The 72,089-nt window shown below is 50.8% G+C and overlaps 1 protein-coding gene across 4 annotated transcripts; it reads right to left on the reverse strand.

The window, feature by feature from the left end:
• Positions 1 to 5,329: 5,329 nt before the first annotated feature.
• Positions 5,330 to 40,565, reverse strand: PWP2 (PWP2 small subunit processome component). Of its 4 annotated transcripts, none has more exons than XM_068271031.1 (21): positions 40,387 to 40,565; positions 35,048 to 35,160; positions 34,732 to 34,826; positions 34,556 to 34,655; positions 34,204 to 34,347; positions 33,403 to 33,538; positions 32,689 to 32,894; positions 32,447 to 32,590; positions 29,763 to 29,833; positions 29,511 to 29,647; positions 28,644 to 28,792; positions 26,382 to 26,529; positions 21,650 to 21,800; positions 21,093 to 21,273; positions 20,853 to 21,000; positions 17,731 to 17,839; positions 17,589 to 17,654; positions 13,982 to 14,200; positions 13,729 to 13,879; positions 8,228 to 8,302; positions 5,330 to 6,758 (listed from the first exon to the last, which is right to left on the reverse strand). In XM_068271031.1, exons 1-21 carry the CDS (start codon positions 40,540 to 40,542, stop codon positions 6,608 to 6,610), a joined length of 2,850 nt encoding a protein of 949 aa, XP_068127132.1. In that variant the 5' UTR covers positions 40,543 to 40,565; the 3' UTR covers positions 5,330 to 6,607. The 4 variants fall into 4 exon arrangements, with proteins under 4 accessions (XP_068127132.1, XP_068127133.1, XP_068127135.1 ...); XM_068271032.1 differs by lacking the exon at positions 40,387 to 40,565 and adding an exon at positions 39,578 to 39,683; XM_068271034.1 differs by lacking the exon at positions 40,387 to 40,565 and adding an exon at positions 39,444 to 39,481.
• Positions 40,566 to 72,089: the final 31,524 nt, after the last annotated feature.

Here is a 72,089-nt window from a genome sequence, read left to right on the forward strand (position 1 = left end):
GGGGCTGGTAGAAGCAGAACTAGCTGGCGGCGGGGGACTGGAGCAGCAGTGAGTGACTGAGAGGGCACAGGATGGCTGCATGGGGCTGGTAGAAGCAGAACTAGCTGGTGGCAGGGGACCGGAGCAGCAGTGAGTGACTGCGAGGGCACAGGATGGCTGCAGGGGGCTGGTAGAAGCAGAACTAGCTGGTGGCGGGAGACTGGAGCAGCAGTGAGTGACTACGAGGGCACAGGATGGCTGCAGGGGGCTGGTAGAAGCAGAACTAGCTGGTGGCAGGGGATTGGAACAGCAGTGACTACGAGGGCACAGGATGGCTGCATGGGGCTGGTAGAAGCAGAACTAGCTGGCGGCGGGGGACTGGAGCAGCAGTGAGTGACTGCGAGGGCACAGGATGGCTGCAGGGGGCTGGTAGAAGCAGAACTAGCTGGCGGCGGGGGACTGGAGCAGCAGTGAGTGACTGCGAGGGCACAGGATGGCTGCATGGGGCTGGTAGAAGCAGAACTAGCTGGCGGCGGGGGACTGGAGCAGCAGTGAGTGACTACGAGGGCACAGGATGGCTGCATGGAGCTGGTAGAAGCAGAACTAGCTGGCGGCGGGGGACTGGAGCAGCAGTGAGTGACTACGAGGGCACAGGATGGCTGCATGCGGCTGGTAAAAGCAGAACTAGCTGGTGGCGGGGGACTAGAGCAGCAGTGAGTGACTACGAGGGCACAGGATGGCTGCATGCGGCTGGTAGAAGCAGAACTAGCTGGTGGCGGGGGACTAGAGCAGCAGTGAGTGACTACGAGGGCACAGGATGGCTGCATGGGGCTGGTAGAAGCAGAACTAGCTGGCGGCGAGGGACTGGAGCAGCAGTGAGTGACTACGAGGGCACAGGATGGCTGCATGGGGCTGGTAGAAGCAGAACTAGCTGGTCGCGGGGGACTGGAGCAGCAGTGAGTGACTACGAGGGCACAGGATGGCTGCATGGGGCTGGTAGAAGCAGAACTAGCTGGTGGCGGGGGACTGGAGCAGCAGTGAGTGAGTACGAGGGCACAGGATGGCTGCAAGGGGCTGGTAGAAGCAGAACTAGCTGGTGGCGAGGGACTGGAGCAGCAGTGAGTGACTACGAGGGCACAGGATGGCTGCATGGGGCTGGTAGAAGCAGAACTAGCTGGTGGCAGGGGATTGGAACAGCAGTGAGTGACTACGAGGGCACAGGATGGCTGCATGGGGCTGGTAGAAGCAGAACTAGCTGGCGGCGGGGGACTGGAGCAGCAGTGAGTGACTGCGAGGGCACAGGAGGACTGCAGGGGGCTGGTAGAAGCAGAACTAGCTGGCGGCGGGGGACTGGAGCAGCAGTGAGTGACTGCGAGGGCACAGGATGGCTGCATGGGGCTGGTAGAAGCAGAACTAGCTGGCGGCGGGGGACTGGAGCAGCAGTGAGTGACTACGAGGGCACAGGATGGCTGCATGGGGCTGGTAGAAGCAGAACTAGCTGGCGGCGGGGGACTGGAGCAGCAGTGAGTGACTACGAGGGCACAGGATGGCTGCATGCGGCTGGTAAAAGCAGAACTAGCTGGTGGCGGGGGACTAGAGCAGCAGTGAGTGACTACGAGGGCACAGGATGGCTGCATGCGGCTGGTAGAAGCAGAACTAGCTGGTGGCGGGGGACTAGAGCAGCAGTGAGTGACTACGAGGGCACAGGATGGCTGCATGGGGCTGGTAGAAGCAGAACTAGCTGGCGGCGGGGGACTGGAGCAGCAGTGAGTGACTACGAGGGCACAGGATGGCTGCAGGGGGCTGGTAGAAGCAGAACTAGCTGGTCGCGGGGGACTGGAGCAGCAGTGAGTGACTACGAGGGCACAGGATGGCTGCATGGGGCTGGTAGAAGCAGAACTAGCTGGTGGCGGGGGACTGGAGCAGCAGTGAGTGACTATGAGGGCACAGGATGGCTGCATGGGGCTGGTAGAAGCAGAACTAGCTGGTGGCGGGGGACTGGAGCAGCAGTGAGTGACTACGAGGGCCCAGGATGGCTGCATGGGGCTGGTAGAAGCAGAACTAGCTGGTGGCGGGGGACTGGAGCAGCAGTGAGTGACTATGAGGGCACAGGATGGCTGCAGGGGGCTGGTAGAAGCAGAACTAGCTGGTGGCGGGGGACTGGAGCAGCAGTGAGTGACTACGAGGGCCCAGGATGGCTGCATGGGGCTGGTAGAAGCAAAACTAGCTGGTGGCGGGGGACTGGAGCAGCAGTGAGTGACTACGAGGGCACAGGATGTCTGCATGGGGCTGGTAGAAGCAGAACTAGCTGGCAGCGGGGCACTGGAAGAGCCATGAGTGACTGCTAGGGGCAAAGGATGGCTGCAGGGGGCTGGTAGAAGCAAAACTAGCTGGTGGCGGGGGACTGGAGCAGCAGTGAGTGACTAGGAGGGCACAGGATGGCTGCATGGGGCTGGTAGAAGCAGAACTAGCTGGCGGCGGGGGACTGGAGCAGCAGTGAGTGACTACAAGGGCACAGGATGGCTGCATGGGGCTGGTAGAAGCAGAACTAGCTGGTGGCGGGGGACCGGAGCAGCAGTGAGTGACTAGGAGGGCACAGGATGGCTGCAGGGGGCTGGTAGAAGCAGAACTAGCTGGTGGCTGGGGACTGGAGCAGTAGTGAGTGACTACGAGGGCACAGGATGGCTGCATGGGGCTGGTAGAAGCAGAACTAGCTGGCGGCGGGGGACTGGAGCAGCAGTGAGTGACAAGGGCACAGGATGGCTGCATGGGGCTGGTAGAAGCAGAACTAGCTGGTGGCGGGGGACTGGAGCAGCAGTGAGTGACTACAAGGGCACAGGATGGCTGCATGGGGCTGGTAGAAGCAGAACTAGCTGGCGGCGGGGGACTGGAGCAGCAGTGAGTGACTAGGAGGGCACAGGATGGCTGCAGGGGGCTGGTAGAAGCAGAACTAGCCGGTGGCTGGGGACTGGAGCAGTAGTGAGTGACTACGAGGGCACAGGATGGCTGCAAGGGGCTGGTAGAAGCAGAACTAGCTGGTGGCGGGGGACTGGAGCAGCAGTGACTGCGAGGGCGCCGGATGGCTGCAGGGGGCTGGTAGAAGCAGAACTAGCTGGTGGCGGGGGACAGGAGCAGTAGTGAGTGACTACGAGAGCACAGGATGGCTGCATGGGGCTGGTAGAAGCAGAACTAGCTGGCGGCGGGGGACTGGAGCAGCAGTGAGTGATTACGAGGGCACAGGATGACTGCATGGGGCTGGTGGAAGCAGAACTAGCTGGTGGCGGGGGACAGGAGCAGCAGTGAGTGACTACGAGGGCACAGGATGGCTGCATGGGGCTGGTAGAAGCAGAACTAGCTGGTGGTGGGGGACTGGAGCAGCAGTGAGTGACTACGAGGGCCCAGGATGGCTGCATGGGGCTGGTAGAAGCAGAGCTAGCTGGTGGCGGGGAACTGGAGCAGCAGTGAGTGACTACGAGGGCACAGGATGGCTGCATGGGGCTGGTAGAAGCAGAACTAGCTGGTGGCGGGGGACTGGAGCAGCAGTGAGTGACTACGAGGGCACAGGATGGCTGCATGGGGCTGGTAGAAGCAGAACTAGCTGGCGGCGGGGGACTGGAGCAGCAGTGAGTGACTACGAGGGCACAGGATGGCTGCATGGGGCTGGTAGAAGCAGAACTAGCTGGCGGCGGGGGACTGGAGCAGCAGTGAGTGATTACGAGGGCACAGGATGACTGCATGGGGCTGGTGGAAGCAGAACTAGCTGGTGGCGGGGGACAGGAGCAGCAGTGAGTGACTACGAGGGCACAGGATGGCTGCATGGGGCTGGTAGAAGCAGAACTAGATGGTGGTGGGGGACTGGAGCAGCAGTGAGTGACTACGAGGGCCCAGGATGGCTGCATGGGGCTGGTAGAAGCAGAACTAGCTGGTGGCGGGGGACTGGAGCAGCAGTGAGTGACTGCGAGGGCACAGGATGGCTGCAGGGGGCTGGTAGAAGCAGAACTAGCTGGTGGCGGGGGACTGGAGCAGCAGTGAGTGACTGCGAGGGCACAGGATAACTGCATGGGGCTGGTAGAAGCAGAACTAGCTGGTGGCGGGGGACTGGAGCAGCAGTGAGTGACTGCGAGGGCACAGGATGGCTGCATGGGGCTGGTAGAAGCAGAACTAGCTGGTGGCGGGGGACTGGAGCAGCAGTGAGTAACTACGAGGGCGCAGGATGGCTGCAGGGGGCTGGTAGAAGCAGAACTAGCTGGTGGCGGGGGACTGGAGCAGCAGTGAGTAACTACGAGGGCACAGGATGGCTGCATGGGGCTGGTAGAAGCAGAACTAGCTGGTGGCGGGGGACTGGAGCAGCAGTGAGTGACTGCGAGGGCACAGGATGGCTGCATGGGGCTGGTAGAAGCAGAGCTAGCTGGTGGCGGGGGACTGGAGCAGCAGTGAGTGACTACGAGGGCACAGGATGGCTGCATGGGGCTGGTAGATGTCCCAAGTAAGTAAAACTTTTTTTTTTTTTTTGAGTTAAGGTTCCCTTTAAGTTGTTCCTGATTAACTTCATTTCAATATGACTTTTATCTTGATGATATTTTTGCTCTTTGGAAGCTTACAAATGTAACATAGATAAGGTGACAACAGATGAAAAAGCGTTGTGAATCACGCCCAATGTATTCCTTCTTATAAATTGTTGGATTTGGCTAGCGAGGTTGCAATTAACCGTTTTTCTTTTAGGAAGCTAGTTCTGAGGTCTCTTCTACTTGTTTTAATACGGAGTGGTGGCAGCGTTACCCTCGATTTCCAGCGTGAAATCGATAACGTTATAGATTGTACAAACAATCGAGATTGTATCATGTATGGGGACACCAACCAATCTCAAGCCTTTATTATGCTCACAGTGGCTTTGCCTCCAGAAGCCTCTAGTGGACGAGACCTGTATGGCAACTGTGGCATAGTAAGACAGGATTGACAGGCGACTGTCACATACTACAGGTAGTCTCCGACATACGAACGACCCGCCGATACAAATGGCATGGATTCAGTGTTTCCATGGGAACAAGTCAAAAAAAAAATTCAAATTGGACTTGTAGTTTTTGAGAAAATAGATTTTAAACAATTGAAAAAATGGCTTTTAAACTTATATAAGCAGGTGCAGAGGGGACACAGAGGGGGACACTGGAGGCGCAGGGGGGCACAGAGGAGGTACAGGGGATAGAGATGGCACAATGTTCCAACTTAAGAACAGATACAGGTTAAGAACGAACCTACAGTCCCTATCTCGTTCGTTAACAGGGACAACCTGTACTTACACAAAATCCAACCTCTTTAGGTCCTTTCAAAATCAAAGAAGACAGAAACATCATAACAAAATATACAGAACTTTATTTGAGACTCTGACCCAGGCTGAAACGCCAGTCACTAAGCCACGAGGCACCCAGCCTGGGTCACAGGACCAATAACTGAACCTTGCGGCACCCAGCCTGGATCACAGGACCAGTAACTGAACCTTGCGGCACCCAGCCTGGGTCACAGGACCAGTAACTGAACCTTGCGGCACCCAGCCTGGATCACAGGACCAGTAACTGAACCTTGCGGCACCCAGCCTGGATCACAGGACCAGTAACTGAACCTTGCGGCACCCAGCCTGGGTCACAGGACCAGTAACTGAACCTTGCGGCACCCAGCCTGGGTCACAGGACCAGTAACTGAACCTTGTGGCACCCAGCCTGGATCACAGGACCAGTAACTGAACCTTGCGGCACCCAGCCTGGGTCACAGGACCAGTAACTGAACCTTGCGGCACCCAGCCTGGGTCACAGGACCAGTATCTGAACCTCGTGGCACCCAGCCAGCCACATGACCAATAACCAAGCCACATGTTCTCAGTCTGGGTCACATGACCAGTAACTGAACCTTGCGGCACCCAGCCTGGGTCACAGGACCAGTAACTGAACCTTGCGGCACCCAGCCCGGGTCACAGGACCAGTAACTGAACCTTGCGGCACCCAGCCCGGGTCACAGGACCAGTAACTGAACCTTGCGGCAACCAGCCCGGGTCACAGGACCAGTAACTGAATCTTGCGGCACCCAGCCTGGGTCACAGGACCAGGAACAACCTTGTGGCACCCAGCCTGGGTCACAGGACCAGTAACTGAATCTTGCGGCACCCAGCCTGGGTCACAGGACCAGTAACAACCTTGCGGCACCCAGCCAAGGTCACAGGACCAGTAACTGAACCTTGCGGCAACCAGCCCGGGTCACAGGACCAGTAACTGAACCTTGCGGCACCCAGCCCGGGTCACAGGACCAGTAACTGAACCTTGCGGCACCAAGCCTGGGTCACAGGACCAGTAACCATCAATGTGTTACTGACCCCGGATAAATGGCTAAAAACAAAGCAGTAACCAAACAATGCATAACTCAATCTGGGTCACATGACCAGCACCTGAGCAGCATCTTGCCCAGTCAGGGTCACATGACCAGGAAGACACACCCCTTTCTTGTGATCAGTCTCCATGCGTGACACATAGAGGGCAGCGTACAGGCTGTGCTGGGGAACGTTTAGTGCCACGTCCTGGCAGTGGTGGCCAGCCATCACACTGAAGTCCATAGTGGAAATAACTCCTCCTCCTCTTCTCCATCACTGATCAAGCTCCGCCTCTTCCACAGAGTCCTCCAATGACATCACCTCAGACTCTGCATCACTGTCTGTATCCCCCGCTGATCGCTTCACCCCTCGCTGCTGCGACAGACACACCGCAAACTTCATGTTGTACCGATTCCACTCACAGCTGAGGACAAAACCAACAGAGTCAGCTGGGGGGAGATGGATGCAGAGGGGAGGAGGGGGGGGGGGGGAAGAGAAAATGGAAGGAGAGCTGGGAGAAGGGATGCAGAGGGGAAGGGGGGAGGGAGAGAAGAGAAAATAAAAGGAGAGCTGGGAGAAAGGTGGGTGAAAAGGGGAGAGAGAGAAATGCAGAGGGAGATATGACACCTTTACCATTTTTCATATGGAATGCATCATAACTCATACAGTGTCGCAACAGAGCCACAGCAGCAAAAGGTTAAACTGCACAGGCCGAACACAGAGTTAATTAGCTTTTAGCTCTTATTAGAACCCCTGGCGACAAAAAGCATTCGTCAACCTTGACAGAACCTCATAAAATAGGCTCTTACCAGCCTGACAGTCTCCAAACTTCACACTTCTAAACTTCTGCCAGAAGCTTCAAGGAGTGAGGCTGATCCTGATCTCTGCTTCTCTCAAACTTCTGCCAGAAGCTTCAAAGGAGTGAGACTGATCCTTCTCTCCACAAAGCTGCTGCAGTATCCCTGAAATTCATATTTTTTTCAGATTTCATGGTATTCAGGGTACTAAGAGCAAGCTAGACAGAACCATCCTTATAGAAGTTACTAAGGCCAGTCTGACGCACATCCTGGGAAGTCTCGAGGCAGATCAGACATACAGTCTCAGGTTCTCAGTAGTACGTTACAGTTTAATACTCATATTTCATATGTGTGAATTCATAGCGCCTTACTGAATGTAAATATACAATCCATTTCTTGATATGACTTCTGGGTATTGAGAAATCAGCATATCCGATATCCTGCCGGATCTCTCTCCTGGATAGGGAGCTGCCCCAGCTCCAGGAAGGCTGGACTTTGCCTGTCATAGCCACTCCCAGCTGCAGAGGAAGTAAACCCACTAAGCAGGTGGTTTCAGCTCCCGGCGTTGGGCGCTATCATAGCAGTAATGTTGTGCGCTCCGTGTAACAGTAATTCAGGGCTCCGACGGCTGCCAGACCCAGAATTACACCTCCCTCTAAGTTGTGACCACTCGGAGGGGGAATAGTATTTAACACCGCCTCGGAGTTTAATAGCAGAGTCCTTCAATCAGCCCGCCCCCCGCTGAACTGACCAGCCCCCGGATGACCAGCCCTCCTCACTCAGCCCGCCCCCGCTGAACTGCCCAGCACCCGGATGACCCGCCCTCCTCACTCAGCCCGCCCCCGCTGAACTGCCCAGCACCCGGATGACCCACCCTCCTCACTCAGCCCGCCCCCGCTGAACTGCCCAGCACCCAAATGACCCGCCCTCCTCACTCAGCCCAGAGTCCTTCATTCAGCCCGCCCCGGTGTGGTCAATCTGGAGAGAGGTGGCAGCAAAATAAAAATTTCGAGAGAGAGAGAGAGAGAGGATGATACATATCTATGAGAAATAGCCAGGCTCAGTGCTACCCCTGGTGGTGACAGTTGGTACTTACAGTTTTGATATGCTGCTGAAATGTGTTTGGATGCTTTTCTGCAGGGAGTTGATGGCTGGTAACAAAGAAACTGATCTGAAGAGAAAAGAGAAAACTCATCAGAAGAGTGAATGCAGTGCCCCAGCGGGACAGAGCCCACCTCCACCGCCAGTAGCATGACAGAGCCCTCCCCCCCCCCCCTCCCCAGTAACAGGACAGAGCCCTCCCCCCCCCCCCTCCCCAGTAACAGGACAGAGCCCTCCCCCCCAGTAACAGGACAGAGCCTGCCGCACCCCCAGTAACAGCCGCCGCACCCCCAGTAACAGGACAGAGCCCGCCGCACCCCCAGTAACAGGACAGAGCCCGCCGCACCCCCAGTAACAGGACAGAGCCCGCCGCACCCCCAGTAACAGGACAGAGCCTGCCGCACCCCCAGTAACAGGACAGAGCCTGCCGCACCCCCAGTAACAGGACAGAGCCTGCACCCCCAGTAACAGGACAGAGCCCGCCCCCCCCAGTAACAGGACAGAGCCTGCCGCACCCCCAGTAACAGGACAGAGCCTGCCGCACCCCCAGTAACAGGACAGAGCCTGCACCCCCAGTAACAGGACAGAGCCTGCACCCCCAGTAACAGGACAGAGCCTGCACCCCCAGTAACAGGACAGAGCCCGCCCCCCCCAGTAACAGGACAGAGCCCGCCGCACCCCCAGTAACAGGACAGAGCCCGCCGCACCCCCAGTAACAGGACAGAGCCCGCCGCACCCCCAGTAACAGGACAGAGCCCGCCGCACCCCCAGTAACAGGACAGAGCCCGCCGCACCCCCAGTAACAGGACAGAGCCCGTCCCCCCCCAGTAACAGGACAGAGCCCGTCCCCCCCAGTAACAGGACAGAGCCTGCCGCACCCCCAGTAACAGGACAGAGCCCGCCGCACCCCCAGTAACCGGACAGAGCCCGCCGCACCCCCAGTAACAGGACAGAGCCCGCCGCACCCCCAGTAACCGGACAGAGCCCGCCGCACCCCCAGTAACAGGACAGAGCCCGCCGCACCCCCAGTAACAGGACAGAGCCCGCCGCACCCCCAGTAACAGGACAGAGCCCGCCGCACCCCCAGTAACAGGACAGAGCCCGCCGCACCCCCAGTAACAGGACAGAGCCCGCCGCACCCCCAGTAACAGGACAGAGCCCGCCGCACCCCCAGTAACAGGACAGAGCCCGTCCCCCCCCAGTAACAGGCCAGAGCCCGTCCCCCCCCAGTAACAAGCGCCCCCCCCCCCCCAGTAACAGGACAGAGCCTGCCGCACCCCCAGTAACAGGACAGAGCCTGCACCCCCACAGTAACAGGACAGAGCCTGCACCCCCACAGTAACAGGACAGAGGCCCGCACCCCCAGTAACAGGACAGAGCCCGCCGCACCCCCAGTAACCGGACAGAGCCCGCCGCACCCCCAGTAACAGGACAGAGCCTGCCGCACCCTCAGTAACAGGACAGTGCCCGCCGCACCCTCAGTAACAGGACAGAGCCCGCCGCACCCCCAGTAACAGGACAGAGCCCGCCGCACCCCCAGTAACAGGACAGAGCCCGCCGCACCCCCAGTAACAGGACAGAGCCCGCCGCACCCCCAGTAACAGGACAGAGCCTACCGCACCCCCAGTAACAGGACAGAGCCTGCCGCACCCCCAGTAACAGGATAGAGTCTGCCGCACCCCCAGTAACAGGATAGAGCCTGCCGCACCCCCAGTAACAGGATAGAGCCTGCCGCACCCCCAGTAACAGGACAGAGCCCGCCGCACCCCCAGTAACAGGACAGAGCCCGCCGCACCCCCAGTAACCGGACAGAGCCCGCCGCACCCCCAGTAACAGGATAGAGCCTGCCGCACCCCCAGTAACAGGACAGAGCCCGCCGCACCCCCAGTAACCGGACAGAGCCCGCCGCACCCCCAGTAACCGGACAGAGCCCGCCGCACCCCCAGTAACAGGACAGAGCCCGCCGCACCCCCAGTAACAGGACAGAGCCCGCCGCACCCCCAGTAACAGGACAGAGCCCGTCCCCCCCCAGTAACAGGACAGAGCCCGTCCCCCCCCAGTAACAGGACAGAGCCTGCCGCACCCCCAGTAACAGGACAGAGCCTGCCGCACCCCCAGTAACAGGATAGAGCCTGCCGCACCCCCAGTAACAGGACAGAGCCCGCCGCACCCCCAGTAACAGGACAGTGCCCGCCGCACCCCCAGTAACAGGACAGAGCCCGCCGCACCCCCAGTAACCGGACAGAGCCCGCCGCACCCCCGGTAACAGGACAGAGCCCGCCGCACCCCCGGTAACAGGACAGAGCCCACCGCACCCCCAGTAACAGGACAGAGCCCGCACCCCCAGTAACAGGACAGAGCCCGCCGCACCCCCAGTAACAGGACAGAGCCCGCACCCCCAGTAACAGGACAGAGCCCGCACCCTCAGGACAGAGCCTGCCGCACCCTCAGGACAGAGCCTGCCGCACCCCCAGTAACAGGACAGAGCCTGCACCCCCACAGTAACTGGACAGCGGCCACCCCACAGTAACTGGACCCACCCCCCACCGCATACATACAGTGCTGCCCATAATTATTCATACCCCTGGCACATTTTGACTTAAAGTTACTTTTATTCAACCAGTAAGTATTGTTTTTGCTCAGAAATGATATAGGTGTCTCCCAAAAGATAATAAAGAAAACCTGTAAGTACAAAAAGTTCCCCTGGGGAGTACTCACCTCGGGTGGGGGAAGTCTCCGGATCGTATCGAGGCTTCCCCCGTCCTCCTGTGTGCTACAGCGGTCTCGCGGTGCCCCTCCGAAAAGCGGGGATGTAAATATTTACCTTCCCGGCTCCCGCGCAGGCACAGTATCGGCTCTCCGCTCGGAGATAGGCAGAAATAGCCGACCGCTGTCGGGCCGCTCTACTGCGCAGGTGCAAGTCTCCTGTACCTGTGTAATAGAGCGGACCCAACAGATATCAGCTATTTTCGCCTATCTCCGTGCTGAGAGCCGCAACAGCGCCCCCACTGGAGCCAGGAAAGGTAAATAAATCAGCGTTTATCAGCAATTGTCGAGGGAGGATTCCGGGACACGTCAGGGGAGCCAGCGCTGGACTGCCTGCAGCTACAGCAGAGGGGGGGGGGAAGCCTCATTGGGACCGAGGCTTCTCCTACCGAGGTGAGTACCCCGCAGGGGAACTTTTTTTTGTTACAGGTTCTCTATAGGACGATGTACAAGAGGCATTATTGGGGGGGGGGGGGGGGGGGAGCCCATTTCTTAGCTTTTACTTACATTTGAGTAAAGTGTCCAGTCCAAAATTATTCATACCCTTCACAAACTGTCACAGTCTGTGGGAAAATCCAAAGTTCTATGCTATTCCAAATAGTCCAAGCTGTTCAAAAGAATCCGAATTACCCTGATTAAATAGGAATAGCTGTTTTAAACTCCACAGGTGAAAAACAGCAGCTCTCTGCAGTTGGTTTGTGGACAGTCATGGCTAAGACAAAGGAGCTCACAAAGGACCTGCGGCTGCGCATTGTGGCTGCTCACAAGTCAGGAAAGGGCTACATGGCCATTTCTAAATGTTTTTAAGTTTCAGTAGCTACAGTGCAAAGTATTATTAACCTGCTGAGCGGTCTGGACGAGCTCAGCTCGTCCAACACCGCCAGAGGCTGCCGCTCAGGCCCTGCTGGGCCGATTTTCGTGAAATAAAAAGCAGCACACGCAGCCGGCACTTTGCCAGCCGCGTGTGCTGCCTGATCGCCGCCGCTCTGCGGCGATTCGCCGCGAGTAGCGGCGAAAGAGGGTCCCCCCAGCCGCCTGAGCCCAGCGTAGCCGGAACAAAAAGTTCCGGCCAGCGCTAAGGGCTGGATCGGAGGCGGCTGACGTCAGGACGTCGGCTGACGTCGATGACGTCACTCCACTCGTCGCTATGGCGACGATGTAAGCAAAACAAGGAAGGCCGCTCATTGCGGCCTTCCTTGTTTATTCTGGGCGCCGGAGGCGATCGGAAGAACGCCTCCGGAGCGCCCTCTAGTGGGCTTTCATGCAGCCAACTTTCAGTTGGCTGCATGAAATAGTTTTTTTTATATTTAAAAAAAACCCTCCCGCAGCCACCCTGGCGATTTAATCAGAACGCCAGGGTGGTTAAAAAAATACAAGATGTTCCGCACTGCTGACTACTGAAAAAAGGATGTGGTCGAAAGCCAAAAGTGACACCTGTGCCGGCCAGGAGGATACAGAGAGGTGAATAAGAATCCAAGGATCACCACCAAGGCCATCCTGGTGAATCTGGGCTCTGCTGGTGGCATTGGCCTCAATTCACTAAGGTTATCTCCTGTCTTTAATAACGTTTCTAGAGTGATCAAACCTAAAGTTAACTCTTCTGTCCTTAAAATAACTCCAGAATTCTAAAGTTAAAGATAGGCTGTGTGTGAAAATAACTACAAAGGAGGTAACTTAAGGAATGAAGAGATAAGATAACTCTCTCACTGTGTGGAGGTAAGTGTTTTCTTGACGTATCTTCAGCATGATCTCAGTGAATTGAGGCCAATGTCTCAAGGCAGACAATCCAACGGACACTGCACACTGATGGGTTCCACGGATGCAGACCAAGGAGGACGCCACTTCTCCGGATAAGGCAAACAAAAGCTTGCTTGGCCTTTGCAAATGCTCATCTGGACACAGAAGAAGACTTCTGAGCTTCTGTGTTATGGTCGGATGAAACAAAAACTGAATTGTTTGGTCACAATGATGTTTCCTTTATTTGGTGTAAAAAAAGAGAAGCCTTCAATCCAAAGAACGCCATCCCCACTGTCATACATGGTGGAGGGAACCTAATGCTTTGGGTGTGTTTTTCAGCCAATGGACCAGTGGACCTAATCACAGTAAACGGCACCATGAAAAAAAGAGCAATACATGAGGATTCTCAATGACAACATCAGGCAGTCTGCAGAGAAACTTGGCCTTGGGCACCAGTGGACATTTCAGCATGACAATGACCCAAATCACAGCAAAAGTGGTGAAGAAATGGTTAGCAGTCAACAATATTAATGTTTTGGAGTGGCCCAGCTAGAGTCCTGACTTGAATCCAGTTGATAATCTGTGGAGGGAGCTAAAGATCAGGGTGATGGCAAGAAGACCCTCCAACCTGAAAGATTTGGAGCTCACTGCTAAAGATGAATGGGCAAAAATATCTCTGGAGACATGCAAAAAGCTGGTCTGCAATTATGGGAAGCATTGATTGCTGTAATATGCTTTTCTATTGATTATTGAGAAAGGTATGAATATTTTTGGACTGGACACTTTTTGCTCAAATGTAAATAACAGCTGAGAAATGTTTTTCCCACAATAAGGCCTCTTGTACATGGTCTTATCTTTTGGGAGACACCTCTGTCATTTTCTGTCAAACAATTAATTGCTGGCTGAACAAATTTAACTTTAAGTCAAAATTTGCCAGGGGTATGAAGAATTATGGGCAGCACTGTACAAGTATATACACATTTATCTGCTCACCGGGTCTTCATCTTCTGGCCATGCTGCATCAGCAGCTCATGGGCCCACAAGAGATAAAACTGGAGGTGCCGCGATTTCTCGATCTGCGATGCCAGAACCGGAAGGAGGCGCTCCACATACAGATCCGGCAACGACGAGCACAGAACTTTAACTGAGGGGGAAAAAGCAATCAGGGTGAGAGTACTCCGATATCCCCGCCCCAACAAAAATAATTCATCCAGTAAAATGTTACTAAGGCTGCTGGAAAACTCACTGTCCTTGCTGGGAACTTTCTCTAGAGCCTCCTGAAGGAGGCGCTCTTCATTCAGCCTCATTGCCATGACTAAAGCCAAGGTCCACTGGCCAGCAGAGAGTGCCCGATGCACACTTCCTGCCGTCACCTCCTCATCCAACTGGAAAGGGTCAAACACGGCACTGGAGTCCAGAGAGAAGATGAGGAGACCTTCAGTGGAGGTGGCAGCCCAACTGCGACCTGCCGAAAAGAAGAAACGTTACAGATCCACCCAACACAGATCCATACACAAAAACCCAAACCTACAAGCCGTGCAAGAGAACCTCAAAGAGCTGTCAGCCCAACTGGTAACTGCCAACAAGAAACGTTACAGATCCACCCAACACAGGTCCATACACAGAAACCCAACCCTACAAGCCGTGCAGGAGAACCTCTTAGAGCTGTCAGCCCAAGTGATAACTGCCGACAAGAAAAAACATCACAGATCCACCCAACACAGGTCCATACACAGAAACCCAAACCTACAAGCCAGCCCCGTGCAAGAGAACCTCAAAGAGCTGTCAGCCCAACTAGTAACTGCCAACAAGAAGAAAACGTCACAGATCCACCCAACACAGAAACCCAACCCTACAAGCCAGCCCCGTGCAAGAGAACCTCAAAGAGCTGTTAGCCCAACTGGTAACTGCCAACAAGAAACGTCACAGATCCACCCAACACAGGTCCATACACAAAAACCCAAACCTACAAGCCAGCCCCGTGCAAGAGAACCTCAAAGAGCTGTCAGCCCAACTGGTAACTGCCAACAAGAAACATTACAGATCCACCCAACACAGGTCCATACACAGAAACCCAACCAGACAAGCCGTGCAGGAGAACCTCAAAGAGCTGTCAGCCCAACTGGTAACTGCCGACAAGAAGAAACATCACAGATCCACCCAACACAGGTCCATACACAGAAACCCAACCCTACAAGCCGTGCAGGAGAACCTCAAAGAGCTGTCAGCCCAAGTGATAACTGGCAACAAGAAACATCACAGATCCACCCAACACAGGTCCATACACAGAAACCCAACCCTACAAGCCGTGCAGGAGAACCTCAAAGAGCTGTCAGCCCAACTGGTAACTGGCAACAAGAAACGTCACAGATCCACCCAACACAGGTCCATACACAGAAACCCAAACCTACAAGCCAGCCCCGTGCAAGAGAACCTCAAAGAGCTGTCAGCCCAACTGGTAACTGGCAACAAGAAACGTCACAGATCCACCCAACACCGGTCCATACACAAAAACCCAAACCTACAAGCCGTGCAGGAGAACCTCAAAGAGCTGTCAGCCCAACTGGTAACCTCCGACAAGAAACATTACAGATCCACCCAACACAGGTCCATACACAGAAACCCAACCAGACAAGCCGTGCAGGAGAACCTCAAAGAGCTGTCAGCCCAACTAGTAACTGCCAACAAGAAGAAAACGTCACAGATCCACCCAACACAGAAACCCAACCCTACAAGCCAGCACCGTGCAAGAGAACCTCAAAGAGCTGTTAGCCCAACTGGTAACTGCCAACAAGAAACGTCACAGATCCACCCAACACAGGTCCATACACAAAAACCCAAACCTACAAGCCAGCCCCGTGCAAGAGAACTTCAAAGAGCTGTCAGCCCAACTGGTAACTGCCAACAAGAAACATTACAGATCCACCCAACACAGGTCCATACACAGAAACCCAACCAGACAAGCCGTGCAGGAGAACCTCAAAGAGCTGTCAGCCCAACTGGTAACTGCCGACAAGAAGAAACATCACAGATCCACCCAACACAGGTCCATACACAGAAACCCAAACCTACAAGCCGTGCAGGAGAACCTCAAAGAGCTGTCAGCCCAACTGGTAACTGGCAACAAGAAACGTCACAGATCCACCCAACACAGGTCCATACACAGAAACCCAACCCTACAAGCCGTGCAGGAGAACCTCAAAGAGCTGTCAGCCCAACTGGTAACTGCCGACAAGAAACGCTACAGATCCACCCAACACAGGTCCATACACAGAAACCCAACCAGACAAGCCGTGCAGGAGAACCTCAAAGAGCTGTCAGCCCAAGTGATAACTGCCGACAAGAAGAAACATCACAGATCCACCCAACACAGGTCCATACACAGAAACCCAAACCTACAAGCCGTGCAGGAGAACCTCAAAGAGCTGTCAGCCCAACTGGTAACTGCCAACAAGAAACGTCACAGATCCACCCAACACAGGTCCATACACAGAAACCCAAACCTACAAGCCAGCCCCGTGCAAGAGAACCTCAAAGAGCTGTCAGCCCAACTGGTAACTGGCAACAAGAAACGTCACAGATCCACCCAACACAGGTCCATACACAGAAACCCAACCCTACAAGCCGTGCAGGAGAACCTCAAAGAGCTGTCAGCCCAACTGGTAACTGCCAACAAGAAACGTCACAGATCCACCCAACACAGGTCCATACACAGAAACCCAACCAGACAAGCCGTGCAGGAGAACCTCAAAGAGCTGTCAGCCCAAGTGATAACTGCCGACAAGAAGAAACATCACAGATCCACCCAACACAGGTCCATACACAGAAACCCAAACCTACAAGCCGTGCAGGAGAACCTCAAAGAGCTGTCAGCCCAACTGGTAACTGCCAACAAGAAGAAACATCACAGGTCCATACACAGAAACCCAACCCTACAAGCCAGCCCCACAGTGCAGGAGAACCTCAAAGAGCTGTCAGCCCAACTGGTAACTGCCAACAAGAAACGTCACAGATCCACCCAACACAGGTCCATACACAGAAACCCAACCCTACAAGCCAGCCCCGTGCAAGAGAACCTCAAAGAGCTGTCAGCCCAACTGGTAACTGCCAACAAGAAACGTCACAGATCCACCCAACACAGGTCCATACACAGAAACCCAACCCTACAAGCCAGCCCCGTGCAGGAGAACCTCTTAGAGCTGTCAGCCCAATGGCCCAAAATGTCTAAGGTACAGAGAAGGCTCATTGCTGGCAAACACCAAGACAACAATTCTCTTCTACTGTTGCTGCAATGTCTATCAGGACCATCCCTTCTCCAATCTCTGATCTGTACAGGGCTATCCCTGCTCTTGTGCTGCTCCAATCTCTGATCTGCATCAGGACCATTCCTGCTCTTGTGCTGCTCCAATCTCTGATCTGTATCAGGACCATTCCTGCTCTAGTGCTGCTCCAATCTCTGTTGTATCAGGACCATTCCTGCTCTAGTGCTGCTCCAATCTCTGTTGTATCAGGGCCATTCCTGCTCAAGTGCTGCTCCAATCTCTGATCTGTATCAGGACCATTCCTGCTCTAGCGCTGCTCCAATCTCTGGTGTATCAGGACTATCCCTGCTCTTGTGCTGCTCCAATCTGTTGTATCAGGGCTATCCCTGCTCTAGTGCTGCTCCAATCTCTGTTGTATCAGGGCTATCCCTGCTCTAGTGCTGCTCCAATCTCTGATCTGTATCAGGACAATTCCTGCTCTAGCGCTGCTCCAATCTCTGGTGCATCAGGACTATCCCTGCTCTTGTGCTGCTCCAATCTCTGTTGTATCAGGACTATCACACAGTCTTTGCTGGAATCTGCAGTACTCACCGGTGGGAGAGAAGCGTAAGGACGACACTCGGATTTCGGGCTTAAAGCGACGGGAACTCATGTCACCTGGTACATAAGAAGAGAATCAGGACACAGAAAGGCAGCAGAAAGGTCAGGGGTCATCATATGACAACAGGGTTACCTCTCCGAACTCCTGGCAGACTAAGCGTCACTCCATCCTCCTCCCCCGCTCCCTCGTCTACCAAAGCCAAACTCCCGAACTCCGTCATCTTACGCCGGTCAAGGAATTCCTGAGGAAGAGTGACAAAGCATTGATCACAACGAGGCTGGAAGAGGCAGAGACATGGGGAGCTGAAAGCGTCCTTCACTAAAGAGGATTGATGGGCGCCAGAGGAACAAGGGACAGAGAGAACACAAAGGACAGAGTAAACAAAAGAAGACAAAAGTGTGCGGGGGATGGGAGAGGTGGAGGAGCCACGAGAGGGAGCCAAGAGAGGAGGTGAGAGAAGGGAGAGGTGGAGGAGCCACGAGAGGGAGGTGAGAGAAGGGAGAGGTGGAGGAGCCACGAGAGGGAGGTGAGAGAAGGGAGAGGTGGAGGAGCCAAGAGAGGAGGTGAGAGAAGGGAGAGGTGGAGGAGCCACGAGAGGGAGGTGAGAGAAGGGAGAGGTGGAGGAGCCAAGAGAGGAGGTGAGAGAAGGGAGAGGTGGAGGAGCCAAGAGAGGAGGTGAGAGAAGGGAGAGGTGGAGGAGCCAAGAGAGGAGGTGAGAGAAGGGAGAGGTGAGAGAAGGGAGAGGTGGAGGAGCCACGAGAGGAGGTGAGAGAAGGGAGAGGTGAGAGAAGGGAGAGGTGAGAGAAGGGAGAGGTGAGAGAAGGGAGAGGTGAGAGAAGGGAGAGGTGAGAGAAGGGAGAGGTGGAGGAGCCACGAGAGGAGGTGAGAGAAGGGAGAGGTGAGAGAAGGGAGAGGTGGAGGAGCCACGAGAGGAGGTGAGAGAAGGGAGAGGTGGAGGAGCCAAGAGAGGGAGGTGAGAGAAGGGAGAGGTGGAGGAGCCAAGAGAGGAGGTGAGAGAAGGGAGAGGTGGAGGAGCCAAGAGAGGAGGTGAGAGAAGGGAGAGGTGGAGGAGCCACGAGAGGAGGTGAGAGAAGGGAGAGGTGAGAGAAGGGAGAGGTGGAGGAGCCACGAGAGGAGGTGAGAGAAGGGAGAGGTGGAGGAGCCAAGAGAGGAGGTGAGAGAAGGGAGAGGTGGAGGAGCCAAGAGAGGAGGTGAGAGAAGGGAGAGGTGGAGGAGCCAAGAGAGGAGGTGAGAGAAGGGAGAGGTGGAGGAGCCAAGAGAGGAGGTGAGAGAAGGGAGAGGTGGAGGAGCCAAGAGAGGGAGGTGAGAGAAGGGAGAGGTGGAGGAGCCAAGAGAGGAGGTGAGAGAAGGGAGAGGTGGAGGAGCCAAGAGAGGAGGTGAGAGAAGGAAGAGGTGGAGGAGCCAAGAGAGGAGGGAGAGGTGGAGGAGCCACGAGAGGAGGTGAGAGAAGGGAGAGGTGGAGGAGCCAAGAGAGGAGGTGAGAGAAGGGAGAGGTGGAGGAGCCAAGAGAGGAGGTGAGAGAAGGGAGAGGTGGAGGAGCCAAGAGAGGAGGTGAGAGAAGGGAGAGGTGGAGGAGCCAAGAGAGGAGGTGAGAGAAGGGAGAGGTGGAGGAGCCAAGAGAGGGAGGTGAGAGAAGGGAGAGGTGGAGGAGCCAAGAGAGGGAGGTGAGAGAAGGGAGAGGTGGAGGAGCCAAGAGAGGGAGGTGAGAGAAGGGAGAGGTGGAGGAGCCAAGAGAGGGAGGTGAGAGAAGAGAGAGGTGGAGGATCCAAGAGAGGAGGTGAGTGAAGGGAGAGGTGGAGGATCCAAGAGAGGAGGTGAGTGAAGGGAGAGGAGGTGAGAGAAGGGAGAGGTGGAGGAGCCAAGAGAGGAGGTGAGAGAAGGGAGAGGTGGAGGAGCCAAGAGAGGAGGTGAGAGAAGGGAGAGGTGGAGGAGCCAAGAGAGGAGGTGAGAGAAGGGAGAGGTGGAGGAGCCAAGAGAGGAGGTGAGAGAAGGGAGAGGTGGAGGAGCCAAGAGAGGAGGTGAGTGAAGGGAGAGGAGGTGAGAGAAGGGAGAGGTGGAGGAGCCAAGAGAGGAGGTGAGAGAAGGGAGAGGTGGAGGAGCCAAGAGAGGAGGTGAGAGAAGGGAGAGGTGGAGGAGCCAAGAGAGGAGGTGAGAGAAGGGAGAGGTGGAGGAGCCAAGAGAGGAGGTGAGAGAAGGGAGAGGTGGAGGAGCCAAGAGAGGAGGTGAGAGAAGGGAGAGGTGGAGGAGCCAAGAGAGGAGGTGAGAGAAGGGAGAGGTGGAGGAGCCACGAGAGGAGGTGAGAGAAGGGAGAGGAGGTGAGAGGTGGAGGAGCCAAGAGAGGAGGTGAGAGAAGGGAGAGGTGGAGGAGCCAAGAGAGGAGGTGAGAGAAGGGAGAGGTGGAGGAGCCAAGAGAGGAGGTGAGAGAAGGGAGAGGAGGAGGAGCCAAGAGAGGAGGTGAGAGTAGGGAGAGGTGGAGGAGGTGAGAGGTGGGAGAGGTGGAGGAGCCAAGAGAGGAGGTGAGAGAAGGGAGAGGTAGAGGAGCCAAGAGAGGGAGGTGAGAAGGGAGAGGTGGAGCAGCCAAGAGAGGAGGTGAGAGAAGGGAGAGGTGGAGGAGCCAAGAGAGGAGGTGAGAGAAGGGAGAGGTGGAGGAGCCAAGAGAGGAGGTGAGAGAAGGGAGAGGTGGAGGATCCAAGAGAGGAGGTGAGAGAAGGAAGAGGTGGAGGAGCCAAGAGAGGAGGGAGAGGTGGAGGAGCCAAGAGAGGAGGTGAGAGAAGGGAGAGGAGGAGGAGCCAAGAGAGGAGGTGAGAGAAGGGAGAGGTGGAGGAGTGAGGAGAGGAGGTGAGAGAAGGGAGAGGTGGAGGAGCCAAGAGAGGAGGTGAGAGAAGGGAGAGGTGGAGGAGCCAAGAGAGGAGGTGAGAGAAGGGAGAGGTGGAAGAGCGAGGAGAGGCGGAAGAGTGAGGAGAAAGGGAGAGATGGAAGAGTGGGAGAGGCAGACGTGGGCAAGAGAGGCAAGGGGTAGAGGGGAGGAGAGTTACAGGGGGAGGGGACAAGGTGGAAGTAGCAGGAGATGAGGCTAGAGAGGTGATCAGAATGATGGAGGAGGGGGAGGGGAGCTATAGGGGGAGGGGATAAGAGAGGTGGTGGGGGGAGGGGATAAGAGAGGTGGTGGGGGGGGGGGGAGGAAAACGCTGGTTATTAATTCCATCATGCTGCTCCTCCGGCTTCATCCTTACCCCCATGGCATCCAGAGAATAATTACAAGAGATTTCATATTTCTTGGCCAGAAGCTGCTCCCGGACGTGATAAAGGCAGACGAAGCGAGAGGATCCTCCAGCGAGCAGAGCCTGGCCGTCTGCAGAGTAGCACAGTGTGGAGAAGGCTCTGTATGATGGGAGACAGGTCAGGACATTACAGCCAGGGTGACATCACATGACAGGAAGTAAAGAGGTCCAGTCACCGCTCCTCACACTTACTTCCCCTTTGCGGAGTGCTTGGCGGTCACCTTGTCCAGTTCCTTGCGGCCAAACTGCAGGTCATGTCTTCCCTCAATGGATCCCATCTGAGTCCCCTTCTCAGGGTCCCACAGGGTGATCTGCCCATCCAGAGACGCCACAGCCAGTTCCTCACCATCTGGTCGGAAGGTGACGGCCAAAGCTGAGGAGGACACAGACAGCTGAACACCACAGTGCACCTTCCAAGTGTGGCCTGTCCCCACTGATGGCTCTAGAGACCAGTGTGGCATAAAGTGTGGCCCCTCTGATGGCTCTAGAGACCAGTGTGGCATGAAGTGTGGCCCCTCTGATGACTCTAGAGACCAGTGTGGCATAAAGTGTGGCCCCTCTGATGGCTCTAGAGACCAGTGTGGCATAAAGTGTGGCCTGTCCCCACTGATGGCTCTAGAGACCAGTGTGGCATAAAGTGTGGCCCCTCTGATGGCTCTAGAGACCAGTGTGGCATAAAGTGTGGCCCCTCTGATGGCTCTAGAGACCAGACTCTGTGATAGTGTGACCCCCCCCACACACACACTTACCATCTGCGCTGAGGTTGAGGGTCTCTGTAGTCCGCCAGCTGTCAGTCATGTGCCACAGTCGCACGGTCCGGTCCCAGGACGCTGTGGCCAGGACAGACTTCAGGGGGCTGAACGCAACACTGCTGATGGGTCCGGCGTGGCCCGCTAATACCTGGGGGTGGGGAGACAACACGCCGTCACTAATACACCAGCAAGGCAATGTCAGTGAAATATATCATAGGAGACACACACACTGATATTTGACAAGTGAAATTAGTTTATTGGATTTACAGAAACAATAATTGTTTAAATGAAATTAGGCAGGTGCATAAATTTGGGCACTGTTATTTTATGGAGTCCAAAACCTTTAGAACTAATTATTGGAACTCAAATCGACTTGGTAAGCTCAGTGACCCCTGACCTACATACACAGGTGAATCCAATTATGAGAAAGAATATTTAAGGGGGTGAATTGTAAGTTTTCCTCTTAAATTTCTCTGCAGAGTAGTAACATGGGGGTCTCAAAACAACTCTCAAATAACCTGAAGACAAAGATTGTTCACCATCATGGTTTAGGGGAAGGATACAGAAAGCTACTTCAGAGATTTCAGCTGTATGTTTCCACAGTTAGGAACTTATTGAGGAAATGGAAGACCACAGGCTCAGTTTAAATTAAGGCTCGAAACTGGCAGACCAAGAAAAATCTTGGATAAACAGAAGCGACGGATGGTGAGAACAGTCAGAGTCAACCCACAGACCAGCACCAAAGACCTGCAACATCATCTTGCTGCAGATGGAGTCACTGTGAATCGTTCAACCATTCAGCGCACTTTACACAAGGAGATGCTGTATGCAGAGGAAGCCTTTTCTCCACCCACAGCACAAACAGAGCTGCTTGAGGTATGCTAAAGCACATTTGCACAAGCCAGCTTCATTTTGGAATAAGGTGTTGTGGACTGATGTAACTAAAAGAGTTATTTGGGCATAATAAGGGGCATTATGAATGGAGGAAAAAACAGCATTACAAGAAAAACACCTGCTTCCTACAGTAAAATATGGTGGTGGTTCCATCATGCTGAGGGGCTGTGTGGCCAGTGCAGGGACTGGGAATCTTGGCAAAGTTGAGGGACACATGGATTCCACTCAGTATCAGCAGATTCTGGAGACCAATGTCCAGGAATCAGTGACAAAGCTGAAGCTGCGCCGGGGCTGGATCTTTCAACAAGACAACGACCCTAAACACTGCTCAAAATCCACTAAGGCATTCATGCAGAGGAACAAGCACAACATTCTGGAAAGGCCATCTCAGTCCCCAGACCTGAATATAATTGAAAATCTGTGGTGTGAGTTACAGAGAGCTGTCCATGCTCGGAAGCCATCAAACCTGAATGAACTAGAGATGTTTTGTAAAGAGGAATGGTCCAAAATACCTTCACCCAGAATAATGGTGACAGAGATATATAATGGTGACAGATATATATATATATAATGGTGCGAGTCTACATTTCCCAGTCAGCGTGGAATCATTGGCTTCAGCAGCTGAATTACTGTCTGACTTCTAGATAAGAGTGAGGTAGAGTGAGGGCCGTATTCCCCGAGCGTGGTGAAGCTGCAGCCATCTCACGCATGGCTATAGGGATTCGGTTGCACGCCACGGTCACCTGCAGAATGCGGCGTGTGATTGGCTCGCCTAGTGACGGGACAGGCAGCATTCCCCGCCGTTCGGCTGCCATGCAGGGAAATGGTGCATATTCTGCATTAGTGACATCACCTCCCTGTGACAAATGTGACGTCCAGTTCCTGTTCCCTTTGCCGCAGATTACCATTCAGCTTCAGACATTGAGGGAACCATGAAGGCAGCACTGCAGGCAGAGTAACCTTTGGGATTGGTTGGCGATTCCACATACAGTACAATTTTGATTGTACGTACAAATCCAACTAGCTAAATCCTGTAGGGAAAAGGGTTAATACAACAACCTCTCTAGAGATAGCAAAACAACAATATCAATAAAACAGTTATGGTAACGTTTCCTTTTGGAGACGCAAACTCTTTACAGAGCTTTCAGAACAAGCACTTAGACAAACGATTTTTAATCATTTTATAATGAAATAATGCATAAACTAAATACAGCAATTGAGAGATTAATACAGTAAAAATAATGATTAAATGAAAATAACAAGTGATAGTATGAGCAGGGGGTCTGGTTACTGTGTCCTTTGGACTTGTAAGTCCAAATCAGAAGATATAATAGTCCAATTCGGGAAAGCTCAGATCCTCGATGGAATATGGACTGGCAAAGGAAGGAACTCTCCCCTGACAGCCTGTGTTCAGCAGTTTAACGCCTCCCCAGCTGGAGGGTGGAGATGGTAATGGGAGATGGGCAGCCTGTGTTCAGCAGTTTAACGCCTCCCCCGCTGGAGGGTGGAGAGGGTAATGGGAGATGGGCAGCCTGTGTTCAGCAGTTTAACGCTGCCCCACTGGAGGGTGGAGATGGTAATGGGAGATGGGCAGCCTGTGTTCAGCAGTTTAACGCCTGCCCCACTGGAGGGTGGAGATGGTAATGGGAGATGGGCAGCCTGTGTTCAGCAGTTTAACGCCTGCCCCACTGGAGGGTGGAGATGGTAATGGGAGATGGGCAGCCTGTGTTCAGCAGTTTAACGCCTCCCCAGCTGGAGGGTGGAGATGGTAATGGGAGATGGGCAGCCTGTGTTCAGCAGTTTAACGCCTGCCTCGCTGGAGGGTGGAGATGGTAATGGGAGATGGGCAGCCTGTGTTCTGCAGTTTAACGCCTCCCCCGCTGGAGGGTGGAGATGGTAATGGGAGATGGGCAGCCTGTGTTCAGCAGTTTAACGCCTCCCCCGCTGGAGGGTGGAGATGGTAATGGGAGATGGGCAGTTTTCTGCTACCTGCTCCAGCCCCACTCTGTCATGTGAGGCAGAAAAGAACATGGAATACCTGAAATGGTCATATCTCGGCATCAGTTGATCAGAACCCGCAGAGAATGATACAGGCGTCTTCCTGGCATTCTGTATTATTTGGAGTCTAAACACATGTCTATTACGATATTTCATTTCAGAGCAAAGTAGATTGCGGTGCCAGAAGATGCTAGACACACGCTTTGCACGTCACACACACCCAGATGCAGATCTGATCATTTTGCTATGCCTGGCATCTATGGGAAACTGATTAATTCAGTAAGACGACTATTCTTTTATTCCGAGATGAATTTCAAGTCATTTCCCCTAGCAGGGATAGGGAACCTTGGCCCTCCAGCTGTTAAGGAACTACAAGTCCCACAATGCATTTCAGGAGTCTGACAGCCACAGTCATGATTAATAAAGGCAAATGCATGCTGGGATTTGTAGTTTTATCACAGCTGGAGATCCAAGCTTCCCTACTCCTGCATGGGATCCGTGCAGGAATGTGCCCGGGGTCTGCTTAGTTTGGCTTCTTCCTATCGAGATCCTTGTGTCATGCTGGGTTCACACGATGCGGTTTTTCAGGTAATTTTCCGCTCGATTCCCTTATCGATTTCCATTAACTTCTATAAGAAATCGACCAGAAAAACATTCGAAAAAAATATTGGACGACAGAAATGATCTATTGAACCATCTAACACAACATTGTATGGTGTACCTGGCGTAAGGATTGCTGGAAAGAAAACACTGAGGAGTCTGAATCTGCTGGGGAGATGGATGGCACTTCTTTCCAGGGAAGGATAAATAACCACTTCGCTTCCAGACCTCGTTTCCCACTTATGGACCAGAGCAGTTTGACAGTTTAGCTATGTCCTTATTTAGTCAGAAATAACTTTATCCCTACTTATGACACAGAAATGATATATTGTTTTTTTCAAGACAAACTAGGCTTTCATTGTATGCCATTTTTTCCCTCGAACAATTTTGTTTTCAATTAATTTTAATGGGAAAACAAGGAGAAAAAAATTGTTTCTCAGTTTTACCAATTTCAGTTTAAAAATAAAAAGTGCTACTGTAGATAAAAAACACACATTTTGTTTGGCTATTCTTACCACTTATCACAAAACTTAGATTATGTTCCTGTCACAATTTATGGTGAAGATATTCAATTCTGAAATAATGCTGCAGAGTGTATTTTTCACTATGAACTGAGAAAATAAAAGTATCTTATTAGCTCAGGAAACATATATTCCCGTTCACCAATTAGTGCTGCATCAGATAGTACCAGTAATGTGCAGAGGAGTAAGCCCAATACTGCACAGCACTGCTTCTGCTACAAGACGTATATCTACTGACTCGGGGCTTACATGAAGTCACAGAGGACCTACATATACTGTAGTGGTGGATAAAGTGGTTAAACAATGCTTCCTATGGAAGGAAGGTCTGATTCTGGGCAAACACTAATTTTCTTAAGTCGGATGGAACCTAAAGAGATGCTCTGAATCCTGCTTCCTGCGCTCCATTCTTGTGAGATTGCGCAGATAGCGCCAGCGTGAGTTCAAGAAAGCCGGCGCATACACAAGGATTATTCAGTTCACTCTGCTCCAACAAGCACAGCGCAGCTTTCTAATGATTCCAGATCAGAATCACTGCTAGCCTCTGAGAAAGATTGCCACGTTCACAAAATACTCACCTGCCACCGTCCATCCAGGCACCTGCACAGAGTGACCGCAGGTATACCGTTCCCAGCAGAAGCAGGAGGTCAGTACACCGGTGGGGAGGTCAGTACACCGGTGGGGAGGTCAGTACGGGGGTGGGGGTGGAGAGGACTTACATCCAGGAGTCTTCCCGTCTGCATACTCCACACATAGACCTCATAGGAATCCTGGGCTCCGGCACACACAATATCACCGCTGCCGTCCACCGCTAGACAGGAGAACTGAGCTGGCCGGGGGGATGTGAAGGTCCGGAAATTCCGATACCTGAAGAGTGGAAGAATCATAACTAACAGAACCAGCAATATCATCTCCCCTCCCCCACTCAGGCCCCTCCCCCTGATCTATGACCAACTGCTACACTCTCTTAATGCCCTGCCCCTCCCCACAGGCCCCTCCCCCTGATATATCAGCAACTGCTACACTCTCCCAATGCTCTGCCCCTCCTCACACAGGCCCCTCCCCCTGATCTATGACCAACTGCTACACTCCCCCAATGCCCTGGCTCCACGCCCACACAAGCTCAGTCCTCACATCCAATACCCTGGTTCCCACCCAGAGGCTCCTCCCTCACCTCCAACACTCGCCCCTTCCTCTGGGCCCTCCCTCACCTCCAATACCATGGCCCCACCATCACTTCCAATACACTGGCCATCTAACCATACCACTGCACACCTCCGATAATCACCTCCAATCACAGCATTTTGTACCTGAGGCCCCTCCCCTCAGTGTTACCTCAGAAGGCTGAAAGGGAACCTTAACTGAACGGGGGGTATAGAGTTTTACTTACCTGGGGCTATTACCAGCCCCCTGCAGCAGTCCTGTGCCCTCGGCACCGCTCTGGAATCCTCTGGTCTCCCACTGTCACTTAGTTTCGTTTTTGACGACTCACCAGTCGCCGGCCGCCATGCGTATTATTGGACGCATTCACCAATGCAATTAGCGCTATTGCGGACCGCAACGCGTACAAAAGTACGCGTTACCGCATATCTACGCGTGCGGAATGCGGCAACGCGTATTTTTGTACGCGTAGCGGTCCGCAATAGCGCTAATTGCATTGGTGAATGCGTCCAATAATACGCATAGCGGCCGGCGACTGGTGAGTCGTCAAAAACGAAACTAAGTGACAGCGGGGGACCAGAGGATTCCAGAGCGGCGCCGAGGGCACAGGACTGCTGCAGGGGGCTGGCAATAGCCCCAGGTAAGTAAAACTCTATACCCCCCCGTTCAGTTAAGGTTCCCTTGAAGGAACAGGCGGTGCCGCCCAGAGAGGTGCTGAGCACCACCCTCACCATACCCTGGCCCCTCCCCTCAGTGTTACCTCAGCAGGAAGAAGGCGCGGACGGTGCCATCCGGAGAGGCGCTGAGCACCACCCTCACCATACCCTGGCCCCTCCCCCCCACAGGCCCCTCCCCTCAGTGTTGCCTCAGAGGGCTGAAGGCGCGGGCGGTGCCGGCCAGAGAGGCGCTGAGCACCACCATACCCTGGCCCCTCCCCCACCATACCCTGGCCCCTCCCCCACACAGGCCCCTCCCCTCTGTTACCTCAGCAGGCTGAAGGCGTGGATGGTGCCATCCAGAGGCGCTGAGCCCCTCCCTCACCATACCCTGGCCCCTCCCCCACACAGGCCCCTCCCCTCAGTGTTACCTCAGCAAGCTGAAGGCGCGGACGGTGCCATCCAGAGAGGCGCTGAGCACCACCCTCACCCTGGCCCCTCCCTCACCATACTGTGGCCCCACCCCCACACAGGCCCCTCCCCTCAGTTTTACCTCAGCAGGCTGAAGGCGCGGATGGTGCCATCCAGAGAGGCGCTGAGCACCACCCTCACCCTGGCCCCTCCCTCACCATACTGTGGCCCCACTCCCACACAGGCCCCTCCCCTCAGTGTTACCTCAGCAGGCTGAAGGCGCGGGCGGTGCCATCCAGAGAGGCGCTGAGCACCACCCTCACCCTGGCCCCCCCCTTACCATACTGTGGCCCCACCCCCACACAGGCCCCTCCCCTCAGTTTTACCTCAGCAGGCTGAAGGCGCGGACGGTGCCATCCAGAGAGGCGCTGAGCACCACCCTCACCATACCCTGGCCCCTTTCCTCACACAGGCCCCTCCCCTCAGTGTTACCTCAACAGGCTGAAGGCGCGGGCGGTGCCATCCAGAGAGGCGCTGAGCACCTCCCTCACCATACCCTGGCCCCTCCCCTCACCATACCCTGGCCCCTCCCCTCACCATACCCTGGCCCCTCCCCTCAGTGTTACCTAGGCAGGCTGAAGGCGCGGACTGTGCCGTCCAGAGAGGCGCTGAGCACCACCCTCACCATACCCTGGCCCCTCCCTCACCATACCCCGGCCCCTCCCCCACACAGGCCCCTCCCCTCAGTGTTACCTCAGCAGGCTGAAGGCGCGGACTGTGCCGTCCAGAGAGGCGCTGAGCACCACCTGGCCATTACTGGAGAAGGTCACCGCCGTGATGCTACTCGTGTGATCTGTGAAGGTGACAAAACAAAAGCCACTGCTGGTGTCCCAAACTTTCACCTGCAAGACAGAGAGCCGAGGGTAAGTATCACCCGAGTCACTCACTATGTATACTAACCCCTCCCCCTTTACTTTTCATGTACTGACTCCTCCCCCAGCCACCCTGCACAGACTCCACCTCAAATCTTCCTGCACAGACTTCTCCCCCAGCCACCCTGCACACACACTCCCCCAGTCACCCTGCACAAACTCCTCCCCCAGTCACCATGCACAGACGCCTGCTCCAGTCACCATGCACAGACGCCTCCTCCAGTCACCATGCACAGACGCCTCCCCCAGCCACCCTGCACACACACTCCCCCAGTCACCCTGCACACACTCCCCCAGTCACCCTGCACACACTCCCCCAGTCACCCTGCACACACTCCCCCAGTCACCCTGCACAAACTCCTCCCCCAGTCACCATGCACAGACGCCTCCTCCAGTCACCATGCACAGACTCCTCCCCCAGTCACCATGCACAGACTCCTCCCCCAGTCACCATGCACAGACGCCTCCCCCAGTCACCATGCACACACACTCCCCCAGTCACCATGCACACACACTCCCCCAGTCACCCTGCACACACTCCCCCAGTCACCCTGCACAAACTCCTCCCCCAGTCACCATGCACAGACGCCTCCTCCAGTCACCATGCACAGACGCCTCCTCCAGTCACCATGCACAGACGCCTCCCCCAGTCAGACTCCTCCCCATATACCGCCCCCCCCCCCCATACCTTGCCGTCGTCTCCGCCCGTGACGATATGCTGTCCATCAGGTGAGTAGCACAGGGACATCATGTTATTGAAATGACCTTGTTGCTTCAACACGTATGACTCGCTCTGCCACTCCCACACCAGCAGCTGGCCCAGACCTGCAATACAGGGCAGTCACCACCAGAGGGCAGCAGAACTCACCACTCCCACACCAGCAGCTGCCCAGACACCACCAGAGGGCAGAACACAGGAAATGGACACAGCAGAACTCACCACTGCAGCCAAAAGCAATCCAATCTCCAGATCTGTTCACCGCGATGGTGGAAATACTCTGATCCGAAATACTGCAAAAGGGGAACATGGAGACAGTGATTAAGCAGTGCGCATAATGGGGGGGGGGGGGGGGGGGGGGAGCAGTGTGCATAATGGGGGGGGAGGAGCAGTGCGCATAATGGGGAGGTGCTATGTGTGGGCAGGGCACACTTCCCATGTGGTGGAAATACTCTGATCCGAAATACTGCAAAAGGTGAACATGGAGACAGTGAGAGTGCAGCAGATGATGGGGAGGAGCTATGTGTGGGCGGGACAAACTTCCTACTTAAGAGAAAGAAGCGCAGCACAGGATGAGGCTGATCTCAGGAGTGGGGCACACTCCCGTGTAGGTGGGCCATGCTCCCTGTGTGGGCGGGGCATAATCCCATGTAGGCGGGCCATGCTCCCATGTGTAGGCGGGGCACTCTCGTGTAGGCGGGGCACACTCTCGTGTAGGCGGGGCACACTCCCGTGCAGGGCTGTGGAGTCGGTCCAAAAATCCACCGACTCCGACTCCTCAGTTTAGGATTCCACCGACTCAGACTCCTCTAATTTGCATATTACAATTTTGTTGATTAAAAGTATGTAACATGAAATTCGTCTCAACTGCCAACGCTTAGGAATTTTACAAGACAACTGAAGTGAGAAGGATATGTAGACTACTATATTTACTCCCTTTAGACTAAAACTAGTTCTTGGTAAGAGTACTTGTAAAAGGTACAAACCGGAACAAAGAACATCTATCAGGCCCTAGGCAATGTAAGTGTGGGTACATCTAAGAGTGATGTGCAGGTTCTCTGCAGGGGAATGAGGAGATTGTAAACAGACAACACCTCTGTGCTCAATGTGCACAACATTCTCAGTGCATTCCCTGCAGCTCTGTGGGGAGTGCATATGTAGAGTATAGTACTACTGTGTAACAAAGTAAACCTGAGACAGATGAAATTAAAGTTTTATACATACCTGGGGCTTCCTCCAGCCCCCTTCAGGATAATCAGTCCCTCGCTGTCCTCCTCCGCCACCTGGATCTTCTGCTATGAGTCCAGGTACTTGAGCCAGTCGGGCGTAGTGCGTATGCACACACTCCGCCGCCAGGAGCATACTACACCTGTGCAGCACTATTGCGCAGGTGCAGAATGTTCCTGGCTGTGGGAGCGGCATGCGGCCGGACAGCGCTGACTGGCTGAATTACCAGGACTCATAGCAGAAGATCCGGGTGGTGGAGGACAGCGAGGGACTGATTAGCCTGAAGGGGGCTGGAGGAAGCCCCAGGTATGTATAAAACTTTACTTTTCATCCGTCTCAGTTACCCTTTAATTTGTAGTCACCAAACCAAATTTTAACAACATATCAAATTATTTGATTTCATGAGCAAAGAGAGTGCATACATTTGCATAAACCAGCATCAATGCAGAATTATTTCCATCTCATTGACCATCTCTATTAGTGACACAGCTACACATCAGGCTTTATTCTTACAGCATAGATGTTATTTCGTATATAAGAGATTCCTGTGTACACATCATATATACAGTCACAATCAGATATGTATATCTGACCTTAAAAATACGGGGACTGCTTTATTGAAGCAGCACAAGTAACTCATTTTGATTGGTTTATTTCATTTTTGTGGACTAAGCACAGCTATTACTGTATATATACTGTATATATACATTATTTTTAATGACTATTATCTGAGAAATAGAACATTTTATCATATTTTCTATTTTAATTACAGTTACAAATTCATTAGGAGTCGGTGCATTTTTTCCCGACTCCGACTCCAGGCACCCAAAATTGCCCGACTCCACGACTCCGACTCCACAACTCCGACTCCACAGCCCTGCTCCCGTGTAGGCGGGGCACACTCGCCTGTGCAGGGGTCAATTATTATCAAATTGTCGTTAGGTAGTCTCAGGTCGTGGTATGAACTATAATTAGAAACATAGATAGATCGTTAGGGAGCAAAATCCACTGGGGACTGGGGGGACACAAACCAGGCCAGCGAGTGGGTGAGGGAGGGTGCAGCAGCTGGGCGGGTGGGAGCGGCACCCCAGGGGGGGGGGGGGACAAGGGAGGGTGCAGCACCCAGGAGGGGGGGGGGGGTTCAGTCTTCCCTTCGCCTTGTATTGTGTCCCACCTCACGTCATGTGAGGAAGAAGCTGGTAGTCACATGACGAGAGGTGGGATGCAATACAAGGCGGGAGAAGACTGAACCCTGGAAGAAACCGCCCGTCAGCAATTGAGGACGAAAGCCTGGGTATGTCTTAATCCTCCCTAACCCGCCCTCTGGGCTGCTGCACCCTCCCTCACCCTCCCCAGTGGTTAGGCAAGGTCATGCTGGTTGGAAAGGGAGGGTCACACTGAAGTGGCAAATTTATTTTGGGTGTCAACAGACATATAGACACATGGGCACCTATGTTGAAAGCTGCGAATAGCGGCTAAAGCAGGACATATTGACGCGTCACAGCAATTTAACACTAAAGCTAAGTACCCATAAAAAAGATAGATCGCGGAACTCAGCCATTAACAACCTTCCACGATCTATCTTTGAACATCGGAAGCGGAGTGGTGTGATCTCAAGGGTGGGGCCTAATCTGTGTAGGCGGGGCATAATCTGCGTACGCGGGGCACACTCAGCTCACCTTAGCGAGTGGATGAGGCTGATCTCTGGCAGCTCGTGGATGTGGAAGGTCCCGGTGGAGAAGCCGGTCACCAGTAGGTTGAGTTTCTTATGGAAGGCAGCAGCGGTCAGTGTGGTGAAGTCTCCCTCTTTGTTGAAGAAATGTCTGCAGACAAAAACCACAAACATCACACGGGAAACTCACCAGGACTGTGCTGGAGGCGGAGACTACCAACATCCAGCCAATCAGCTGCTGGTACTGACCTGGTGATCCTGGAGTAGCGCACTCTCCCCACCTTCTCCTCCGGGGCGGGATTGGCTGATCCTCTGATCTCTTCCCCTTTCTCCTCCCCATCCTCCATGCAGTCAGTGTCTGCTGGCTTCTTCTTCTGTAGTCGGGGGAGGAGCTGGGATGGTTCCGTGTCACACCGCCACATACATAGCGTGGCATCTGCACTGACCGTGTGCAACTGGGGAGACACGCCAGAGTAAGAATGAGAGGAGTCCTACTGCTCCCTCCCCCGAGGGGCATCACCCCTCCCCCAGTGTCTGCTCACTTCCCCCCCCCGAGGGATATCACCTTTACCCGCTCCCCCACCTGATCATTTCTCTCCCGCGTCTGCTCACTCCTCACCTGAGGGATATCACCTTTACCCACCCGCCCATCTGATCACCTCCCTCCCCCCAAGAGCCATCAACCTTCCCCCCAGTGTCTGCCACCTCCCTCACCCCGTCTGATCACTTCCCTCCCACGAGGAGCATCACCTCTCGCTCTGATGTTTACTACTCTATAGATTTTACATATCCAGTAGCAAGAGATCAATGTGCCCTGAAGCTTACACTCTACAGATATTACTGCTTCTACATTCTGATGTCTGTGATCCCCGGAGCTTACACTCTACAGATATTACTCCTCCCACACTCTGATGTCCAAATCATGTGACACCTGGCATGCCCATCCCACGAGGGACAACTCACATCCAAACTGTCCTCCTGGAAGAAGCAGGACACAATGGCATCTTTGTGGCCACCCAGCGAGTAATAGATGAGATTCTGCCAACGCTCCGCGCCGAAAACCCAGGTGCTCATGTCCTTACTGCCCACTGCAAAGCATCTGCCGGAGACAAGAGAGGTTACCAGGGGGAAGGGCACAGGGAGGACACCCCCCCCCCGCTTACTGCCCACTGCAAAGCACCTGCCGGAGACAAGAGAGGTTACCAGGGGGAAGGGCACAGGGAGGACACCCCCCCCGCATACTGCCCACTGCAAAGCACCTGCCGGAGACAAGAGAGGTTACCAGGGGGAAGGGCACAGGGAGGACACCCCCCCCGCTTACTGCCAACTGCAAAGAACCTGCCGGGGACAAAAGAGGTTACCAGGGGAGTGGCACAGGGAGGACACACACACACACACACACACACACACACACACACACACACACACACACACACACACACACACACACACACACACAGCCAACCGCAAAGCACCTGATGGAGACCAGAAAGGATACGGGGGAGGGGCACAGGGAAAACACCTGCCAGAGACAAGCGAGGTTAAAGGGGGGGGGAGGGGGAAGAGTCACAATGATGGATTCCTTACTGTTAAAGAAATGAAAGGGTATTGGCAGGAGGGGCACGGGGAGGGCACACCCCTCAGTGAGAGAGATGAAAGGTGGCGGGGGGGGGGGGGCACAGGAAAAGCACACCCCTCAGTGGCAGAGAGATGAGAGGTGACAGAGGTACAAAAGACAGTGACACAACCTTTACATCCACTTACTTGGAGTCATCGGTCCAGTCTATGCATGTTGTCTCGTCATACGGTCCATAGTAGGTCTTATCCAATACAAATGCATTAAATTCTCTCCTCTTCCCTGGAGCATGGTACATGAGCGCCAAGGAGCCCTTACACACCACAAACTTCCTGCCAAGGCAAAAGAGGAGGGATCACATAGGGATGGGGAGGATCTAAAGACCAGGAGGAGGAGTAACATGAGGAGGATATAAACACCAGGAGAAGGAGACATGGGGAGGATCTAAAGACCAGGAGGAGGAGGAGTTACACAGGGAGGGAGGAGGATCACTCAGGGGAGGAGTCACACAGGATTTGGGGGAGTGAACAGTTCAGTCACCTGCCATCAGGGGAGAAGCAGATGTTGTGGACGGGCTGCTGGAAATTGAAGTGGTTGAGGACAGACTTTGTGAGGAGACTGATGAGTAGAGCGGCGCCCTCTGTGGAGAGATCAGAGACTGGTGAGGGGGAGGCAGCAGAGAAACATCTCAGAGGAGGGGCAGGGGAGGAGCTTACCTTCATCCACCAAAATTGCCAGCGAGCCGTCTGGCGACAGCGCCACACAGGTGATGTTACAGCGAGACGCCAGGGGGAGCGTTTCTGCATCGTTACTGCCGGGAGAGAGAGAGAGGGAGAGGCATTCACTCTGTGTGTACAGCAGCCCCCCAAACATATGACAACCTGGAGCTACTGTGTGTACAGTGACCCCCGCACCCCACCTGGACAAAGTCCCATTTCTGTTTTATCACCATGCACAGCTAACCGGCCCCTTCACCTCCCACACCAAAACAATGCAGCCAATGGCTCCTCGCTCTGCAATCATGTGACTCACTTCTTCAGGTGGAAAACGCTCAGACGATTCCCCACTGGACTTAGCAATGAATTCCCATCCGGAGAGAAGGTGAGATCCCCACTCCGATAGAACGTGCCCAGGAGGTTACTGAACTGTGGAGAGAGCAGGAGAAACTGGCATATTATATATACATAATCCCCACTCCGATAGAACGTGCCCAGGAGGTTACTGAACTATGGAGAGAGCAGGAGAAACTGGCATATTATATATACATGATCCCCACTCCGATAGAACGTGCCCAGGAGGTTACTGAACTGTGGAGAGAGCAGGAGAAACTGGCATATTATATATACATGATCCCCACTCCGATAGAACGTGCCCAGGAGGTTACTGAACTGTGGAGAGAGCAGGAGAAACCGGCATATTATATATACATGATCCCCACTCCGATAGAACGTGCCCAGGAGGTTACTGAACTATGGAGAGAGCAGGAGGAACCGGCATATTATATATACATGATCCCCACTCCGATAGAACGTGCCCAGGAGGTTACTGAACTGTGGAGAGAGCAGGAGGAACCGGCATATTATTAATACATATACACGACTCCCACACCGATAGAACGTGCCCAGGAGGTTACTGAACTATGGAGAGAGCAGGAGAAACTGGCATATTATATATACATGATCCCCACTCCGATAGAACGTGCCCAGGAGGTTACTGAACTGTGGAGAGAGCAGGAGAAACTGGCATATTATATATACATGATCCCCACTCCGATAGAACGTGCCCAGGAGGTTACTGAACTGTGGAGAGAGCAGGAGAAACTGGCATATTATATATACATGATCCCCACTCCGATAGAACGTGCCCAGGAGGTTACTGAACTATGGAGAGAGCAGGAGAAACTGGCATATTATATATACATGATCCCCACTCCGATAGAACGTGCCCAGGAGGTTACTGAACTGTGGAGAGAGCAGGAGAAACTGGCATATTATATATACATGATCCCCACTCCGATAGAACGTGCCCAGGAGGTTACTGAACTGTGGAGAGAGCAGGAGAAACTGGCATATTATATATACATGATCCCCACTCCGATAGAACGTGCCCAGGAGGTTACTGAACTATGGAGAGAGCAGGAGAAACTGGCATATTATATATACATGATCCCCACTCCGATAGAACGTGCCCAGGAGGTTACTGAACTGTGGAGAGAGCAGGAGAAACTGGCATATTATATATACATGATCCCCACTCCGATAGAACGTGCCCAGGAGGTTACTGAACTATGGAGAGAGCAGGAGAAACTGGCATATTATATATACATGATCCCCACTCCGATAGAACGTGCCCAGGAGGTTACTGAACTGTGGAGAGAGCAGGAGAAACTGGCATATTATTAATACATATACACGACTCCCACACCGATAGAGCGTGCCCAGGAGGTTACTGAACTATGGAGAGAGCAGGAGAAACTGGCATATTATATATACATGATCCCCACTCCGATAGAACGTGCCCAGGAGGTTACTGAACTGTGGAGAGAGCAGGAGAAACTGGCATATTATATATACATGATCCCCACTCCGATAGAACGTGCCCAGGAGGTTACTGAACTGTGGAGAGAGCAGGAGAAACCGGCATATTATATATACATGATCCCCACTCCGATAGAACGTGCCCAGGAGGTTACTGAACTATGGAGAGAGCAGGAGGAACCGGCATATTATATATACATGATCCCCACTCCGATAGAACGTGCCCAGGAGGTTACTGAACTGTGGAGAGAGCAGGAGGAACCGGCATATTATTAATACATATACACGACTCCCACACCGATAGAACGTGCCCAGGAGGTTACTGAACTATGGAGAGAGCAGGAGAAACTGGCATATTATATATACATGATCCCCACTCCGATAGAACGTGCCCAGGAGGTTACTGAACTGTGGAGAGAGCAGGAGAAACTGGCATATTATATATACATGATCCCCACTCCGATAGAACGTGCCCAGGAGGTTACTGAACTGTGGAGAGAGCAGGAGAAACTGGCATATTATATATACATGATCCCCACTCCGATAGAACGTGCCCAGGAGGTTACTGAACTATGGAGAGAGCAGGAGAAACTGGCATATTATATATACATGATCCCCACTCCGATAGAACGTGCCCAGGAGGTTACTGAACTGTGGAGAGAGCAGGAGAAACTGGCATATTATATATACATGATCCCCACTCCGATAGAACGTGCCCAGGAGGTTACTGAACTGTGGAGAGAGCAGGAGAAACTGGCATATTATATATACATGATCCCCACTCCGATAGAACGTGCCCAGGAGGTTACTGAACTATGGAGAGAGCAGGAGAAACTGGCATATTATATATACATGATCCCCACTCCGATAGAACGTGCCCAGGAGGTTACTGAACTGTGGAGAGAGCAGGAGAAACTGGCATATTATATATACATGATCCCCACTCCGATAGAACGTGCCCAGGAGGTTACTGAACTATGGAGAGAGCAGGAGAAACTGGCATATTATTAATACATATACACGACTCCCACACCGATAGAGCGTGCCCAGGAGGTTACTGAACTGCGGAGAGAGCGGGAGGAACCAGCATTATATATATATATATATATATATATATATATATATATATATATATATATATATATATATATATATATATATATATATATATATATATATATATATATATATATATATACACATGATTCCCACACCGATAGAGCGTGCCCAGGAGGTTACTGAACTGCGGAGAGAGCGGGAGGAACCAGCATTATATATATATGTCTGTATAACTATCTGTCTATCTATCTATACACATACATGGGTTTGTAAGTATCGGGATGTGGGCACAATTCTAACATTTTTGGCTCTATACACAATGCATTTGAAAGGAACAGGATGTGATTTATCTGCAGACTGTCAGCTGTAATTTGAGGGTATTTACAGGCAAATCTAAGTGATGGTGTAGGAGTTCCATGTTTGCATATGTGCCTCCCACCTGTTATTCTCAGAAAGATCCCTCCCCCTATCTGACCCCAAAGTGGACCTGAACTCAGAACTTCCCCTCTGCTCTAAGAGATAAGCAACAGCATAATAACCTTTACAGAAAACCATTTCTTTGTTGCAGCTGATGCAAATCCTGCAATCAATCAGCAATGTGTTTACGTCCTGCTTTCAGGGAAGCAGACATGGGGTTAACATCCTGTGCTTTCACATGGGCTTATCTGCCATCTCTGCCATAGGCAGTCATGTGACAGAGGGGATAGATTAAATTACCACTAGTGATTAATCAGAGATGGGGGGGAAATGGGTAACAGTAAAAAAGGGCGCAGGAGGCTAGTGGACAAATCGGGCGCCGCCATTCACTCCCATAATAAATATCGTTTAATGGGCGCCCGATAGGAAAAAAGGGCGCCGGAGAAAAATAACGTTTTAAAAGCGGCGCCCGGAGACTTAATGTTTTATTACTGCTTCTCATGATTACACATTATTTAATGATTTATACATTTTTTAATATTATTTTTAAACGAAAAACAGTACAATTTTTTTTTTTTTTCACATTATTTTTAAATGAAAAAAACGCACAATATGTTTTTAAAACTTTAATAATGCTTATCACAGGGGGGTCTTAGGTTTAGGCACCAACAGGGGGGTCTTAGGTTTAGGCACCAACAGGGGGGTCTTAGGTTTAGGCACCAACAGGGGGGTCTCAGGTTTAGGCACTAACAGGGGGGTCTAGGGGTTAGGGGTAGGTACAGGGAGGGTTACTTAGGCACCAACAGGGGGCTCTTAGGTTTAGGCACTAACAGGGGGGTCTAGGGGTTAGGGGTAGGTACAGGGAGGGTTACTTAGGCACCAACAGGGGGCTCTTAGGTTTAGGCACTAACAGGGGGGTCTAGGGGTTAGGGGTAGGTACAGGGAGGGTTACTTAGGCACCAACAGGGGGCTCTTAGGTTTAGGCATCAACAGGGGGGTCTAGGGGTTAGGGGTAGGTACAGCGAGGGTTACTTAGTAATTTTTTTTTTAAACGTTATTATACGTTTCACTATTTAAACGAAAGATTAACGTTTTTACAATTGCCGATTTAATGCACATTATTTAATGATTTATAACTTTATAAAACATTAATTTTAAACGAAATACAGTACAATACATTTTTAAATGTTAACCATGCTTATCGTTTAAAACACCGCGCCCTTTTTTCCCAGCACCCCTTTTTAACGTACGCGGGGAAATGTTACTATGAAGGAAAATGGCCCAGGATAGAAAGGACCAGTGTGGTTTGTATTATAAAACGACATATGTTTCTTATGAAATCTTTATGGTATGTGTGATTAGGAGTGTGATGGGGGCGTGGCCAGGGGTGTGGCTTAAGTATCCCTCTGTCTCACCTTAAAAAGTTGTGAGGTGCTATTGAGAGAGATGAAGGCCGTCTAATTTACAAGGAGTAAGCAGTCAGTGCGGAGCTCCCGTGTAATATCTCCCCCCCTCCCCCGTATACAGCACAGCAGCGCCGCCTCCTCACCCGGTACGCGTATCTCATGCTGCCTCCTCTGCTGCTGCTCTCACACACGTGCGGCTCCTGCACCGCTCCACTTCCGCCGCGTCACTTCCGCCCGCCATCCGGCCGGAGACCCGCCCCGCCCACACTGGTACAGCGCGATCAGGGGAGGAGGGACAGCCTGCTAACGGACCCGCCCACACTGCCAGAGCGCGATCAGGGGAGGAGGGACAGCCTGCTGACAGCCCCGCCCACACTGCCAGAGCGCGATCAGGGGAGGAGGGACAGCCTGCTGACAGCCCCGCCCACACTGGCACATGACACGGGACAGCATCACTTCTCCGTACAGCTACGTCATCACCTTGTCTTTTACTGCGCAGGCGCCCTTTCAACGCCATCACCAACCGACACAACATTAGAGATGGGAAGTTCGGATCTTTTCAATGATCCGGATGATTCGAATCGGATCATTGAAGAGATCCGGATCTCGGATCATTTTACTACAGGAAGCATTCGGGGGTGAAATGACGGCGCTAGTCTACTTTAGGGGACCCACCGCAAATCCCCATAGAGAATGTGAGCTGTGCTGAAAACTGAAAGAATTTCCGCTTTCTGCTCGTTGAAAACACCACAAGTCATATATCTATGGGAAGCTGAGACTCTGCTCTAACGAATGATGCCACAGCCGGTGAGCAAACGCTGAAGCTCACCGCGTAGGAGGCGCCGTACTCTGTCGGCTACATACACACATACACACAGCTGTATTGTTATTTGTAAACAGGGGTTAACCCTCACCACCCCAGCAGCTGTAGTGATCAGTGAGGACAACTTACACCACGGCCTTTGAGATGATCCACGACACCATGTTGCTGGTGGCAGGGGTGCCCTCCTGGCACCCTGGATCCCGTGGTGTCCTGGCCCAGGGAAGGGTCACGGGTGATGATGATTCTGTCGCTTGTGGGGTATGCCCGGTCCCGGGGAACTATCATACGTCACGGCTCCACTCGCCAATTCTCCGGCTTCAGGAAAAAAAAATTCTCCCGCCCCCAGCTAACAATCCATCCAATGAGGAGGGAGAAAGATATCAGCAGCACAGAACTAAGATGGCCGACGGAGCCGCGATCGCGGCCGTTCGGCGCCTCGTACGCGGTCAGTTTCAACTTTTGCTCACCGAAAGTGGCATCATTCGTTAGAGCAGAGTCTCAGCTTCCCATAGATATATGACTTGTGGTGTTTTCAACGAGCAGAAAGCGGAAATTCTTTCAGTTTTCAGCACAGCTCAAATTCTCTATGGGGATTTGCGGTGGGTCCCCTAAAGTAGACTAGCGCCGAAATGACTAGGAGGGCAGGAGAAGGGGAGGGAGTGGACACACAGAGAAGGGGAGAAGATGGACAGAGGGCAGGGAGTGGACAGAGAAGGGGAGGGGGGTGGACACACAGAGAAGGGGAGAAGATGGACAGAGGGCAGGGAGTGGACAGAGAAGGGGAGGGGGGTGGACACACAGAGAAGGGGAGAAGATGGGCAGAGGGCAGGGAGTGGGCAGAGAAGGGGAGGGGGGTGGACACACACAGAGAAGGGGAGAAGATGGACAGAGGGCAGGGAGTGGACAGGAGAAGGGCAGGGAGTGGACAGGAGAAGGGGAGGGAGTGGACACACAGAGAGAAGGGGAGAAGATGGACAGAGGGCAGGGAGTGGACAGGAGAAGGGGAGGGAGTGGACACACAGAGAGAAGGGGAGAAGATGGACAGAGGGCAGGGAGTGGACAGAGAAGGGGAGGGGGGTGGACACACAGAGAGAAGGGGAGAAGATGGACAGAGGGCAGGGAGTGGACAGAGAAGGGGAGGGAGTGGACACACAGAGAGAAGGGGAGAAGATGGACAGAGGGCAGGGAGTGGACAGGAGAAGGGGAGGGAGTGGACACACAGAGAGAAGGGGAGAAGATGGACAGAGGGCAGGGAGTGGACAGAGAAGGGGAGGGGGGTGGACACACAGAGAGAAGGGGAGAAGATGGACAGAGGGCAGGGAGTGGACAGGAGAAGGGGAGGGAGTGGACACACAGAGAGAAGGGGAGAAGATGGACAGAGGGCAGGGAGTGGACAGAGAAGGGGAGGGGGGAGGACACACAGAGAGAAGGGGAGAAGATGGACAGAGGGCAGGGAGTGGACAGAGAAGGGGAGGGGGGTGGACACACAGAGAGAAGGGGAGAAGATGGACAGAGGGCAGGGAGTGGACAGAGAAGGGGAGGGGGGTGGACACACAGAGAAGGGGAGAAGATGGACAGAGGGCAGGGAGTGGACAGAGAAGGGGAGGGGGGTGGACACACAGAGAGAAGGGGAGAAGATGGACAGAGGGCAGGGAGTGGACAGAGAAGGGGAGGGGGGTGGACACACAGAGAAGGGGAGAAGATGGACAGAGGGCAGGGAGTGGACAGAGAAGGGGAGGGGGGTGGACACACAGAGAGAAGGGGAGAAGATGGACAGAGGGCAGGGAGTGGACAGAGAAGGGGAGGGGGGTGGACACACAGAGAGAAGGGGAGAAGATGGACAGAGGGCAGGGAGTGGACAGAGAAGGGGAGGGGGGTGGACACACAGAGAGAAGGGGAGAAGATGGACAGAGGGCAGGGAGTGGACAGAGAAGGGGAGGGGGGTGGACACACAGAGAAGGGGAGAAGATGGACAGAGGGCAGGGAGTGGACAGAGAAGAGAGGAGGGACGAGCAGAGAGCAGAAATGTTTGCACGTAATACCCACATGCTGAAGTCATATGCTTTACAGATATTTCACCTATATGTTCATCTGTACACTTTGAATGCAAACGTCGCACAGTGAAAGAAAGCATTCCCAGAAGTGAAGTGCAGCTGTTTAGTGCCGAGTGCAGGAGGATCATATTGCCCGGCAATCACAGTGCCTGCAAAGTTACTGAGCTGTGCTGAGCCAAAAGCTTCCCATGTGATCACTGTGCAGCACTACGGAACAGCCAGCCTATAATGAGCAGCACATTACAGCCAGTATGTGTGCTCTACACATATCTGGCAGTGGCACCCATGTCCCCTCTCTCTCATCTACCTGTCTCCCTGCAAGGCTGGCTCCCCTCCAACAGAGCGATCCATCTCTGCTCTGCTTCCAGGACCCCGCTGCCCGCTGAGAGGGGGCGTGTCACTCCTGGCCCCGCCCCTTACCTGTCCCTGCAAGGCTGGCTCCCCTCCAACAGAGCGATCCATCTCTGCTCTGCTTCCAGGACCCCGCTGCCAGCTAAGAGGGGGCGTGTCGCTCCTGGCCCCACCCCTTACCTGTCCCTGCAAGGCTGGCTCCCCTCCAACAGAGCGATCCATCCCAGCTCTGCTTCCAGGACCGCGCTGCCCGCTGAGAGGGGGCGTGTCGCTCCTGGCCCCGCCCCTTTTGCGATCCGAATCACTCATTCTGATGATTCGGATGATCGACTCATAAAATAGATTCGGATCAAAGATCCGAATCGTTCATGATCCGGACAACACTACTATGTATGTATATCACGTGTGTGTCTGTGATATCTCATCTATCTGTGCTGTGTGCTGCTGTATATATAATATCTCTCTTCCATGGTGAGGGAGGAGTCACACAGCGCAGTATCAGATCAGCTCCTTCATCACTAGAAGGACAGACTTCTATCTATCTCTCTATGTATGTATATCACGTGTGTGTCTGTGATATCTCATCTATCTGTGCTGTGTGCTGCTGTATATATAATATCTCTCCCCCATGGTGAGGGAGGTGTCACACAGCGCAAGGAGCACTACATGGCGGGAAATACTAATGATCATCATCAGCACTAGGAGAAGGACACACTCTGTGTAATGAGGGGCACTGTCATTATACCTACCAACTTTTTCAGATGAGAAAAAGGGACACTTAAGCCACACCCCTGGCCACGCCCTCACCACGCCTCCAGTCACGCATACCATAAAGATTTCATAAGAAAAATATGTTGTTTTATAATTCAAACCACTCTGGTCCTTTCTATCCTGGTTCATTTCCCTTCATATTAACATTTTAAAATGTAGTATTATATCAATTTAAAGAATGGGAATAAAGTTTACAGTCAATCAAACACTTTTTCAGTATAGAAATATATATATTTACATAGAAAGAGGGACAAAGTCCTGAAAGAGGGACAAATGAGGGGGAAAGAGGGACAGAAGGACAGGGCTCCCAAAGAGGGACAGTTGGGAGCTATGCAGTATAATGGTGGGTACTGACATAAACAGCCTCATCTACTTCTAAAGACCACACCTCCTACACCACCACTGCAATGCCTTCTATACTGTGTACACTATATACCCCCTCATCACATCACTGCTGCACCACTGCAATGCCTTCTATACTGTGTACAATATATACCCCCTCATCACATCACTGCTGCACCACTGCAATGCCTTCTATACTGTGTACAATATATACCCCCTCATCACATCGCTGCTGCACCACTGCAATGCCTTCCATACTGTGTACAATATATACCCCCTCATCACAGCACTGCTGCACCATGGCAATACCTTCTATACTGTGTACAATATATACCCCCTCATCACATCACTGCTGCACCACTGCAATGCCTTCTATACTGTGTACAATATATATCCTCTCATCACATCACTGCTGCACCACTGCAATGCCTTCTATACTGTGTACAATATATACCCCCTCATCACATCACTGCTGCACCACTGCTATGCCTTCTAAATGCAGCGGCCCGCCTCATTCACCTTTCCACACGCTTTTCTGATGCAGCCCCACTGTGCCATTCTCTCCACTGGTTACCCATTACCCAGAGGATCCAGTTCAAACTCCTGACTCTAACATACAAAGCCCTCCACGAGTTGTCTCCTCCATACATCTCCTCACTAATCTCAAGATATTGTCCCTCCCGCAACCTTCGCTCCTCCCAAGAAATTCTCCTGGCCTCTAAGCTGATCACCTCCTCTCATGCTCGCATCCAGGACTATACACGAGCATCAGCCCTTATCTGGAACTCTCTTCCACAGCCTGTACGTCATGCTCCAAACCTGGACATCTTCAAACGCACTCTTAAAACACACCTTTTCAGACAAGCTTATAACATTCTATAGCCCTTTATTTACTTATTTGTCACAATGTAATCAGAGGCAAAGAATCACTGCCTCATCCATCCTCCACCCCCTTACCTAGTGTGTCCCCCACTACCCATTAGATTGTAAGCTCGCAAGGGCAGGGTCATCCTCCTAATGTTTACTGTCTTTGTAACAATATTTGTGCTGCTTGGAACTCTGCGGTATATTTGTTAGTTGTATCTATGTTCCCCTTGTCGTCTTATTGTGCTTTGTAAAGCGCTGCGGAATATGTTGGCGCTATATAAATAAAAAATAATAATAATAATACTGTGTACAATATATACCCCCTCGTCACATCACTGCTACACCACTGCAATGCCTTCTATACTGTGTACAATATATACCCCCTCATCACATCACTGCTGCACCACTGCAATGCTTTCTATACTGTGTACAATATATACCCCCTCATCACATCACTGCTGCACCACTGCAATGCCTTCTATACTGTGTACAATATATATCCCCTCATCACATCACTGCTACACCACTGCAATGCCTTCTATACTGTGTACAATATATACCCTCTCATGACATCACTGCTACACCACTGCAATGCCTTCTATACTGTGTACAATATATACCCTCTCATGACATCACTGCTGCACCACAGCAATGCCTTCTATACTGTGTACACTATATACCCTCTCATGACATCACTTCTGCACCATTGCAATGCCTTCTATACTGTGTACACTATATACCCCCTCATCACATCACTGCTGCACTACTGCAATGCCTTCTATACTGTGTACACTATATACCCCCTCATCACATCACTGCTGCACCACTGCAATGCCTTCTATACTGTGTACAATATATACCCTCTCATCACATCACTGCTGCACCACTGCAATGCCTTCTATACTGTGTACAATATATACCCTCTCATCACATCACTGCTACACCACTGCAATGCCTTCTATACTGTGTACAATATATACCCTCTCATGACATCACTGCTGCACCACTGCAATGCCTTCTATACTGTGTACAATATATACCCCCTCATCACATCACTGCTGCACCACTGCAATGCCTTCTATACTGTGTACAATATATACCCCCTCATCACATCACTGCTGCACCACTGCAATGCCTTCTATACTGTGTACAATATATACCCTCTCATCACATCACTGCTGCACCACTGCAATGCCTTCTATACTGTGTACACTATATACCCCCTCATCACATCACTGCTGCACTACTGCAATGCCTTCTATACTGTGTACACTATATACCCCCTCATCACATCACTGCTGCACCACTGCAATGCCTTCTATACTGTGTACAATATATACCCCCTCATCACATCACTGCTGCACCATTGCAATGCCTTCTATACTGTGTACACTATATACCCCCTCATCACATCACTGCTGCACTACTGCAATGCCTTCTATACTGTGTACACTATATACCCCCTCATCACATCACTGCTGCACCACTGCAATGCCTTCTATACGGTGTACAATATATACCCTCTCATCACATCACTGCTGCACCACTGCAATGCCTTCTATACTGTGTACAATATATACCCTCTCATCACATCACTGCTACACCACTGCAATGCCTTCTATACTGTGTACAATATATACCCTCTCATGACATCACTGCTGCACCACTGCAATGCCTTCTATACTGTGTACAATATATACCCCCTCATCACATCACTGCTGCACCACTGCAATGCCTTCTATACTGTGTACAATATATACCCCCTCATCACATCACTGCTGCACCACTGCAATGCCTTCTATACTGTGTACAATATATACCCTCTCATCACATCACTGCTGCACCACTGCAATGCCTTCTATACTGTGTACACTATATACCCCCTCATCACATCACTGCTGCACTACTGCAATGCCTTCTATACTGTGTACACTATATACCCCCTCATCACATCACTGCTGCACCACTGCAATGCCTTCTATACTGTGTACAATATATACCCCCTCATCACATCACTGCTACACCACTGCAATGCCTTCTATACTGTGTACAATATATACCCCCTCATCACATCACTGCTGCACCACTGCAATGCCTTCTATACTGTGTACAATATATACCCCCTCATCACATCACTGCTGCACCACTGCAATGCCTTCTATACTGTGTACAATATATACCCCCTCATGACATCACTGCTGCACCACTGCAATGCCTTCTATACTGTGTACAATATATACCCCCTCATCACATCACTGCTGCACCACTACAATGCCTTCTATACTGTGTACAATATATACCCCCTCATCACATCACTGCTGCACCACTACAATGCCTTCTATACTGTGTACAATATATACCCCCTCATCACATCACTGCTGCACCACTGCAATGCCTTCTATACTGTGTACAATATATACCCCCTCATGACATCACTGCTGCACCACTGCAATGCCTTCTATACTGTGTACAATATATACCCCCTCATGACATCACTGCTGCACCACTACAATGCCTTCTATACTGTGTACAATATATACCCCCTCATGACATCACTGCTGCACCACTGCAATGCCTTCTATACTGTGTACAATATATACCCCCTCATGACATCACTGCTGCACCACTGCAATGCCTTCTATACTGTGTACAATATATACCCCCTCATGACATCACTGCTGCACCACTGCAATGCCTTCTATACTGTGTACAATATATACCCCCTCATCACATCACTGCTGCACCACTACAATGCCTTCTATACTGTGTACAATATATACCCCCTCATGACATCACTGCTGCACCACTGCAATGCCTTCTATACTGTGTACAATATATACCCCCTCATCACATCACTGCTGCACCACTACAATGCCTTCTATACTGTGTACAATATATACCCCCTCATGACATCACTGCTGCACTACTGCAATGCCTTCTATACTGTGTACAATATATACCCTCTCATCACATCACTGCTGCACCACTGCAATGCCTTCTATACTGTGTACAATATATACCCCCTCATCACATCACTGCTGCACCACTGCAATGCCTTCTATACTGTGTACAATATATACCCCCTCATCACATCACTGCTGCACCACTGCAATGCCTTCTATACTGTGTACAATATATACCCCCTCATCACATCACTGCTGCACCACTGCAATGCCTTCTATACTGTGTACAATATATACCCCCTCATCACATCACTGCTGCACCACTGCAATGCCTTCTATACTGTGTACAATATATACCCCCTCATCACATCACTGCTGCACCACTGCAATGCCTTCTATACTGTGTACAATATATACCCCCTCATCACATCACTGCTGCACCACTGCAATGCCTTCTATACTGTGTACAATATATACCCCCTCATCACATCACTGCTGCACCACTGCAATGCCTTCTATACTGTGTACAATATATACCCTCTCATCACATCACTGCTGCACCACTGCAATGCCTTCTATACTGTGTACAATATATACCCTCTCATCACATCACTGCTGCACCACTGCATACTATCATTTTTTACTACGACGAGTCAGACTCATCCTCACCATTATCAGCATCTTTTAGCTGGACGAGTCAGACTCATCCTTACCATTATCAGCATCTTTTAGCTGGACGAGTCAGGCTCATCCTTACCATTATCAGCATCTTTTAGCTGGACGAGTCAGACTCATCCTTACCATTATCAGCATCTTTTAGCTGCACGAGTCAGGCTCATCCTTACCATTATCAGCATCTTTTAGCTGCACGAGTCAGGCTCATCCTTACCATTATCAGCATCTTTTAGCTGGACGAGTCAGGCTCATCCTTACCATTATCAGCATCTTTTAGCTGGACGAGTCTGACTCATCCTTACCATTATCAGCATCTTTTAGCTGCACGAGTCAGACTCATCCTCACCATTATCAGCATCTTTTAGCTGGACGAGTCAGGCTCATCCTCACCATTATCAGCATCTTTTAGCTGGACGAGCCAGACTCATCCTCACCATTAGCAGCATCTTTTAGCTGGACGAGTCAGACTCATCCTTAACATTATCACCATCTTTTAGCTGGACGAGTCAGGCTCATCCTTACCATTATCAGCATCTTTTAGCTGGACGAGTCAGACTCATCCTTACCATTATCAGCATCTTTTAGCTGGACGAGTCAGGCTCATCCTTACCATTATCAGCATCTTTTAGCTGGACGAGTCAGGCTCATCCTTACCATTATCAGCATCTTTTAGCTGGACGAGTAAGGCTCATCCTTACCATTATCAGCATCTTTTAGCTGGACGAGTCAGACTCATCCTTACCATTATCAGCATCTTTTAGCTGGACGAGTCTGACTCATCCTTACCATTATCAGCATCTTTTAGCTGGACGAGTCAGACTCATCCTTACCATTATCAGCATCTTTTAGCTGCACGAGTCAGGCTCATCCTTACCATTATCAGCATCTTTTAGCTGCACGAGTCAGGCTCATCCTTACCATTATCAGCATCTTTTAGCTGGACGAGTCAGGCTCATCCTTACCATTATCAGCATCTTTTAGCTGGACGAGTCAGACTCATCCTTACCAATATCAGCATCTTTTAGCTGGACGAGTCAGACTCATCCTTACCATTATCAGCATCTTTTAGCTGGACGAGTCAGACTCATCCTTACCATTATCAGCATCTTTTAGCTGGACGAGTCAGACTCATCCTTACCATTATCAGCATCTTTTAGCTGGACGAGTCAGACTCATCCTTACCATTATCAGCATCTTTTAGCTGGACGAGTCAGACTCATCCTTACCATTATCAGCATCTTTTAGCTGGACGAGTCAGACTCATCCTCACCATTATCAGCATCTTTTAGCTGGACGAGTCAGACTCATCCTTACCATTATCAGCATCTTTTAGCTGGACGAGTCAGACTCATCCTTACCATTATCAGCATCTTTTAGCTGGACGAGTCAGACTCATCCTTACCATTATCAGCATCTTTTAGCTGGACGACTCAGACTCATCCTTACCATTATCAGCATCTTTTAGCTGGACGAGCCTGACTCATCCTTACCATTATCAGCATCTTTTAGCTGGACGAGTCAGACTCATCCTTACCATTATCAGCATCTTTTAGCTGGACGAGCCTGACTCATCCTTACCATTATCAGCATCTTTTAGCTGGACGAGTCAGGCTCATCCTTACCATTATCAGCATCTTTTAGCTGGACGAGTCTGACTCATCCTTACCATTATCAGCATCTTTTAGCTGGACAAGTCAGACTCATCCTCACCATTATCAGCATCTCTTAGCTGGACGAGTCAGGCTCACCCTTACCATTAACAGCATCTTTTAGCTGCATGAGTCAGACTCATCCTTACCATTATCAGCATCTTTTAGCTGGACGAGTCAGACTCATCCTTACCATTATCAGCATCTTTTAGCTGGACGAGTCTGACTCATCCTTACCATTATCACCATCTTTTAGCTGGACGAGCCTGACTCATCCTTACCATTATCAGCATCTTTTAGCTGCACGAGTCAGACTCATCCTTACCATTATCAGCATCTTTTAGCTGGACGAGTCTGACTCATCCTTACCATTATCAGCATCTTTTAGCTGCACGAGTCAGACTCATCCTCACCATTATCAGCATCTTTTAGCTGGACGAGTCAGACTCATCCTTACCATTATCAGCATCTTTTAGCTGGACGAGTCTGACTCATCATTACCATTATCAGCATCTTTTAGCTGCACGAGTCTGACTCATCCTTACCATTATCAGCATCTTTTAGCTGGACGAGTCAGACTCATCCTTACCATTATCAGCATCTTTTAGCTGGACGAGTCTGACTCATCCTCACCATTATCAGCATCTCTTAGCTGGACGAGTCAGGCTCATCCTTACCATTATCAGCATCTTTTAGCTGGACGAGTCTGACTCATCCTTACCATTATCAGCATCTTTTAGCTGGACGAGTCAGACTCATCCTTACCATTATCAGCATCCTTTAGCTGCACGAGTCAGACTCATCCTTACCATTATCAGCATCTTTTAGCTGGACGAGTCAGACTCATCCTTACCATTATCAGCATCTTTTAGCTGGACGAGTCAGACTCATCCTTACCATTATCAGCATCTTTTAGCTGGACGAGTCAGACTCATCCTTACCATTATCAGCATCTTTTAGCTGGACGAGTCAGACTCATCCTTACCATTATCAGCATCTTTTAGCTGGACGAGTCTGACTCATCCTCACCGTTATCAGCATCTTTTAGCTGCACGAGTCAGACTCATCCTCACCGTTATCAGCATCTTTTAGCTGGACGAGTCTGACTCATCCTTACCATTATCAGCATCTTTTAGCTGGACGAGTCAGACTCATCCTTACCATTATCAGCATCTTTTAGCTGGACGAGCCTGACTCATCCTCACCATTATCAGCATCTTTTAGCTGTACGAGCCTGACTCATCCTTACCATTATCAGCACCTTTTAGCTGGACGAGTCAGACTCATCCTTACCATTATCAGCATCTTTTAGCTGGACGAGTCAGACTCATCCTTACCATTATCAGCATCTTTTAGCTGGACGAGTCAGACTCATCCTTACCATTATCAGCATCTTTTAGCTGGACGAGTCTGACTCATCCTTACCATTATCAGCATCTTTTAGCTGGACGAGTCAGACTCATCCTTACCATTATCAGCATCTTTTAGCTGCACGAGTCAGGCTCATCCTTACCATTATCAGCATCTTTTAGCTGGACGAGTCAGGCTCATCCTTACCATTATCAGCATCTTTTAGCTGGACGAGCCTGACTCATCCTCACCATTATCAGCATCTTTTAGCTGGACGAGTCAGACTCATCCTCACCATTATCAGCATCTTTTAGCTGGACGAGTCAGACTCATCCTTACCATTATCAGCATCTTTTAGCTGGACGAGTCTGACTCATCCTCACCATTATCAGCATCTTTTAGCTGGACGAGTCAGACTCATCCTTACCATTATCAGCATCTTTTAGCTGGACGAGTCAGACTCATCCTTACCATTATCAGCATCTTTTAGCTGGACGAGTCTGACTCATCCTCACCATTATCAGCATCTTTTAGCTGCACGAGTCAGACTCATCCTCACCGTTATCAGCATCTTTTAGCTGGACGAGTCTGACTCATCCTTACCATTATCAGCATCTTTTAGCTGCACGAGTCTGACTCATCCTTACCATTATCAGCATCTTTTAGCTGGACGAGTCAGGCTCATCCTCACCATTATCAGCATCTTTTAGCTGGACGAGTCAGACTCATCCTTACCATTATCAGCATCTTTTAGCTGGACGAGCCTGACTCATCCTTACCATTATCACCATCTTTTAGCTGGACGAGTCAGACTCATCCTTACCATTATCAGCATCTTTTAGCTGGACGAGTCAGACTCATCCTTACCATTATCAGCATCTTTTAGCTGGACGAGCCTGACTCATCCTCACCATTATCAGCATCTTTTAGCTGTACGAGCCTGACTCATCCTTACCATTATCAGCACCTTTTAGCTGGACGAGTCAGGCTCATCCTTACCATTATCAGCATCTTTTAGCTGGACGAGTCAGACTCATCCTTACCATTATCAGCATCTTTTAGCTGGACGAGTCTGACTCATCCTTACCATTATCAGCATCTTTTAGCTGCACGAGTCAGACTCATCCTTACCATTATCAGCATCTTTTAGCTGGACGAGCCTGACTCATCCTTACCATTATCAGCATCTTTTAGCTGCACGAGTCAGACTCATCCTTACCATTATCAGCATCTTTTAGCTGCACGAGTCAGGCTCATCCTTACCATTATCAGCATCTTTTAGCTGGACGAGTCAGACTCATCTTTACCATTATCAGCATCTTTTAGCTGCACGAGTCAGACTCATCCTCACCATTATCAGCATCTTTTAGCTGGACGAGTCTGACTCATCCTCACCATTATCAGCATCTTTTAGCTGGACGAGTCAGACTCATCCTTACCGTTATCAGCATCTTTTAGCTAAACGAGTCAGACTCATCCTTACCGTTATCAGCATCTTTTAGCTGGACGCGTCAGGCTCATCCTTACCGTTATCAGCATCTTTTAGCTGGACGAGTCAGACTCATCCTTACCATTACCAGCATCTTTTAGCTGGACGAGTCAGGCTCATCCTTACCGTTATCAGCATCTTTTAGCTGGACGAGTTTGACTCATCCTTACCGTTATCAGCAGTCTGACTCATCCTCACCATTATCAGCATCTTTTAGCTGGACGAGCCTGACTCATCGTTACCATTATCAGCATCTTTTAGCTGGACGAGTCAGACTCATCCTTACCATTATCAGCATCTTTTAGCTGGATGAGTCAGACTCATCCTTACCATTATCAGCATCTTTTAGCTGGACGAGTCAGACTCATCCTTACCATTATCAGCATCTTTTAGCTGGACGAGTCAGACTCATCCTTACCATTATCAGCATCTTTTAGCTGGACGAGTCAGACTCATCCTTACCATTATCAGCATCTTTTAGCTGGACGAGTCAGACTCATCCTTACCATTATCAGCATCTTTTAGCTGGACGAGTCAGGCTCATCCTTACCATTATCAGCATCTTTTAGCTGGACGAGTCAGACTCATCCTTACCATTATCAGCATCTTTTAGCTGGACGAGTCTGACTCATCCTTACCATTATCAGCATCTTTTAGCTGCACGAGTCAGACTCATCCTTACCATTATCAGCATCTTTTAGCTGCACGAGTCAGACTCATCCTTACCATTATCAGCATCTTTTAGCTGGACGAGTCAGACTCATCCTTACCATTATCAGCATCTTTAAGCTGGACGAGTCAGACTCATCCTCACCATTATCAGCATCTTTTAGCTGCACGAGTCAGACTCATCCTCACCATTATCAGCATCTCTTAGCTGGACGAGTCAGGCTCATCCTTACCATTATCAGCATCTTTTAGCTGGACGAGTCTGACTCATCCTTACCATTATCAGCATCTTTTAGCTGGACGAGTCAGGCTCATCCTTACCATTATCAGCATCTCTTAGCTGGACGAGTCAGGCTCATCCTTACCATTATCAGCATCTTTTAGCTGCACGAGTCAGACTCATCCTCACTATTATCAGCATCTTTTAGCTGGACGAGTCAGACTCATCCTTACCATTATCAGCATCTTTTAGCTGGACGAGTCAGACTCATCCTTACCATTATCAGCATCTTTTAGCTGGACGAGTCAGACTCATCCTCACCATTATCAGCATCTTTTAGCTGGACGAGTCAGACTCATCCTCACCATTATCAGCATCTTTTAGCTGGACGAGTCTGACTCATCCTCACCATTATCAGCATCTTTTAGCTGGACGAGTCTGACTCATCCTTACCATTATCAGCATCTTTTAGCTGCACGAGTCAGGCTCATCCTTACCATTATCAGCATCTTTTAGCTGGACGAGTCAGGCTCATCCTTACCATTATCAGCATCTTTTAGCTGGACGAGTCAGGCTCATCCTCACCATTATCAGCATCTTTTAGCTGCACGAGTCAGACTCATCCTCACCGTTATCAGCATCTTTTAGCTGCACGAGTCAGACTCATCCTCACCGTTATCAGCATCTTTTAGCTGGACGAGTCAGACTCATCCTTACCATTATCAGCACCTTTTAGCTGCACGAGTAAGACTCATCCTTACCATTATCAGCATCTTTTAGCTGCACGAGTCTGACTCATCCTTACCATTATCAGCATCTTTTAGCTGGACGAGTCTGACTCATCCTTACCATTATCAGCATCTTTTAGCTGGACGAGTCTGACTCATCCTTACCATTATCAGCATCTTTTAGCTGCACGAGTCTGACTCATCCTTACCATTATCAGCATCTTTTAGTTGCACGAGTCAGACTCATCCTTACCATTATCAGCATCTTTTAGCTGCATGAGTCAGGCTCATCCTCACCATTATCAGCATCTTTTAGCTGGACGAGTCAGACTCATCCTTACCATTATCAGCATCTTTTAGCTGGACGAGTCAGACTCATCCTTACCATTATCAGCATCTTTTAGCTGGACGAGTCAGACTCATCCTTACCATTATCAGCATCTTTTAGCTGGACGAGTCAGACTCATCCTTACCATTATCAGCATCTTTTAGCTGGACGAGTTTGACTCATCCTTACCATTATCAGCATCTTTTAGCTGGACGAGTCAGGCTCATCCTTACCATTATCAGCATCTTTTAGCTGGACGAGTCAGACTCATCCTTACCATTATCAGCATCTTTTAGCTGGACGAGTCTGACTCATCATTACCATTATCAGCACCTTTTAGCTGGACGAGTCAGACTCATCCTTACCATTATCAGCATCTTTTAGCTGGACGAGTCAGGCTCATCCTTACCATTATCGGCATCTTTTAGCTGGACGAGTCAGACTCATCCTTACCATTATCGGCATCTTTTAGCTGCACGAGTCTGACTCATCCTTACCATTATCAGCATCTTTTAGCTGCACGAGTCTGACTCATCCTTACCATTATCAGCATCTTTTAGCTGGACGAGTCTGACTCATCCTTACCATTATCAGCATCTTTTAGCTGGACGAGTCTGACTCATCCTTACCATTATCAGCATCTTTTAGCTGCACGAGTCTGACTCATCCTTACCATTATCAGCATCTTTTAGCTGCACGAGTCAGGCTCATCCTTACCATTATCAGCATCTTTTAGCTGCACGAGTCAGACTCATCCTTACCATTATCAGCATCTTTTAGCTGCACGAGTCAGGCTCATCCTCACCATTATCAGCATCTTTTAGCTGGACGAGTCAGACTCATCCTTACCATTATCAGCATCTTTTAGCTGGACGAGTCAGACTCATCCTTACCATTATCAGCATCTTTTAGCTGGACGAGTCAGACTCATCCTTACCATTATCAGCATCTTTTAGCTGGACGAGTCAGACTCATCCTTACCATTATCAGCATCTTTTAGCTGGACGAGTTTGACTCATCCTTACCATTATCAGCATCTTTTAGCTGGACGAGTCAGGCTCATCCTTACCATTATCAGCATCTTTTAGCTGGACGAGTCAGACTCATCCTTACCATTATCAGCATCTTTTAGCTGGACGAGTCTGACTCATCATTACCATTATCAGCACCTTTTAGCTGGACGAGTCAGACTCATCCTTACCATTATCAGCATCTTTTAGCTGGACGAGTCAGGCTCATCCTTACCATTATCAGCATCTTTTAGCTGGACGAGTCAGGCTCATCCTCACCATTATCAGCATCTTTTAGCTGGACGAGTCAGGCTCATCCTCACCATTATCAGCATCTTTTAGCTGGACGAATCTGACTCATCCTTACCACTATCAGCATCTTTTAGCTGGACGAGCCTGACTCATCCTTACCATTATCAGCATCTTTTAGCTGGACGAGTCAGACTCATCCTTACTATTATCAGCATCTTTTAGCTGGACGAGTCAGGCTCATCCTTACCGTTATCAGCATCTTTTAGCTGGACGAGTCTGACTCATCCTTACCGTTATCAGCATCTTTTAGCTGGACGAGTCAGACTCATCCTCACCATTATCAGCATCTTTTAGCTGGACGAGTCTGACTCATCCTTACCATTATCAGCATCTTTTAGCTGGACGAGTCTGACTCATCCTCACCGTTATCAGCATCTTTTAGCTGGACGAGTCAGACTCATCCTTACCATTATCAGCATCTTTTAGCTGGACGAGTCTGACTCATCCTTACCATTATCAGCATGTTTTAGCTGCACGAGTCAGACTCATCCTCACCATTATCAGCATCTTTTAGCTGGACGAGTCAGACTCATCCTTACCATTATCAGCATCTTTTAGCTGGACGAGTCAGGCTCATCCTCACTATTATCAGCATCTTTTAGCTGGACGAGTCAGACTCATTCTTACCATTATCAGCATCTTTAAGCTGGACGAGTCAGACTCATCCTTACCATTATCAGCATCTTTTAGCTGCACGAGTCAGACTCATCCTCACCATTATCAGCATCTTTTAGCTGGACGAGTCTGACTCATCCTCACCATTATCAGCATCTTTTAGCTGGACGAGCCTGACTCATCCTTACCATTATCAGCATCTTTTAGCTGGACGAGTCAGGCTCATCCTTACCATTATCAGCATCTTTTAGCTGGACGAGTCACACTCATCCTTACCATTATCAGCATCTTTTAGCTGCACGAGTCAGACTCATCCTTACCATTATCAGCATCTTTTAGCTGCATGAGTCAGGCTCATCCTCACCATTATCAGCATCTTTTAGCTGGACGAGTCAGACTCATCCTTACCATTATCAGCATCTTTTAGCTGGACGAGTCAGACTCATCCTTACCATTATCAGCATCTTTTAGCTGGACGAGTCAGACTCATCCTTACCATTATCAGCATCTTTTAGCTGGACGAGTCAGACTCATCCTTACCATTATCAGCATCTTTTAGCTGGACGAGTTTGACTCATCCTTACCATTATCAGCATCTTTTAGCTGGACGAGTCAGGCTCATCCTTACCATTATCAGCATCTTTTAGCTGGACGAGTCAGGCTCATCCTTACCATTATCAGCATCTTTTAGCTGGACGAGTCAGACTCATCCTTACCATTATCAGCATCTTTTAGCTGGACGAGTCTGACTCATCATTACCATTATCAGCATCTTTTAGCTGGACGAGTCAGGCTCATCCTCACCATTATCAGCATCTTTTAGCTGGACGAGTCAGGCTCATCCTCACCATTATCAGCATCTTTTAGCTGGACGAATCTGACTCATCCTTACCACTATCAGCATCTTTTAGCTGGACGAGCCTGACTCATCCTTACCATTATCAGCATCTTTTAGCTGGACGAGTCAGACTCATCCTTACTATTATCAGCATCTTTTAGCTGGACGAGTCAGGCTCATCCTTACCATTATCAGCATCTTTTAGCTGGACGAGTCTGACTCATCCTTACCATTATCAGCATGTTTTAGCTGCACGAGTCAGACTCATCCTTACCATTATCAGCATCTTTTAGCTGGACGAGTCAGACTCATCCTCACCATTATTAGCATCTTTTAGCTGCACGAGTCTGACTCATCCTTACCATTATCAGCATCTTTTAGCTGGACGAGTCAGGCTCATCCTCACCATTATCAGCATCTTTTAGCTGGACGAGTCAGACTCATCCTCACCATTATCAGCATCTTTTAGCTGGACGAGTCAGACTCATCCTTACCATTATCAGCATCTTTTAGCTGGACGAGTCAGGCTCATCCTCACTATTATCAGCATCTTTTAGCTGGACGAGTCAGACTCATTCTTACCATTATCAGCATCTTTAAGCTGGACGAGTCAGACTCATCCTTACCATTATCAGCATCTTTTAGCTGCACGAGTCAGACTCATCCTCACCATTATCAGCATCTTTTAGCTGGACGAGTCTGACTCATCCTCACCATTATCAGCATCTTTTAGCTGGACGAGCCTGACTCATCCTTACCATTATCAGCATCTTTTAGCTGGACGAGTCAGGCTCATCCTTACCATTATCAGCATCTTTTAGCTGGACGAGTCACACTCATCCTTACCATTATCAGCATCTTTTAGCTGGACGAGTCACACTCATCCTCACCATTATCAGCATCTTTTAGCTGGACGAGTCAGACTCATCCTTACCATTATCAGCACCTTTTAGCTGCACGAGTCAGACTCATCCTTACCATTATCAGCATCTTTTAGCTGCACGAGTCTGACTCATCCTTACCATTATCAGCATCTTTTAGCTGGACGAGTCTGACTCATCCTTACCATTATCAGCATCTTTTAGCTGGACGAGTCTGACTCATCCTTACCATTATCAGCATCTTTTAGCTGCACGAGTCTGACTCATCCTTACCATTATCAGCATCTTTTAGCTGCACGAGTCAGGCTCATCCTCACCATTATCAGCATCTTTTAGCTGGACGAGTCAGGCTCATCCTCACCATTATCAGCATCTTTTAGTTGCACGAGTCAGACTCATCCTTACCATTATCAGCATCTTTTAGCTGCATGAGTCAGGCTCATCCTCACCATTATCAGCATCTTTTAGCTGGACGAGTCAGACTCATCCTTACCATTATCAGCATCTTTTAGCTGGACGAGTCAGGCTCATCCTTACCATTATCAGCATCTTTTAGCTGGACGAGTAAGGCTCATCCTCACCATTATCAGCATCTTTTAGCTGGACGAGCCTGACTCATCCTTACCATTATCAGCATCTTTTAGCTGGACGAGTCTGACTCATCCTTACCATTATCAGCATCTTTTAGCTGGACGAGTCAGACTCATCCTTACCGTTATCAGCATCTTTTAGCTGGACGAGTAAGACTCATCCTTACCATTATCAGCATCTTTTAGCTGGACGAGTCAGACTCATCCTTACCATTATCAGCATCTTTTAGCTGGACGAGTCAGACTCATCCTTACCATTATCAGCATCTTTTAGCTGCACGAGTCTGACTCATCCTTACCATTATCAGCATCTTTTAGCTGCACGAGTCAGACTCATCCTTACCATTATCAGCATCTTTTAGCTGGACGAGTCAGGCTCATCCTTACCATTATCAGCATCTTTTAGCTGGACGAGCCTGACTCATCCTCACCATTATCAGCACCTTTTAGCTGGACGAGTCAGACTCATCCTTACCGTTATCAGCATCTTTTAGCTGGACGAGCCTGACTCATCCTCACCATTATCAGCATCTTTTAGCTGGACGAGTCAGACTCATCCTTACCATTATCAGCATCTTTTAGCTGGACGAGTCAGACTCATCCTTACCATTATCAGCATCTTTTAGCTGGACGAGTCTGACTCATCCTTACCATTATCAGCACCTTTTAGCTGCACGAGTCTGACTCATCCTTACCATTATCAGCATCTTTTAGCTGGACGAGTCTGACTCATCATTACCATTATCAGCATCTTTTAGCTGGACGAGTCAGGCTCATCCTCACCATTATCAGCATCTTTTAGCTGCACGAGTCAGGCTCATCCTTACCATTATCAGCATCTTTTAGCTGGACGAGTCAGACTCATCCTTACCATTATCAGCATCTTTTAGCTGGACGAGTCAGACTCATCCTTACCATTATCAGCATCTTTTAGCTGGACGAGTCTGACTCATCCTTACCATTATCAGCATCTTTTAGCTGCACGAGTCAGGCTCATCCTTACCATTATCAGCACCTTTTAGCTGCACGAGTCAGACTCATCCTCACCGTTATCAGCATCTTTTAGCTGGACGAGTCTGACTCATCATTACCATTATCAGCATCTTTTAGCTGGACGAGTCAGGCTCATCCTCACCATTATCAGCATCTTTTAGCTGGACGAGTCAGGCTCATCCTCACCATTATCAGCACCTTTTAGCTGGACGAGTCAGGCTCATCCTTACCATTATCAGCATCTTTTAGCTGCACGAGTCAGACTCATCCTTACCACTATCAGCATCTTCTAGCTGGACGAGTCAGACTCATCCTTACCACTATCAGCATCTTTTAGCTGGACGAGCCTGACTCATCCTTACCATTATCAGCATCTTTTAGCTGGACGAGTCAGACTCATCCTTACCATTATCAGCATCTTTTAGCTGGACGAGCCAGACTCATCCTCACCATTATCAGCATCTTTTAGCTGCACGAGTCAGACTCATCCTTACCATTATCAGCATCTTTTAGCTGGACGAGTCAGACTCATCCTTACCATTATCAGCATCTTTTAGCTGGACGAGTCAGACTCATCCTTACCATTATCAGCATCTTTTAGCTGGACGAGTCTGACTCATCCTTACCATTATCAGCATCTTTTAGCTGGACGAGTCAGACTCATCCTTACCATTATCAGCATCTTTTAGCTGGACGAGTCAGACTCATCCTTACCATTATCAGCATCTTTTAGCTGGACGAGCCTGACTCATCCTTACCATTATCAGCATCTTATAGCTGGACGAGTCAGACTCATCCTTACCATTATCAGCATCTTTTAGCTGCACGAGTCAGACTCATCCTCACCATTATCAGCATCTTTTAGCTGGACGAGTCAGACTCATCCTTACCATTATCAGCATCTTTTAGCTGGACGAGTCTGACTCATCCTTATCATTATCAGCATCTTTTAGCTGGACGAGTCTGACTCATCCTCACCATTATCAGCATCTTTTAGCTGGACGAGTCTGACTCATCCTTACCATTATCAGCATCTTTTAGCTGGACGAGTCAGACTCATCCTTACCATTATCAGCATCTTTTAGCTGCACGAGTCAGACTCATCCTTACCATTATCAGCATCTTTTAGCTGGACGAGTCAGACTCATCCTTACCATTATCAGCATCTTTTAGCTGGACGAGTAAGGCTCATCCTTACCATTATCAGCATCTTTTAGCTGGACGAGCCTGACTCATCCTTACCATTATCAGCATCTTTTAGCTGGACGAGTCAGGCTCATCCTTACCATTATCAGCATCTTTTAGCTGGACGAGTCAGACTCATCCTTACCATTATCAGCATCTTTTAGCTGGACGAGTAAGGCTCATCCTTACCATTATCAGCATCTTTTAGCTGGACGAGCCTGACTCATCCTTACCATTATCAGCATCTTTTAGCTGGACGAGTCAGACTCATCCTTACCGGCAGGGAGGGTATCTAGTACACTCTCCAGCCACTATACACATGCAGACTCTGAACACACAGTATTGTCAGAGTTTCAAATATCGAGAAATTAATGATAAGAATTTATAGGTTAAGGAGGAGGAAGTCAGCAGACGGCATCAGTTGTTGGAGATAAATCCTGCTGTGACATAATGAAAAGCGATAAGTTTTGTCAAATATCTGGAGCCATTAGTGACTGTACATCCAGGTATGTTTAAAAGGTAGATGTGTCCCTGTCACTACCTTCACATGCTCTGTGAACTGCCCTGGACATGCGGTATGTGACCATGAACAAAAGTGTCATTGTGAAGAAGGCTGGGCACCCCCAAACTGTGACACCAGAACCCTGAAGCAATTCCAGTCTGGCTACATTGCCCTCTCTGTCATCCTACTCCTGATCCTTGTAGCTGCTGTATTGTTTATACTTTACAAGAGGTCACAGCGAAGGAATACCAGGAGCTGTGAGAGAACCTCAGGACTATTCAACTCCATTTTCTATTTTCGACACAAAGCAAAAGAGCCACAGTATCATTATTCTTCAACACCTCAGGCACCTTTGGTCACTCCTGCTCACCCTCCTCAACCACCAACCCAGTCCCAGAAGCCTCCAGTACAACCATTATACACTCCTCAACCACCAGCTCAGTCCCAGAAGCCTCCAGTACAACCTTTGAACGCTCCTCAACCACCAACCCAGTCCCAGAAGCGTCCAGTACAACCATTATACACTCCTCAACCACCAGCTCAGTCCCAGAAGCCTCCAGTACAACTTTTGAACGCTCCTCAACCACCAGCCCAGTCCCAGAAGCCTCCAGTACAACCTTTGAACGCTCCTCAACCACCAGCCCAGTCCCAGAAGCCTCTGGTACACCATTTGAACCCTCCTCTACCACCAGTACAGTCTCAGAAGCCTCTGATACATCCTATGAGGAACTTTCTTCAACCACCAGCCCAATCTCAGAAGCCTCAAGTTTCACAAGCTCCACTGAGGCCTTCTGCTGCTCCACCACCAAGACCAGCCTACCCTGTAGCTCCACCACAGGCTATGAAACCCAATTACAGAAGATAATAAAGATCTTCAACAGAAGAAGCAACATCTTATACAAACCTGTTGTATGCCTTTACAGCCTTCCTCCACATTTCTTGGTGCTCATTCTACCCCATGCCTCTGCCCTATGAAAATATTCCATGACAGAATGATTGTAGCGAGGCGTATTTTACTGGTCTTCAATGTCTCATTTTATTTTTATGCATTTGTGTAACTCAGCAAGTTTACATTTTCCTACAGCAACATTAGTTAGTTTACTCTTTGGTTTCTCTTAAATGGAAGGGAACATACAATTATTTTATATAATTATTATATTATTGTATGTTTTATTTATTTATGATGTTTAGGGCTTGAAGGCATTGGGTTGATTCAGCTTAGCCAAGTTATCAATGATTAAACCTCACTCCCACTGCTCTTACATCATCTGAACCCTCAAACACATGGTAGAGGATGCCAGTCGGGGCCATCTCTGAGGACAGTCTATGGTGTGTACAGCTGTCCTGGTTCCAGAGTGTCTGATCACCTCAATCAAGTGAAGGCCAAGTGCAGCACCATCATCCCTCCTCCCCACTCCAAGGGATGGAGTCCAGTGACTTTGAACCCAAATGTATTATTGTAATAAAATCATTCTTCAGTTAAAAAAAAAAGAATTTATAGGTTAAATAAAACCAAATATTTAAGTTTTTCCTCTTAAAGAATATAACCCTTTAGGATTTTATGCTTTAATATAGATGTTAGTAAATGTGTTCTGGGTTATATATTATCCATGCTTGATCTATTATATGATTACAAGGAATATATCTTTTTATTCTGTTTTATACAATTCAATTCTCAATATCTGACTCAGAAAGAAATTCAGACGTTGGCCTCAATTCACTAAGCTCATCTCCTGTCTTTAATAACGTTTCTAGAGTTGTTACCATGGTGATAAGGCATGTAGGCCTCAATTCACTAAGCTTATCTCCTGTCTTTAATAATAACGTTTCTAGAGTTGTTACCATGGTGATAAGGCATGTAGGCCTCAATTCACTAAGCTTATCTCCTGTCTTTAATAATGTTTCTAGAGTTGTTACCATGGTGATAAGGCATGTAGGCCTCAATTCACTAAGCTTATCTCCTGTCTTTAATAAAGTTTCTAGAGTTGTTACCATGGTGATAAGGCATGTAGGCCTCAATTCACTAAGCTTATCTCCTGTCTTTAAAGGACTTCCGAGGCCAAAATTAAGAAAATCACACTGTACCTTTTTATTAGCAGAATCCACGGAGGACGTCCTGCCCGTCCTCCGCTCCGTTCCGCCATCAATGCAGGTCTTATCGTTCCCCTATGGCTTGGCCCGACCCCACCGAACGGGTCGCATCGATTCCACCTCTAAGATGGCCGCCGCCATGCTCCGCGGCTGCGCAGTACGCTTTGCCGCTAACGCGACTGCGCAGCCTATTGCCCGCCTCCCGCCGCGTATTAGGTCCCGGCATGCTCCCCTAGTGCAAAGCGTACTGCGCAGTCGTGGAGCATGGCGGCGGCCATCTTAGAGGTGGAATCGATGCGACCCGTTCGGTGGGGTCGGGCCAAGCCATAGGGGAACGGAAAGACCTGCATTGATGGCGGAACGGAGCGGAGGACGGGCAGGACGTCCTCCGTGGATTCTGCTATTAAAAAGGTACAGTTTGATTTTCTTAATTTTGGCCTCGGAAGTCCTTTAACCACCCTGGCGTTCTGATTAAATCGCCAGGGTGGCTGCGGGAGGGTTTTTTTTAAATAAAAAAAAAACTATTTCATGCAGCCAACTGAAAGTTGGCTGCATGAAAGCCCACTAGAGGGCGCTCCGGAGGCGATCTTCCGATCGCCTCCGGCGCCCATAATAAACAAGGAAGGCCGCAATGAGCGGCCTTCCTTGTTTTGCTTATATCGTCGCCATAGCGACGAGCGGAGTGACGTCATCGACGTCAGCCGACGTCCTGACGTCAGCCGCCTCCGATCCAGCCCTTAGCGCTGGCCGGAACTTTTTGTTCCGGCTGCGCAGGGCTCAGGCGGCTAGGGGGGCCCTCTTTCGCCGCTGCTCGCGGCGAATCGCCGCAGAGCGGCGGCGATCAGGCAGCACACGCGGCTGGCAAAGTGCCGGCTGCGTGTGCTGCACTTTATTTGATAAAAATCGGCCCAGCAGGGCCTGAGCGGCGACCTCCGGCGGTGTTGGACGAGCTGAGCTCGTCCAGACCGCTCAGGTGGTTAATAACGTTTCTAGAGTTGTTACCATGGTGATGCGGCATGTCGTATTCAGGAAACATTTTACCTCAGGCAAACCTAAAGTTACCTCTTCTGTCTTTAAGTTAACTCTCCAATCCTTAAAATAACTCCAGAGTTAAAGACAGGCTGTTAATTAGCTGTTAATTAACTGCACGTTAAAATAACTACAGAGGAGGTAACATAAGGGATGAAGAGATAAGGTAACTCTCTTACTGTGTGGAGGTAAGTTTTCTCTTGCCTTCTTATCTCCAGCATGATCTTAGTGAATTGAGGCCATATGTGTGAGTCAGACTGCTGATTCAGGTATATGTGACTATCTTAATATTTAAAACCAATCTTAGAAGTTTACACAGCTCGAAACCAATCTTACAGCAATCCCATTAGGAATAGTGTTAGGAATACACATTATATTCTACTTCTTTTATATAGATGGATAGGAAATATGAGCTAAAATGGTTCCATATGTCAGCATATGCTTAATTCTGTTTTCTACAGAGATGGACAGAGCCTGCATGTTTGTCAAGATTGTAACCATTAAAGGTCCGTACACATGCCGGACTGGAGGCAACGACGGGTCCGTCGTCACCTCCCGCTGGGTGGGCGTTCCAGCGACAGTCCGGCGTGTGTACAGTCTGTCTGCAGACTGATAAGGCTGGTAGATCCGCCCGGCGGATCGCTCAGGAACAGCCGTATCAGTCCGCCGACAGACTGTACACACGCCGGACTGGAGGCAACGACGGGTCCGTCGTCACCTCCCGCTGGGTGGGCGTTCCAGCGACAGTCCGGCGTGTGTACAGTCTGTCTGCAGACTGATAAGGCTGGTAGATCCGCCCGGCGGATCGCTCAGGAACAGCCGTATCAGTCCGCCGACAGACTGTACACACGCCGGACTGGAGGCAACGACGGGTCCGTCGTCACCTCCCGCTGGGTGGGCGTTCCAGCGACAGTCTGGCGTGTGTACAGTCTGTCTGCAGACTGATAAGGCTGGTAGATCCGCCCGGCGGATCGCTCAGGAACAGCCGTATCAGTCCGCCGACAGACTGTACACACGCCGGACTGGAGGCAACGACGGGTCCGTCGTCACCTCCCGCTGGGTGGGCGTTCCAGCGACAGTCCGGCGTGTGTACAGTCTGTCGCTGGACTGATAAGGCTGGTAGATCCGCCCGGCGGATCGCTCAGGAACAGCCGTATCAGTCCGCCGACAGACTGTACACACGCCGGACTGGAGGCAACGACGGGTCCGTCGTCACCTCCCGCTGGGCGGGCGTTCCAGCGACAGTCCGGCGTGTGTACAGTCTGTCTGCAGACTGATAAGGCTGGTAGATCCGCCCGGCGGATCGCTCAGGAACAGCCGTATCAGTCCGCCGACAGACTGTACACACGCCGGACTGGAGGCAACGACGGGTCCGTCGTCACCTCCCGCTGGGCGGGCGTTCCAGCGACAGTCCGGCGTGTGTACAGTCTGTCTGCAGACTGATAAGGCTGGTAGATCCGCCCGGCGGATCGCTCAGGAACAGCCGTATCAGTCCGCCGACAGACTGTACACATGCCGGACTGGAGGCAACGACGGGTCCGTCGTCACCTCCCGCTGGGTGGGCGTTCCAGCGACAGTCCGGCGTGTGTACAGTCTGTCTGCAGACTGATAAGGCTGGTAGATCCGCCCGGCGGATCGCTCAGGAACAGCCGTATCAGTCCGCCGACAGACTGTACACACGCCGGACTGGAGGCAACGACGGGTCCGTCGTCACCTCCCGCTGGGCGGGCGTTCCAGCGACAGTCCGGCGTGTGTACAGTCTGTCTGCAGACTGATAAGGCTGGTAGATCCGCCCGGCGGATCGCTCAGGAACAGCCGTATCAGTCCGCCGACAGACTGTACACATGCCGGACTGGAGGCAACGACGGGTCCGTCGTCACCTCCCGCTGGGTGGGCGTTCCAGCGACAGTCCGGCGTGTGTACAGTCTGTCTGCAGACTGATAAGGCTGGTAGATCCGCCCGGCGGATCGCTCAGGAACAGCCGTATCAGTCCGCCGACAGACTGTACACACGCCGGACTGGAGGCAACGACGGGTCCGTCGTCACCTCCCGCTGGGTGGGCGTTCCAGCGACAGTCCGGCGTGTGTACAGTCTGTCTGCAGACTGATAAGGCTGGTAGATCCGCCCGGCGGATCGCTCAGGAACAGCCGTATCAGTCCGCCGACAGACTGTACACACGCCGGACTGGAGGCAACGACGGGTCCGTCGTCACCTCCCGCTGGGTGGGCGTTCCAGCGACAGTCCGGCGTGTGTACAGTCTGTCTGCAGACTGATAAGGCTGGTAGATCCGCCCGGCGGATCGCTCAGGAACAGCCGTATCAGTCCGCCGACAGACTGTACACACGCCGGACTGGAGGCAACGACGGGTCCGTCGTCACCTCCCGCTGGGTGGGCGTTCCAGCGACAGTCCGGCGTGTGTACAGTCTGTCTGCAGACTGATAAGGCTGGTAGATCCGCCCGGCGGATCGCTCAGGAACAGCCGTATCAGTCCGCCGACAGACTGTACACACGCCGGACTGGAGGCAACGACGGGTCCGTCGTCACCTCCCGCTGGGTGGGCGTTCCAGCGACAGTCCGGCGTGTGTACAGTCTGTCTGCAGACTGATAAGGCTGGTAGATCCGCCCGGCGGATCGCTCAGGAACAGCCGTATCAGTCCGCCGACAGACTGTACACACGCCGGACTGGAGGCAACGACGGGTCCGTCGTCACCTCCCCCTGGGCGGGCGTTCCAGCGACAGTCCGGCGTGTGTACAGTCTGTCTGCAGACTGATAAGGCTGGTAGATCCGCCCGGCGGATCGCTCAGGAACAGCCGTATCAGTCCGCCGACAGACTGTACACACGCCGGACTGGAGGCAACGACGGGTCCGTCGTCACCTCCCGCTGGGTGGGCGTTCCAGCGACAGTCCGGCGTGTGTACAGTCTGTCTGCAGACTGATAAGGCTGGTAGATCCGCCCGGCGGATCGCTCAGGAACAGCCGTATCAGTCCGCCGACAGACTGTACACACGCCGGACTGGAGGCAACGACGGGTCCGTCGTCACCTCCCGCTGGGTGGGCGTTCCAGCGACAGTCTGGCGTGTGTACAGTCTGTCTGCAGACTGATAAGGCTGGTAGATCCGCCTGGCGGATCGCTCAGGAACAGCCGTATCAGTCCGCCGACAGACTGTACACACGCCGGACTGGAGGCAACGACGGGTCCGTCGTCACCTCCCGCTGGGTGGGCGTTCCAGCGACAGTCCGGCGTGTGTACAGTCTGTCTGCAGACTGATAAGGCTGGTAGATCCGCCTGGCGGATCGCTCAGGAACAGCCGTATCAATCCGCCGACAGACTGTACACACGCCGGACTGTCGCTGGAACGCCCGCCCAGCGGGAGGTGACGACAGACCCGTCGTTGCCTCCAGTCCGGCGTGTGTACGGACCTTAACTCTATGGCTGAAGGCCAGACACAGAGACACAGCCATATTTACTAAGATGACCAACTACTTGGGAAATACCAGGTGAAGATAACCTTGTAGAATAGTTAGTTTCATCTGGTTGTGTTTTCACAAAGCCTGGTTTTTGTGTGCTGAGGTATTAAGAGATTAGAGAGTGGACCCCCACTCCCCCCTGCTAATAACACTGTTTGCAACAAATCAAATTTCCCTCCCTCTTACTGTAACCTTATTAATATTCCACCTCTTCCCCCTACTCCCCCTCCTATCTCGGCTGCCCTCTGGAATGCCCGCTCCGTCTGCAACAAACTGCCCTTCATCCATGATCTTTTCATTTCCAATGCTTTCACATTCTTTGGGATCACTGAAACCTGGCTGACCCCTTCTGACACAGTCTCACCTGCCGCCCTCTCCTATGGAGGTTTCCACTTTAGCCATACTCCTAGAAGTGGGAATAAGCATGGTGGTGGTGTGGGCATTCTCCTCTCAGATAAATGCTCCTTCAAGCCTCTTACTCCTATTCCCTCTCTCTCCATGCCATCCTTTGAAGTCCATGCAGTCCGACTATACTCTCCCTCAAACCTCCAGATTGCAGTTATTTACCGCCCTCCAGGCCCTGCTTCTGTTTTCTTGGATCATTTCTCTGCCTGGCTTCTCCAGTTCCTATCCTCTGACATCCCTACCATCATCATGGGTGATTTTAACATTCCTATTGACACCAATAAAACTGTCTCCAAAACACTTCTTTCACTCACTTCCTCCTATGGCTTGTCTCAGTGGTCCTCTACCTCAACCCACACTGATGGCCATACGCTTGACCTCGTATTCACTCGTCTCTGCTCTGTCACTGACTTTACTAATGATCCACTACCACTCTCTGACCATAACCTACTTAGCTTCTCTCTCTCCTCTTCTTTTCCTACCACCCTGGCACAAGCACGCTCGCATACTCGAAGAAACTATCGCAATCTAGACATGCAATCCGTCTCTGATGTCCTGGCACCTCTCCTCACACAATCCTTCACTGACCCAGACTCAGCTGCTATACACTACAACAGCTCCATTACAAAAGTCATGGATGACTTCACCCCCCTCCATCAATGCCCCCCCTCACCTTTTCTTTTGCCAACCCTGGATGACCAAAGACACTAAACAGTTAAAAAGATGCTCTAGAGCAGCGGAAAGGCGTTGGAGGAAAAGTAACACAAGTGAGGACTTCATCTTATATAAAATTGCCTTGAACAACTTCAGAAACGCACTCTCTGTGGCAAAACAGTCCCATTTTTCCTCCCTAATATCCGCCCACTTACACAATCCAAAACGCTTGTTCAGCACCTTCAACTCCGTTCTCCATCCCCCTCCTCCTCCTCCATCTTGCTTATCAGCAGAAGAATTTGCAACATACTTCACTGATAAAATCAGAAGTGAATTCTCCATGCGGCCCCCCTCAAATCCCACCTCCACACCTCTCATTGACTGTTCTCTAACTACCTTCTCTCCACTCTCTTAACACTCTCTCTCCTCTATAATATCCAAAGCTAATCTAACCACCTGTTCTTTGGATCCTATTCCCTCCCATTTCATTCCGCAGCTATCCTCACCTCTCATGCCTGCACTAACAACGCTATTTAACCTGTCCCTCTCTACTGGCATCTTTCCGTCCCCACTCAAAAAGGCTGTTGTGACACCACTACTTAAAAAACCTTCTCTAGATCCTACCACACTCGCCAACTACCGCCCAGTGTCACTTCTCCCATTTGCATCCAAACTACTTGAATGCCATAGACATGCAGAATCAAGCCATTATTTATCTGCTAACTCCCTACTTGATCAGTTCCAGTCTGGCTTTCGCTCCAACCACTCCACGGAAACAGCCCTTACCAAAGTGGCCAATGACCTTCTTACAGCCAAATCCAAAGGTCAATTTTCCATACTCATCCTTCTTGACCTGTCATCAGCATTTGATACGGTCGACCTCACCTTACTCCTACAAATACTTTCAAATGTCGGAATAAAGGGCCTTGCTCTCACATGGTTCTCTTCCTACCTCTCTGGAAGGTCCTTCACAGTCTCCTACTCAGATCAGATCTCTTCTCATGCTTTGTCAGTCGGGGTTCCTCAAGGCTCTGTCCTTGGTCCTCTCCTCTTTTCCATCTACATGCACGGTCTTGGTGACTTAATCAACTCATTCGGGTTTCAATACCACCTGTATGCAGACGATACGCAACTGTACCTCTCTGCCCCAGACCTTAAAGAGAACCCAAGGAGGGGATTGTGCAAAGAAATCTATACACAGAGGCTGGGTCTGGCTATAGTGCCCAGCCTCTGTTGCTAGTTGAATCCCCCTGAAGTGCCCCCTGCGCTCTGCTCTCCCCCATAAAGTACGGCCGCACTGTTTACCTCCCTAATGTCACTCCCGCCGCTCCACCCGCCTACTGCAGAGCGCCGGTCCCCGCCCGTGTCCCTTCCCTCCAATCAGCGGCGAGGGAAGGGACGTGGGCGGGAACCGGCGCTCTGCAGGAGGCGGGGGAGCGCCGTGAGTGATACTAGTGAGGTAAATACAGCCCGCTGCGACACGCTGCATGTCGCCAGCGCGGCTGTAATTAATGGAGGAGAACGGAGCGCAGGGGGGACTTAGCGGGCATACACCTAGCAACAGAGGCTGGGCACTATAGCCAGACCCAGCCTCTGTGTATAGATTTCTTTGTACGATCCCCAACTCGGGTTCTCTTTAACTCCCTCCTTAAACGTGTTCCTGACTGCTTGTCTGCTATATCCTCCTTCATGTCCTCTCGCTTCCTATAACTTAATATGAGTAAAACAGAACTAATCGTCCTTGCACAGTCTCTGGCCACCTCCCTGCCTGAAGTAACAATAAATGTTAATAACACTCCCATAACTTCAGTTCCCAAAGCTCGGTGCTTGGGGGTGATATTCGACTCTTCTCTCTCTTTTATTCCTCATGTTCACTCCATAACCAGCTCCTGCCATCTCCAACTCAAAAACATATCTCGCATCCGTCCTTTTCTCACTCAAGACACAACCAAAATGTTAGTACATGCTCTTATAATTTCTCGTCTGGACTACTGCAACGTACTACTCTGTGGACTACCTTCTAACAGACTGGCCCCGCTCCAGTCAGTACTGAACTCAGCTGCTCATCTCATTCATCTTTCTTCTCGATCTTCCTCTGACGACCCTCTTTGTCAAGCTCTTCACTGGCTGCCAATTAACCAGAGGATCCAGTTCCAACTCCTAACCCTAACCTACAATGCTCTCCACAATCTCTCTCCCCGGTACATATCCTCACTCATTTCCAGATACCAACCCAATCGCAATCTCAGATCTGCACACAATCTTCTGTTGTCCTCCTCTAGAATCACCTCCTCACATTCACGTTTACAAGATTTTGCACGCGCTTCACTCCTCCTCTGGAATGCCCTCCCACAACACATCCGTCACTCGCCAACCTTTGTTACCTTTAAACGCTCTCTAAAAACACACTTGTTCCGACAAGCATATGCGCTACCTTAGGCCACTTCCCTTTGTCCTAAGACCAAATTGCACTCCTACTAGGTGTCCTAAAACACACAGCCTCTATATATTTGCTGCATACTACCCCTCCTCCTGTCCCCCCCGTACCCCCCCCCCCCCCCCCATTCCCTTTAGATTGTAAGGTCGCAAGGGCAGGGCTCTCTCCCCCATTTGTGTCTTGGAAAACATTATACATTTTATCCATCATGTTACTTTTATCACTGTCATTACCAATTCTGTATTTTGTATCATTTTTTGTATTTTGTCACTAATTATGTATCTTGTATTTTGGTGTACACCATTGTCTGCATTATTATGTACCCCATGTTTGTTTCTTACTTTGTACAGCGCCACGGAATATGTTGGCGCTTTATAAATCAATAATATATATCTGTTACAATAGCACCACCTGCTGGAAGATAT

This window comes from Hyperolius riggenbachi, chromosome 2 (genome assembly GCF_040937935.1).
Source record: "Hyperolius riggenbachi isolate aHypRig1 chromosome 2, aHypRig1.pri, whole genome shotgun sequence".
Lineage (NCBI taxonomy): Eukaryota > Metazoa > Chordata > Amphibia > Anura > Hyperoliidae > Hyperolius > Hyperolius riggenbachi.

Bases quoted from the DNA above. Each gene is read 5' to 3' on its own strand.
- PWP2 (XM_068271031.1), bottom strand. From the start codon at position 40,542: ATGATAGTTCCCCGGGACCGGGCATACCCCACAAGCGACAGAATCATC. The intron at 17,655-17,730 runs GTAACCCTGTTG...CTTATGTACCAG, and splicing joins TCTGCCAGGAGTTCGGAGAG to GTGACATGAGTTCCCGTCGC. The intron at 8,303-13,728 runs GTGAGCAGATAA...TTTTCTCTTCAG, and splicing joins GGCCAGAAGATGAAGACCCG to ATCAGTTTCTTTGTTACCAG.